General features: G+C 35.6%; 14 protein-coding genes and 2 non-coding genes across 21 annotated transcripts; 8 read left to right on the top strand and 8 right to left on the bottom strand.

The window, feature by feature from the left end:
* Positions 1-639: 639 nt before the first annotated feature.
* TRNAK-CUU lies at positions 640-712 on the bottom strand. Its single transcript has one exon. It is a non-coding gene; the product is annotated as a tRNA-Lys (tRNA).
* Positions 713-944: 232 nt separating this feature from the next.
* On the bottom strand, positions 945-2,121 carry LOC111211685 (calmodulin-like protein 3). Its single transcript, XM_022712950.2, has one exon. The coding sequence runs from the start codon at positions 1,533-1,535 to the stop codon at positions 1,086-1,088; it is 450 nt and encodes a 149-aa protein (XP_022568671.1). The 5' UTR covers positions 1,536-2,121; the 3' UTR covers positions 945-1,085.
* A 2,574-nt stretch (positions 2,122-4,695) lies between these two features.
* LOC106454801 lies at positions 4,696-6,050 on the top strand. Its single transcript, XM_013896900.3, has 2 exons — positions 4,696-5,290; positions 5,710-6,050. The coding sequence occupies exons 1-2, from the start codon at positions 4,850-4,852 to the stop codon at positions 5,770-5,772; spliced, it is 504 nt and encodes a 167-aa protein (XP_013752354.2). The 5' UTR covers positions 4,696-4,849; the 3' UTR covers positions 5,773-6,050.
* Positions 6,051-7,781: 1,731 nt separating this feature from the next.
* Positions 7,782-9,017, bottom strand: LOC106453559 (ylmG homolog protein 1-1, chloroplastic-like). The gene has a single exon (XM_048773810.1). It carries the CDS (start codon positions 8,687-8,689, stop codon positions 8,000-8,002), a length of 690 nt encoding a protein of 229 aa, XP_048629767.1. The 5' UTR covers positions 8,690-9,017; the 3' UTR covers positions 7,782-7,999.
* Positions 9,018-9,181: 164 nt separating this feature from the next.
* Positions 9,182-10,963, top strand: LOC125601813 (ras-related protein RABA5b). Its single transcript, XM_048773811.1, has 2 exons — positions 9,182-9,731; positions 10,504-10,963. Exons 1-2 carry the CDS (start codon positions 9,398-9,400, stop codon positions 10,809-10,811), a joined length of 642 nt encoding a protein of 213 aa, XP_048629768.1. The 5' UTR covers positions 9,182-9,397; the 3' UTR covers positions 10,812-10,963.
* Positions 10,964-11,696: 733 nt separating this feature from the next.
* LOC125601812 (auxin-induced in root cultures protein 12-like) lies at positions 11,697-12,629 on the bottom strand. Its single transcript, XM_048773809.1, has one exon. It carries the CDS (start codon positions 12,605-12,607, stop codon positions 11,912-11,914), a length of 696 nt encoding a protein of 231 aa, XP_048629766.1. The 5' UTR covers positions 12,608-12,629; the 3' UTR covers positions 11,697-11,911.
* A 2,687-nt stretch (positions 12,630-15,316) lies between these two features.
* On the bottom strand, positions 15,317-17,259 carry LOC125601811 (U-box domain-containing protein 9-like). The gene is made up of 2 exons (XM_048773808.1): positions 16,816-17,259; positions 15,317-16,590 (listed from the first exon to the last, which is right to left on the bottom strand). The coding sequence occupies exons 1-2, from the start codon at positions 17,104-17,106 to the stop codon at positions 15,526-15,528; spliced, it is 1,356 nt and encodes a 451-aa protein (XP_048629765.1). The 5' UTR covers positions 17,107-17,259; the 3' UTR covers positions 15,317-15,525.
* A 6,245-nt stretch (positions 17,260-23,504) lies between these two features.
* Positions 23,505-24,787, bottom strand: LOC125601810. Its single transcript, XM_048773807.1, has one exon. It carries the CDS (start codon positions 24,490-24,492, stop codon positions 23,584-23,586), a length of 909 nt encoding a protein of 302 aa, XP_048629764.1. The 5' UTR covers positions 24,493-24,787; the 3' UTR covers positions 23,505-23,583.
* A 6,841-nt stretch (positions 24,788-31,628) lies between these two features.
* On the top strand, positions 31,629-34,406 carry LOC125601815 (UV-B-induced protein At3g17800, chloroplastic-like). The gene is made up of 2 exons (XM_048773813.1): positions 31,629-32,588; positions 32,938-34,406. Exons 1-2 carry the CDS (start codon positions 32,236-32,238, stop codon positions 33,638-33,640), a joined length of 1,056 nt encoding a protein of 351 aa, XP_048629770.1. The 5' UTR covers positions 31,629-32,235; the 3' UTR covers positions 33,641-34,406.
* Positions 34,407-37,165: 2,759 nt separating this feature from the next.
* LOC125601820 (translation initiation factor eIF-2B subunit beta-like) lies at positions 37,166-40,184 on the top strand. Of its 4 annotated transcripts, none has more exons than XM_048773820.1 (10): positions 37,166-37,348; positions 37,463-37,527; positions 37,617-37,771; positions 37,841-38,134; positions 38,650-38,779; positions 38,885-38,992; positions 39,106-39,208; positions 39,287-39,412; positions 39,504-39,697; positions 39,778-40,184. In XM_048773820.1, exons 2-10 carry the CDS (start codon positions 37,475-37,477, stop codon positions 39,848-39,850), a joined length of 1,236 nt encoding a protein of 411 aa, XP_048629777.1. In that variant the 5' UTR covers positions 37,166-37,348; positions 37,463-37,474; the 3' UTR covers positions 39,851-40,184. The 4 variants fall into 4 exon arrangements, with proteins under 4 accessions (XP_048629777.1, XP_048629779.1, XP_048629778.1 ...); XM_048773822.1 differs by having other exon boundaries at positions 37,167-37,348; positions 37,841-38,128; XM_048773821.1 differs by having other exon boundaries at positions 37,259-37,348; positions 37,452-37,527.
* Positions 40,185-40,376: 192 nt separating this feature from the next.
* LOC125601817 (pentatricopeptide repeat-containing protein At3g07290, mitochondrial-like) lies at positions 40,377-44,205 on the top strand. Of its 3 annotated transcripts, none has more exons than XM_048773816.1 (4): positions 40,377-43,286; positions 43,590-43,670; positions 43,760-43,855; positions 43,932-44,205. In XM_048773816.1, exon 1 carries the CDS (start codon positions 40,404-40,406, stop codon positions 42,957-42,959), a length of 2,556 nt encoding a protein of 851 aa, XP_048629773.1. In that variant the 5' UTR covers positions 40,377-40,403; the 3' UTR covers positions 42,960-43,286; positions 43,590-43,670; positions 43,760-43,855; positions 43,932-44,205. The 3 variants fall into 3 exon arrangements, with proteins under 3 accessions (XP_048629773.1, XP_048629774.1, XP_048629772.1); XM_048773817.1 differs by having other exon boundaries at positions 43,590-43,674; XM_048773815.1 differs by having other exon boundaries at positions 43,590-43,855.
* On the top strand, positions 43,960-46,780 carry LOC125601819 (TRAF3-interacting protein 1-like). Its single transcript, XM_048773819.1, has 3 exons — positions 43,960-44,204; positions 45,025-45,778; positions 45,932-46,780. The coding sequence occupies exons 1-3, from the start codon at positions 44,127-44,129 to the stop codon at positions 46,414-46,416; spliced, it is 1,317 nt and encodes a 438-aa protein (XP_048629776.1). The 5' UTR covers positions 43,960-44,126; the 3' UTR covers positions 46,417-46,780.
* Positions 46,781-46,822: 42 nt separating this feature from the next.
* On the bottom strand, positions 46,823-49,551 carry LOC125601818 (GTP cyclohydrolase 1-like). Its single transcript, XM_048773818.1, has 2 exons — positions 49,003-49,551; positions 46,823-48,100 (listed from the first exon to the last, which is right to left on the bottom strand). Exons 1-2 carry the CDS (start codon positions 49,214-49,216, stop codon positions 46,971-46,973), a joined length of 1,344 nt encoding a protein of 447 aa, XP_048629775.1. The 5' UTR covers positions 49,217-49,551; the 3' UTR covers positions 46,823-46,970.
* Positions 49,552-52,381: 2,830 nt separating this feature from the next.
* Positions 52,382-52,488, bottom strand: LOC125601821. Its single transcript, XR_007334453.1, has one exon. It is a non-coding gene; the product is annotated as a small nucleolar RNA R71 (small nucleolar RNA).
* Positions 52,489-63,355: 10,867 nt separating this feature from the next.
* On the top strand, positions 63,356-64,976 carry LOC125601816 (ninja-family protein 6-like). Its single transcript, XM_048773814.1, has 2 exons — positions 63,356-63,861; positions 64,431-64,976. Exons 1-2 carry the CDS (start codon positions 63,432-63,434, stop codon positions 64,838-64,840), a joined length of 840 nt encoding a protein of 279 aa, XP_048629771.1. The 5' UTR covers positions 63,356-63,431; the 3' UTR covers positions 64,841-64,976.
* A 1,076-nt stretch (positions 64,977-66,052) lies between these two features.
* LOC125601814 (dolichol-phosphate mannose synthase subunit 3-like) lies at positions 66,053-67,248 on the top strand. The gene is made up of 4 exons (XM_048773812.1): positions 66,053-66,143; positions 66,646-66,751; positions 66,860-66,967; positions 67,051-67,248. Exons 2-4 carry the CDS (start codon positions 66,650-66,652, stop codon positions 67,108-67,110), a joined length of 270 nt encoding a protein of 89 aa, XP_048629769.1. The 5' UTR covers positions 66,053-66,143; positions 66,646-66,649; the 3' UTR covers positions 67,111-67,248.
* Positions 67,249-67,912: the final 664 nt, after the last annotated feature.

Raw genomic sequence — 67,912 nt, 5'->3', positions numbered from 1 at the left:
TAAGTTCCATCAATAATTCCATTAATTTTCTGGATGATCTGATAGCTACATTGTCATCGTCTGTTATAATATCAGTTCAGTACCCGTCTCTCAGGTCTCTATCAGGCCACTGCTAGGATTTGTTATATTGATCATACTCTTGTCTTCTCATCCATTCCCACCTGTGCTGTATTCTATGAACCCGGCTATACCCATTTTCTTTAACGCGTCTAAAAGTATTTCAGGAGCTACTGTGAGCCCCAATGCCTCAATGGGCAAGCAAGCCTTCTCTGAACTTTCTTCCTGCTCCAACCCGGAAACTAATGTGTTTCCATCTTTCATCACAAACCTGTTGGTAACATGCAGTACACTGAACCGGTTCTGTTTATCACTAGCTACAAGAAAAAGGTTTTTTTTTTAAGGAGATTCTGATCGAAATTTTTTTGGCCAGAAAATTTGATAGATTTCCAACGGAAATATAATTTGGTCAAAACTTTTCGACGGCAACAAATCTGACAGAAACGGTCAGAAATGTCAGAGCTTAATCTACTGACTTGGTCGCGTAATTAATTCTCAATCCATTACATTACGGAGGAGGGGAATGGCTGTCAAGTACTTGTCTATCTAAGCTTCAAAAATCACAAAAATGAAAAATAAATACGCCCACCGTGGGGCTCGAACCCACGACCACAAGGTTAAGAGCCTTGCGCTCTACCAACTGAGCTAGACGGGCTTTGATGCTAAAGAGCAGACGTCAGTTTAGAAAAATAGTCAAAAGAAATTTCAAATTCTGCATGGCATGATCTTTATCGTATAAAGCTTAAAACTGGTAATTAACAAGCGAAGTGCATCACAATTCACAACCAAATATTACAAATTATAAAAGAATCAGATCCATGGTTATGTTTCAGAGACCCATCAAAGCAAGTTCATCAACAATATTTTGTGATGAAGAATCAAACGAATTAGCTCACAAAGTTTCGTTATCTTTGCAAATCCATTTATTAATTCTCTTCAAGGTTTTGCCCTAATCATTCCGAAGAATAAAACAATGATTTTGGGTCACAAACCCTAACCCTAAAATGGGCTTCTTTTACAAGTTTTGATCACAAGGCGGCAAATCCACCAGCTTTCATCATCTTCTTAAACTCCTTGAAATCCACCATCCCATCTCCATCAACATCAACTTTGCCAATCATCCTCTTGCATTCATCAAGCGTCCTTCCTTGCTTGAGCCCCAAGGAAGCCAACACGGATCTCAGCTCTTCCACCGTGATGAACCCGTCTCGGTTTTGATCAAACACATTGAAAGCCTCTCTCATGTCCTCCTCCTCGTCTCTCTCCTCCATGATCGTCTCGAACAGCCCTCCGAACTCCTCGCTGTCCACGTACCCATCACCGTTGAGATCAATCTTCTCAATCATCTGCACCAGCTCTTGCTCTGGGATGTAGATTCCAAGATTCTTCAATGAATCATTCAGCTCTTGTTTGGTGATTTTGCCGTCGCCGTTCTTGTCGAACATTTGGAATATCCGGCAAAGCTCTGCTTGATCCATCTTAACTGAATTAATTATTAGTTTATAAGCTTTGAAGAGATAAATGAACGAGAACAAAAGTTACAAGATGAGTTGATAGAGAATAGGACAAGAGAAGGGAAGAAGGAGTGGTTCTTAAAGAAAAGGAGTGGTTGCCAGTTTTAGTAAATTCGTTACAACTGTGATCGTGATCTGCACCAGTTTTCTGTTGAACTTGTCTAATAATAGTTTTTTTTTGGTTCTGTAAGAATAAGTCTATATATAGATACACACGGAATGTACACATCTCCAAACAGTTTTCCGTTAGTATAGGCATTTCAGGTTGAATCTTTAAAAAACTCACAAATTTATGGTTAGGAAAGTTATAGAAACATAATTTTATTCAAAGTATTTATCAGTGCTTGTTCAATATTTTAAAGTTTTTGTATGATCCATATAATATGTTATTTATTGTAACTGAGCTTATATAATACAATGGTTAATTTGAACACCACGCTATTTCAAACATATAAAAAGCCACTTGAACCCTTTTGGTTTTAAAAAGAGAGAAATGGCGTTTACAATAGTTAAGGTCTGGCCTTGTAACCCAAAGTATACTGAAACAGAGAAGGTTGATTATATGGTTTGTAAAAAGAATATTCTTCCTGTTCTGACGAAGCACAACATTTTATATGCTCTCTTCTCATAATCTATACTTACTATACCTAAACTTCTTGGCCAAACTGAGCTATAGAGACACTAAAACTCAACAGCATGTAACCACAATTCGATACAATGTGTTCACTAACCTCCTTGAATTTTCCAAACTCCTTACAAACCATTAGATACAACACCATAATCTCTAAGCCTGATAAAGAACCTATCTTTTGGAACAAGAATCAGCGAATATGAAATCAATAAAACAACATTTTCATACTTGAATCATCGAATCTTTTAAACAAGCAAGTTCTTTACCACAATTACAAAAAGTTCAAAACTTTAAAGAAGTTGTAGACGTAGATTAGTACACTATCACAAATCATGAGAACATTACATACACAAATGTTAACCCATAATTATACATGTTTTATGAAAATTTACATATAACTGTATAATTTTCAGCCATCTTATGAAAATCGATGTATGACTGTACCATGCTTAAATATTTTGTAAGCTTTCTCTCAATTAATTTTTTATAGTTGATACTTGATAGTAATCTAAGTTTCCAAAGATTTGAAATTTAGATCTTTAGAGTCGAGTCGATTATAGTCACGTAGTGAGAGTTTAGAGTCGAGAAGGTGGTTTGACGTAGTGAGAGTTTAGAGTCGATTATAGTCACGTAATGACAAGAACTAAGACATTTTTTATGATTCTTTAATTCTTTTGTAAATGAGTTCATATTTTGATCAATAAATTTCAAATTTCATCAAAAAAAAAAAAGAAATTTAGATCTTATGGTTTAAAATTATTAATATAAATGATTTTTTAGTCAAACCATGAAATTAAATGGCTTGCACAAGTAAAACAATATTTCGAATAACTTTGACTATGCCACTTAATTTTTTTTTCATTTATACCATATTGCATTCTTTCTACAGAGGTAACTCTAATGTCACTGTAAGTGAATTGGCATAAGGAGAAAGCAAAAGCGAAAATAGTTTTATTCATATCATAATAGTCTCTTATCGTGATAGATTCTGACATCTCTACAAAAAGATCATACGGTATATATATTTGTTACATAAACTAGTCACTTTTAAGAACTTTTAGAGTGAAATAAAAAACACCATAAAGTCGTTACATAAAAGCATCTAATGGTCGCATGTGTAATGAGGCTTTTAAGACACAAACCTAATAAGTACACTATTACTTTCGGATTGCCGCATCTCTGTCGATCGCCTCAACCCTTGCCTCTTGGCCATCCAAACCTAAACTAATAAAAGTCTTAACTAATTTGATCACCTCCTCGTTTATATATTTGTTTTGTTTGGACAATATGTTGAAGGAATGGTCAATATTCGGTTGATAACTTGATGATAACAGTGATCTGATGTGTTGAATGTTCTTTGTATTTTATTTTATTTTGAAAAAGGCATGTTCTTTGTATTCTTTTGTGTCTCTGTCTAAACAGATTTTATCCTATATATATCCAAAAAAGTTTTACCGGAAATTGACAATCATTTCCCATTCATAAAATATCTGGTTGCTTTATTTTTGTTAAAAAGAGTTTTACAGTCCAATCAATTAATACATAATACTTTGTCTCTAACCCTCCCCTGACCATGAAGTCGAAGTCTGTCTCCAGCTTAGCTTCGGAAGAAGTCACTGCCCAAATATATTCCGCATCTCAATGAAACAGTAACGCAAAATCAGTCCAATTAGGACATATTTTATAGCCTTCTTAGAGGATTCAGAGGTTGGAGGGATTATTAGTTAAATACTTAAATGGTGATTAAATTTAAGCTGGTGAGACACTGGGTTGTTTAGGTTTTTATGGTTGTTTTTCTAGACAAAGAGGTTAAGAAGACCACTTTTGAGCACTCATTGCATGGTTTAGAACACAGTCACACAACTGATAATGCCACTAGGCCATCAACTCCGGATGGTGAGATGTTTAGTTTAAGATGGTGATTCAGATCCATGACTTGGATGACCATGTAATATAATCTAGATTATGAAATATTGAGAATATATTAGTGATATGTACATAGATAAGGATCCATACTACTTGAAGTCTTGAACTTTAAAAGTCAAACTTATTGAATAGAATATGTCATGCAAATAATTACTAGTCAAAACAAGCTATGAGTTATGAGCCTCGCCTTTTAAGACACAATCAAAACTATGTTAATGTGATGGTTGTAACTAAAAGAATCCTCAGGTTCTTACAAAGATATTTCTTTACAGATTTGGTCGAGTCAGATTGATCTGGTCAATGTGGGAGACCCATGTGGTCGTACATTTTTGTCGGCTTTGAGTCAACTTGTCATGCAATATACTTCCTCATCCATGTCTGTCTATATATGATGCCATGTGGTACGGTCCACCTATTTCCAATCATACCTTAGATGGCTAATAAGAACACAAACTTTTAACGAAAAACTCAAAAACACCTACATTTAACGACATTTCATTGGTGGGACAAAACCCACGTGGCTCTCACTCATTGGTTGCTATATTGATAAATAGAAGCATTCCGCCATCAATAATTTGACCAAAAATAAGCAATCCACTCTGTTTCAAGCTGTCAACAAAACATGTCGTCGTCTTCTTCTTCTTGCCAATAAAAACATTCTTGGTTTAGGAAATAAATCTCCTGATAATAAGAAGAAAACGCGTAGGGGACTAGAGAAGCAATGATGATTCGTGTTGTTCTTCTTCTTTGTTTCGTTGTCACCATCCCTGCCGTAGTATTCTCGGACGATGAGACTATATATGAGATCCTCCAGGAGAACGGACTGCCGTTGGGGATATTTCCTAAAGGCGTGAAAGATTTTATATTCAACGGCGAAACGGGACGGTTCTTGGTTTATTTGAATCAGTCGTGCGATGCTAAATACGAGACGGAGCTGCATTATGACGAGAATATTACGGGGACGATAGGTTACGGTGAGATCAGGGACTTGTCGGGAATCTTGGCGCAAGATCTGTTCCTTTGGTTTCCGGTTAAAGGGATACGAGTCGAAGAACCTAGCTCCGGTCTCATTGTTTTTGACGTTGGCGTAGTTCGCAAGCAATACTCGTTGTCTTTGTTCGAGACGCCTAGGGATTGTGTAGCTGTTCGTGGTGAAAACAAGGTAAGCAATCATGAGCATATATGCATCTCACGTGGATTAATTTGTAGAACTGAGTACTTTTTGAAGTTTATTGATTAGTTTTAGCAATAGGCAAAATATATGTTGAAAATAGGAGAAGTATTATTTGAACAATGTAAACTTGTTGAATTTTTTTTTCAAAATAATATCTACAAAAATGAAGATAACTGGAACGTATGTGTGCATAGTTTTTGATGTCATAATGTGCCTTGTTGTAGACTCACAAGTTTCAGGCTTGCCACAAAGAATGTATCAAATTGATTTAAAGTTTTTAATTTGATCAGCAGAGGAACTGTTAGAAACATGACATCAGAAAACATTGAAACTAGGAAAGATGGTTTCTGAAAGTTTTTGGAGTGATCATATTTACTAATCAGATTGTATTCAATGTTCTTTTGCAGGTTCAGTCATCTGTATTTCCATTGTATCAAGTAGATCAAACTCTCGGGAGAGATGTTATTTAGCCGGAGTTTGAAAGGAATGTTGTTATAATATTATACAAGAAAGATAGACAGATGCTCTCATCAATTCTTGAAGATTTTAAACCTTTTTGGTCTCAAGTCATTAAAAAAAAAACTCAAGGTTCATTGTATTCCTCCTCAGTCTAGGGATTGGATTCTCATATTGTGAGGGACTGAACTGAGAAAAGTAAGATAAAAAGAACAATATCTACTTGTTTTTTGAGAGATGGTAAAAGAATGGATCAGTTTTTAATAAGGTGATGAATGTTCTTTTTTTTGTCGTTTGCTCTGTTTTGTGCTTTGGTATGTAAAGCACATGCTATAAAATATGAAATCACCAAATACCCAATTAATGGTGACATTACAAAGCAACAAAGCTTCTACGCTATGCTGACAACGTAGGTAATTCAGAGAGATCATTAGTGTAAGATAATGATTAATATCCATGATTTGAATGGACATAGAGACTAGAGTATACGATCTATTTTGTAGAATTTGGACAACCCATTATGTATGCATGTAAATAATTAAATTAGTCATACGTACACACTTACAAGGCTGAAGTATATATTTTCTCCAAACCCATCTCTTATGTATAACACATTTCCTCCTCAAATTAAAGATATAAACTAAATAAATTAGAGATAAGTTGAGTGAAATAAGAGGTAAATTTCTTGTTCTGAATATGCAAGTTACTTAAAATATAAATAATTGCATCGAAAATGAAAACTAGTTTCAAAAAAGAAAAAGCCTAAAACAATAAACCCCAAGTTTCATGATCTATCTATCCCAACTCCATTAGGTTACTTAATGCGACCATTCTCCTCGCACTATCCTACTACTATATGTACAGGTTATATATATGGACTACCACTAAGACCATCAGTGGTGCCGTTTAGCACATTGTCTCCGAACTAGCTATGTTGCACTGCCATTAAGAGCTTGATTGGTTTCCCCGCTACCACCCGCAAACGCAGCTTTTGCGGTTGGTAGCGGTTGACAGCGTTTCGAAACAATCATACAAACCGCTATAAATCGCTTCAAACCGCTCCGAACCTCTTAAATTCAAAAGCTGGTTCCAGCTAGCGTTTGCGGTTGCGGGCGGTTGCGGAATGATAATTTTAAAAAAAAAAAAAAAAAAAAAACCATATAAATACAAAAATAAAAATATTCAATAAATTTTTAAAAATAAAATTATAGAAATACTAAAATATATCTATGATATTTTAATTAATATTACAAAATTTTAAAATAAAAATATTTTCTATAATTTTAAAAATTTTAAACTATAACTTTGAAAATATAATTTATATATTTATTATAATATTATGATTTTTGATATTTTTATAATTATATAAAATGTAAATATTGTTAATTTATTATTTAACCGCTGCTGTATCTAGTAGTTAACCAGTCATAAGTATCCCGCAAACGCACCAATTTCTAACCGCAGAACCAGTCGTACAAATCTCTTAAAACCGCTAGAAACCGCAACCACCCGCATCCGCAAACGCCCGCAATCGCAACCGCAACCGCTGCGTTTGAACCAGTCAGGCCCTTAGACGCTCGGTCAACCATGTGTATGCGTTCTTGCCAAGCGACCATCTATCCTTGTCGTTGACCGCATTATCCCTTCGGTGTAACTAAATTTCTATCTTTTGTTATCAAACTTTTGTAATAGGCAGAGGCATGTCTACACACTATATTGAAAAGGACATTCGTCTCGGACCCCGATTAATGTAACTTTATTTAGGAGTTCTAAAATTTAAAATAATTATTAGTTTAGTAATTTAGATTTATTTTGAAAAAAAGAATTTCACGAGACTTCGATTAATTTACCTTATGAATTCAACTATTTGCTTCCTTGATATAATTATATCATATTTACTTAATAAACTTATTCTTTTATAATTTTAAACTTGGATATTTGATGAAATGATATATTTTTTAAAAAAAATTTGTTTTTAATATAATTAAAAATAAATTTATTTTTAAAATTTGCTTTAGGACCCTAAAATGCTTTGCACAACACTGGTAATAGGTTTGCTAGAAAATAACAGTTTTTAATTAGTCTCAAACAACTAGTATCAAATTTTCTGTTTTCCTAGAAACAAATAAAAAAAATGCATACTTTCCCATTCATAGATGTTTCAAAACAAAAACTTTTCAAAAACTTGACCAGCAAGAAACCGATGGTGTTCTTCTTACTGATCAAAGGATTCTCCTTTTATCACGTGCTTACGTCAAGAATTGATCCGAGTGTACCAAGAACAGCCAAAGCAAGCATCGGACTGAGATCCTCGCCGAAGATAGGAGGAACGATGTTTCTGAAGAGACTCAAGTAAGGATCACACATATCTCTAATGGCTGACAAAGGCTGTCTCTCCCAAGGGAGATTAGGGAACCAAGTCAGCAACAACCTAAGCATCAATACATCACTGTATATATCTACCCACTTCTTCATCACCACCGCTACCACCGTCTGCGGCGTGATCAAATACCCCGGCGGCCGTTCCCGGAGCGACGCCAAGAAGACAGTCCCGCCGGTTTGGAGAGATAATCGTAATGCCGATGTGTGAGCTGCGAGAGAGAGTTTACAAGCTAAGGCTCTGGCTAGAGCGATTGCTAATGCCGCCAGAGTGGCCAGAGACCGAGTCAACTCGGTAGATGACCGAGTCGACCAGGTGAGTGTGGATGGCCGAGTCGTGGGATAGAGAGGAGTTAGCGGGGTACAGGTAGGCCGCGAAGGGGATGATGATGCAGCGATTTTGATAGATAGAGAAGGGAAGGGTTTAGCGGGAAAGAAGATACGAGTTTGTGACCTCTTGTTGATGCCATGGAGACGTCTACGGTTTACAGTTGACGAAAGAGCAAGGTATACAGGAGAGAAGAGCCTAAGATTTGTTGTAGTCGCGGCCATCTCCGCCTCGAGGCACAGGTCGTCACTGAACTCAAATCTTTAGACAAATATATATATATGTAAGGGTACCTATTGGGCCATTTGGGCCTAGCAATTATTAATAAGTACCAATTATTACAACCAATTCGTTTTTGGGCCTAATTCTCGTAAGCCCAATTCAATGTCAAATGCCTTCACATAGTTCATCGTCTGTGTAATTTCTTAAGATCGAATTAAAGCAAGCAGTTATGAATCGAATTAATCCTATACTCATCCATAACTATCACGTGTAAGAAGTAATTAATAACATACTTACACCTTAATATTTACCAATGCTAATGGTTAAGACTCCAAAACTTAAAAGAGTCTTGAGGATGTTATTATTTGTTTATCAAAAAACAAATAACATTAGATTTAGTTAAGATTTACAAATCCACTAAGATACAAAAATTAATTATCCTCATTTAATGTTTAAGACCAAACAAAAAACATTTGGAACTGGTGATTTGTCCGAAAAGAGTAAAAGAGTTACCTTAAAAATAACTTTGACCATTAATTACAATTAGATAGCATCTTAAAACGTAATTAATGATAACCAAAGGGATTTATTGACTTGAAGCCCCGCCAATCACGCAGCGTGTCTGTCACCACTTTACCACTTATCAAAGCTTCCCAAGCTGTGTAAATTCTCTCCACAATCCACAATCACTTCCAAAGAACTTCAAGAAGATGGGTAAGGAAGACAATCAAGGAGAAGAGTACCTCTTCAAGATTGTCCTAATCGGCGACTCCGCGGTCGGAAAATCGAACCTCCTGTCTCGATTCTCTCGAGACGAGTTCGACACCAACTCCAAGGCGACCATCGGAGTGGAGTTCCAGACGCAGCTGGTGGAGATCGAAGGGAAAGAAGTGAAAGCTCAGATCTGGGACACTGCTGGTCAGGAGAGGTTTAGAGCCGTCACTTCTGCTTATTACAGAGGTGCTTTTGGTGCTCTCATTGTCTACGACATCACCAGAAGCTCCACTTTCGAGAGTGTTAAACGATGGCTTCAAGAACTCAACAGTACAATCCCTCTCTCTCTCTCTCTCTCTAGAACTAGAACATAATGATTGTGTTTTAGAAGTTGCTAATTGGTAATTTGGCGCTTTATAGGAAATTATTGATTAGGCGAACATCTAAATCTATTTTTTTGAACGTTTATACCAATTTTTTAAAAAAATTATTAAAGAAAAATAGTCTTTTAGATCAGATTTGCCGCCTAGACCGATTTTTAGAATCCTAGGAAAAATGTTGTTTGTGTTTTGTGATGAATCTTTGAGACTACAATGTGTTTCTGTTCTATGTGTGTTTGGTAATTAGACGCTTTATAGGAAATTATTGATTAGGCGGGCATCTAATCTATTTTCTGAATGTTTATACCGATTTTTTTAAAAAAATTATTAAATTAGAATCGTTTGTTTTAGATTTGATTTGCCCCCTAGACCGATTTTTAGAACGCTAGGAAAAATGTTGTTTGGTTTTGTGATGAATCTTTGAGACTACAATGTGTTTCTGTTATATGTGTGTTTGGTAATTAGACGCTTTATAGGAAATTATTGATTAGGCGGGCATCTAATCTATGTTTTGAATGTTTATACCGATTTTTAAAAAAATTATTAAATTAAAATAGTTTGTTTTAGATTCGATTTGCCGCCTAGACCGATTTTTAGAACCCTATGAAAAATGTTGTTTGGTTTTGTGATGAATCTTTGAGACTACAATGTGTTTCTGTTCTATGTGTGTTTGGACCAAGTTTGTGAAACCCTAAGACTTTTTTTTTTTTGGTTACTGTAAGCTCATTGTGACACAGCAGTGGCACAAATGCTAGTTGGGAACAAGTGTGATTTGGAGGATATCAGAGCTGTGAGTGTGGAAGAAGGGAAAGCTCTCGCGGAGGAAGAAGGGTTGTTCTTCATGGAGACATCTGCTCTTGACGCTACGAACGTTGACAAGGCCTTTGAGATTGTCATCAGAGAGATTTTCAGTAATGTTAGCCGCAAACTTCTCAACTCCGATGCTTACAAGGCTCAGCTTTCTGTTAACCGTGTCAGTCTTGTTAACAACGGTGATGGCGCACAGAGCTCTTCTTGTTGCTCCCGATGATTTAAAAACAATCTTCTTTTCATGTTCTTGTTTGTTTCTATCAGAGAAAAAAACATTATTAAGGTTATATTTATCAGTTCGAACTTATAAGAGACTTGCAGTCTGTTTTGTGTTGACTTTTGACGGCTATACTATGCACTGTGTTCTGTCGAGTGGTTAGAGCAAATGGCCTCACTGAATCAGAGAAGTGGTGAAATTATAAATTTGAAGTCCAACTCTAATGGAACTATATGTACATATATAATGGTTGGTTGGTACAATCAGGACTTTTGTAAAGCGGAACCTGCACTCATTACAACTACTAAGACAAGGCCATGACAGGTTCCAAACGAAGCACCGACGGCTGCTGCTGACATTGAGGATGAATTGGCCTGTTAGCCTCTAGGGACGGCCTTTGGCTAGTTCCGAGTCTTTCGACAACAGTCCGTCTCTAGCAAGTTCCTGAAAGATACTTGAGCATATTATTACATTGACATCTAAAACATTACTTTCATTAAATGGTTTAAATTAATATTCCGCCACCCCCACCCCCCTCAAACTCAATTGTATCTTTTTTTTTTTTTTTTTTTTTTTGTATCTTTGGTTTCAAATGTTAAACCACTCAAGTTGGCGGGTTATATGAAACCCAAATATTTATTTATTTAGAAAGCTAGGAGAGTGAAGATGCATGAAAGCAAGCTTCTTCTTGAGTTTGAAAGACGCGAGGGACAAGCTGAGTAGCAGAGAGATATCTTGAGACATCAAAGGGCAGGGGCATATGCACCTAGTGTTTAATTTCTTATAAATATTGGGCCGTGTAAGCTGTTATAGCTGTTGGGCTTTAGGCCCATATTTTGTAGAGTTGTCGGATGACAAAAAAGAAAAGATCTTACAGAAGTATCTATCTGAGTGAATCTACAAAAACATTCCATTACTAAGTACGGTTGCATAAACAGGTAAGATGATACTAGTAGACTAGTAGCAGTGCCGTAGTGGTCCATAACACCGTCTAATAAATAACTAAGAACAATGCGATAGGTGAAAAAGAAGTAAATGCCTCTAAGTCTAAAAAGGTAAACAGTACATTATATGGTGGCTTGCATTATTACTAGAAAAAAATTTCAGAAAATAATTATAGTCCCCAACAAAACTAAAATTCCAAAATTGACCCCTAAATTTACGTTTTTCACCATCCACCCCGCGTTCCCCGGAGTTTTTGAGCCACCACCAGTAGTACTCGTGCCGGTTAAATTCAGCACCGCTCTAGCGTTCAAATTCGGCGGACTGAACGGGTGCACTCCAACACGACCGTTAGTCACATTCCCGCCGATCTGCCACACCTGATTCACACTCCCAGCTCCCGCCGGAACCTTCACCGTCGTGAAAATCGCGATCCTACCGCCGTTCAAAGCTTCGGCGCGTAGGTTCCAAAAGTCGAAGGCAAGTCTCCCTTCGGTGAGATTGTGGCCAGTGATGTTGTACGTCTTCACGACGGGAGGCGCGCCGGCTCCGGATCCGTAGGCGAGGAACGCCTGAGAGCCGCTCATCGTGGTCGCCGTGGGGTTGATAGCCCAAGCGATCCACCCGTCGGAGCGAGATGGTGTTGCGACGAAGGCGACGGAGAGAGACGAGTTGGTGGCGTTGTAAGTGTAGTGGAGGTATGATTCGAGTTCGGGGAGGTCTAGGCATGTCTGGAACGGAGTTTTCTCGGCGGAGAGGACGTTCTGCGTTGAGCATGTTTGTGAAGTCGCCGGTGAGATGATAGAGACGAAGGAAGCAGCGGTTAGGATGAGAAGAAGAGAAGAACGAGAAGCCATGGTTGATGAGACACTTTGACATGTAACACGTTTGTTTTATAAGGACAGTGAGAGTAAAGACTAAAGACGGTAATAAAGTGACAAGGCCGTTAGGATGATGCCACGTGTCAAGTTGTTTTGAGTTGACCAGTAGATAAGAAAGTCACGTTCACGATGTGAATTTGGGGAAGGAAGAATTTGGGCAGAGCATGCGGAGAGAGTGCGTGTTCTTTTGGAAGTTGACTGACTACAAGTGGCCTCCCACATAATTTAGTGTTAATATTGTCATTATAATTTTATTATACAGTCAAAATTCATTTTTGAAACCATTTATGAATTAACATTTTTTCAAAAATAATATCTTAAAAATTTCTTCATAGTTTTCATAAAAAGAAAGTTTGCTTAGTGCTCACATAAGCATTGTTGCACACATGACGTCTATAATACAACCCATATATATTTCTACATATAGTTCACGTGGTCAATGGGAAAGTATAGTATCTTCCTCCTATTTATAGTATATTATTTGATTTACAAAAAAATATTATACCATATAGCTTTATAATATAATACTACGTATAGTTTCATCTTATTGAATCATGTAATTCATTCAAAGGTAAAGATGTATTGAACTGAGTATCGCGGTCTACAACGTCTACTTCAACTTATAGTAAAAAAACAATCTTCTCTGAATCATATGATCCAAAAACTGTGTGTATTCTTCTAGTTTTGAGCAAGAATATAGGGTGATACACTGCTGTATAACAAGTAACAAATTTATGTGTTCAGTTTCCCAGTTTTATTAAATTTTGCATTGCGAAAATAAATTATACCAATATGATTTTGTCATATCTCAGTCAAATACCTAATTATTCACAAATCTCATGCAGATGCGACGAGAACAAAAGTAAAGACGTAAGATAAAGGAAGCATCCTAAGAAATGAGAAGAAAATTGGTTGAAAAATGGGTTACAAAATAGTTGCACACGTTTTTTAGTCCTTAATATGGGTTTTAACCATTCACATTCTTTTCTCCTTTAAATGATGACTCTTGCTTTTGTTATTAGAAGAAAGTTCTTGTTTGCATCACAACGATGTTGGAACTGCAGGCCCAGCCTTACGGGGAAGCAATAGAAACATGGGCTTCCAACTTTCATCATTATAAACCTTTTTTGGCCATTTTTTTCGAAGGCTCCTTTAGATTTAGTGGTATAAACACTGTTCGACTGTTGTTTAAAATCCACAACTAGCATCAAGTTTGCCATTATCAGCCTTTTTCTCAAGTAACTTCTAGTCTTGAGTAAACCAGGACCGGTAACTCGGTAAGACTTATTTTGCAGAGATTGCTCACAATGTATCAACAAAGAAGAAGAAAGAGATAATTGGATGTTGTTGAGAAGCCTAGAAGACGAGCATGAAACATATATAATTTGTTCGAAGGCTCTTCTTTTCTCTTTTGTTATATTAATTCCAAGACTTAGAACAAACATATGTTTGTTCAAAAAACATATAATGCCTCCAAATCTCTCTTGTTAAGTAATACTTTTTACTAGCGTGCATGTTCTAATCATCAGGTTGATGTCTATTTTAGTTATAATCATGATCGGAGGCATCCATGATTCAGAAAACAAGCTGATTTTACTGGTCGGACAACACACACAAACAAACAAAGACTTTGTTTAGACATGGAGGAAAGTCCAAACCAGAATCATAATGTAGTTGCTCTACAATCTCCTAGTTGAGATGTGGCAGAAAAATGTGATTAAGTTTATTAATTAATTCAAAGAAATCAAGAGTTTGATTAAATGTAAATAATGATTTAATATGATTTGGTCGCGATTCAAAGAAATCAAGAGTTTGATTTAATCTGATTTGGTCGCGGGCCCCAAATGGTTTTTAGTTCTAGACTTTTTTCTGGTTTATCAAGAAAAGGAAATACTGATTACATTCTTATTAGGAAAGTTAATAAAATGGTGGGATTGACACATTCAAATATCACTCAATTCTTGCCTAATAATAAGGCGGATATCAAGGGTACTCAACTATTTACTTTTGTATATATGATTCCACTGGTGGGGACACGTAAAGGATAAACCCACCATTGTCTTTAGAATAAAATATGTATATGTTTTGTAAACATTACTCCTTCTGAATAAAAAGTTGGAAGAATCAAATTCTTTCTTTACATAGCTTGTTCTGTGAAAGTCGGGTGAGGAAGCACCAAAGAGTGTGGTTTAAGGACGAATCTATATATTCTCCACCCTCTCCATTAAATATTCCATTTCTTCCAGCTTTCTCTATCGATCCATCCATCCGTACTTATTACAAATCACGAGTAAAGGCAATTTCGAAATACATGTGATTTTATCATAATTACTTGCATGCATTTCTTGCCATGTATGGAAATATTAAAAACCTTTACATCATTTCACATATATCTTCAAATTCAAATAATTTTATATTACTTGTATAATTCAGAATATTATTATTACATTAAATTTTAATAGTACATAGTACCTATATTTAGTAATTACAATGAAATGTACCTATTTAAAAATAATTTTAAAATCACTTTGTTTTGTAATGAAGAAGACATAGAGGAATCACATCACAAAATAATGAAAGCTCGTGACTCTGTTATAAACTCTTTTTTTCCAGAGAGAGTGGAATAAGATTGATTTGTTTCGTAGTGCCGTGTGATGTGAAGAACACGACATGACAACCATTCTATGTTTTTTAATACTATTGTATTCATACAATAAAAATAAACAGCCGAAAGCTACATAGTTACTTGTTGACCAAGACATTCACCACTGAATAAAGCCAACATTGCTTTTATTGACTCCCAAGAAATAAAAAAAGAAAACATCAAACGCAAAAAAAAAACTATTCACACAGATTTCTACTTACAACCAACCTAATACGTAAAACCGTGGATTCTAGGCAGTGTGAGTGAGATTCATAGCTTTTCTCAACCTATCCAAGATCCCATTTGCTTTCCTCTGTGCCCTAGAGGTTCCTTCACGCGCAAGCTTTGTTATCGTTCCATAACTACTCTCCTCTTCCTTGATCTCCTTCCACTTCGTCCTATCACTGAAACATACTGTATGCAGTATCACAATCGCGTTCTCTTTGTTCCTCTTGCATTCACTCTCTCTAGTTATCTTCAGCAACCAAGAAACCCCACCGAGGTCACCGAGCTCCTCCACTGCCTTCCAGTGAGTAACAAGCATCGCTAATATAGCTAAAAGCTCGTCCACATACAACCCATCAGATATTTTCTCCCCTAACACCCTAACGGCTCCGTCTTTAACCGCTCTGATCCTGTTCTCATGAGCAATGCAGAGAGTGAAGATCGCTGCCGCTGCGTCTTTGATAGCTAATGGATTCCCTTCTTCTAAAAGATCGATAAGCGGTTTCAGGACTCCGGATTTGCCTATGAGTGATTTGTTCGAATCGAGGGCAGAGAGAGTGAAGATAGCTGCAGCTGCATTGCTTCTTGTGGCGACAGTTCCGCGCTTCAATGCATCGATCAGGAGAGGGATCACGTTAGGGTTTTCGCAGACGAGCTTCTTGTTGTTGTCATCGTGTATGGATATGTTTAACAAGGTTGTGATCACATCTTCTTGAAGATTCTCATCTTTGCACCCATGTAATAACGGATTCACCAAGCGGGTGATTTGATCTGAAGATTCACCGAAGAAAGCTCGGAACACGGTGCCTTTCCTAGTTAAAAGTCTTAACTCCTTCGCAGCTGATTTTTGATCTTGAAGGTTCGAAGAGGAGACCTTGCAGAGCAAGGAGTTCAAAACCTCACGGTTTGATTTAGTGTTGGACTGATATTGATTCATCGTCTCTACCCCAACCTTCTTGCACCATTTTGAGATCATATCATTGATTAATAGATTTGGAGTTAAACCTGTGTGAGACAGAACTTGCTGAGTCTTGGGACATGTTCTGTTCCCTGAGCTCAACCATTTTTGGATAAATAACTTATCATATGTCTGCAAAAAAAAAACACACATAAAAATGTAAAATTTCAATTCAATTTTCATTTATAATTCAATTTCTAGGGATATTTTATATAAAATTTCAATTCAATTTTAGAAGGAAAAAAACACACAGAAAATGTAAAAATTTATAAATGAAAATAATCTTCAAAGGTTAAATTCTTTTTTGATTAATTTCATCAAAAGACACTAGATTTTGATGAATGTGACGTCACTGACCTGACCAGAAGCCAAAACGACGGGATCACGCATGAGCTCGTTAGACAGAGGACAACGAAACTCTTCAGGACAAGACACTGTTTCTAGCATCTCCAGAGAAGAAGATTTCGCCATCTTCTTTATGGTCGCTCGTTTGAAATCAGACAGTGTCTCCTGTAACTGATTGATTGTCTGAACGCTTAAATCATCGTCTTCCTCGATGGTCCGAAGCAGTTTCTTTATCTCACGCTTGAGCTCCTTCGTCTTTGCAATTACCGTCGGATCGGAATCGAAAAATTCGGTCTTTGCCATCTCCGTCGGATCCACCACAGCTACTCACCAAACCCTTCAAGGATTATGCTGTCTGATTAATTTTCTCTCATTAGTTTTTTCTGAAAGAGAGAGAATAATAAAGAGATGTGAGGAGGAGAGAAGAGAAGAGAAGAGAAGAAGGAGAAGTGTTGTAGTGTATAGTGCCACGTCATTATTTATTTATAATTACGAGTAATTAAAATTTTGAGAGAGTTTTAATAATGAAGCACGTATGACCTACTTCGCGAAGTGCAGCCGACACGAATAGTCTCTGATATATTACACGTTATTGGTTCATGTTCTAGTGTTTCTCTCATTTTCTTTGACAAAAACAAATATCAAGCCATGTTTCTAAATACCTAACGTGGAGATCATGAATGAACATGAAGATAATGTGAGGATTCAGCTGATTAATCTGAAATCAACATCGTTGTGAATTGGTTTTAAACATCAATTTATTGGAAGAATTCGAAATGTAATCTCCTAATTCGGAAATGAATAATAGGTGTTGATTTTGATTTTGAATCTCTATATGTTGGTATGGTTTTGTTTTGTATTGTTTCAATGGATTATATTTTACTTGTGGAAATGTTTAGTTCTCCATTGGTGAAAATTTTAAGTGGATACTAGATTTCCACCCGCACAACCGTGCGGGTATATATTTTCACATTTATATATATAGATATTTATTTTATATAATTATTATATATTTTTAATGTTACTCACATATTTAAATATTTTTATAATTATGCCAAATATAATAATTTTATAGTTATCATGCTGTAAATTAAAATCATCACATATATATGTTGCTTATTATATATTTGTCTTATTGAATTTGCGTTTGATTACTAAACTAAATTTTTAAATGCATGAAACAAAATATATGAAAACAATTTTCTATTTAATTTATTTATAATCATGATCCGTAATTCAAATCGCTAGACTTTTTTAGTAATTTTTTAATGTTTATTAACTTTAAATAATAAATTACTGTATATTAAAAAGTTTAAGATAAGTTAAATTTTATACATGTATTATATAGTTTACTAATATTAACCCGTTCTACCAACATATTATATTTTTAGCATAAATATTTTATATTTATGAAAATAAAATATGTTTACTTATCAATTTAAAATAATTTTATCATATTTTGTTCAATATAATATTTTTATTTTAAAATGATAGATATTATTATAAAATTGATAAAATAGGATATAATTTTGTTCTTTTAGTAACATTTCATTACTAATTACAAAATTAGTTGAAAATATTTATATTCAATTTATGACAATTAAGATCTTATTATAATCTTTTTCAACAGATTTGTTAGAATTTTAATTTTTGTTTAAAAAAAATAAAATATATTATGATTAAATTAGTTAAAAATATTATGTATATTAGCATTAGTGATATACATTTAATATAAAATTTAAATGATAGTCCAAATAAAAATATCACTCATCAAAAAATCATGATTTTTATTTTATTAGAAAACAAATTTGAAAAAATTAAAATAAAAATAAATATTTATTTCTAACAAAATCTTTAAAAATTATTAGTAAATGTATTTGTGAAATTAATTAATTTCATTTTATTTAAATTTTCGCTTATAAACCAAAACTATATTCAATTTTAATTTCTAATTATATTTTATGGTAATTTAAATTAAAACTAACCAATTTTTGAAAGTAAATTTAAAAAGATTCTAAGAAGATTTTAAAAAGATTTTGTTATAACATTTTAAATATATTCATTTGTATTTCAAATAAAAAGATAAAGATATTAATTAAAAGATATAATAATGAACTTATGTAAAATATGATATTTTCTAGGAATGGTCCAAACTTAAAAAATCACACATGAAAAGAAGTCATGACTTCTGTTTTAATATATAAGATATATGATGCTAAGTTTTCTAACTAACTTTCAGGTTTTCTATCCCAATTTCAGGAACAGATTAATAAATTATACAAAATGTGTAAATTGTATCAAGAATATATAATGTAGTAAGAGCATATCCAATGGGATATACTTACAAATTTTGGACCAGCTTAAATATGAAAAAAAATTTGAAAAGTATAAAAACATTTAAAAAAATATCTCAAAGAAGATATTTTTTAAAGTTCTAGAAAATCTTGTATCACACTTGTTTATTTATATTTATAATTGGTCTAATTTTTATTGAGATTTTAAAATTTATTATATAGCTAAACTACATTAAAATATTAATATTATTTTAAAGAAGAAAAAAACTCTTTTAAAAACTTTTTTAATGGTCAGTTCAAAAAAAAAAAACTTTTTTAATGTTATTCCAACATGGCAACATGGGAACAGCTGTCTTTCCGCGTGGATTTTGTTGCACTCTCTCCCATCACTTCAGTCTTCATTCTCCGACACTATACTTCTTCTTTGACATTTTTACCCCTGCCGTTTTTCTAGAAATGTATATAGCTCGAGATGCGTGATTGGATGAATTAAGAACATTGACAAGGAAGGTGAAGTGTTGAAATTAACTTTTCTATCAAGGTTCAATTTTGAACTTTTATAAACATTCTATTAGGGAACAAGATGACACACCATTGGACAACAAAATCAAATGTCTACAATTATTATTTGCTAGAACTTTACGCTCCAGTACCATCAGAAAACTTTTACTAACTTACCTTAAAGTGTCGGTTTAGCTGACCAAACCATAAGAAGGTGGGTGATTGATGATGTCTAGGCAAAAAAATCCGTGTTAGAATAGTGTTTTGTTCAACATTGAAGTTGTTCCACTGAAATTAGAAACGTGTATTAATTTACGTGTTTCTGAAGAGTGGGGACCACTTATCTGCAAACACAGAGAATCTTAGAAGTGCCAAGTTGGACTGCTGGTCTTAGATCAGCACTTTGCCGACGTGTCGATATCCAGTGTCCCTAGCTCATCATCTTCGTACTGTCTTTTTTTCTGCTTGCAGACACTTTGCTTTCTGACATTATTGCTTTTGTTTCTATTTGTGTGATAACAAGGCTCTTATCTAGAACAATGTTACATGCAAGTTCCAAATGTTTGGTAACAAAGTGATTGAATAAGGAACTTTATGAATCTCCTTTATGAATACTTTGTAGCTATTTCTTGAATTTTCTTAACACTCTATTTGGTGAGGTATTTATTATACAATGCAGTAAGTTTTGTAGCATGCTTATAAATTTATAATATACGCTACAAGATGATAATTTAATTACAATATCGATTTTTCTTGAATTGGTAGAATATAGATTTAATAATTAGCTAGTGGTTTCAAAATTTATGTCTTGGATATTTTACAGACAGTATTATCAAAATGAAGTTCTGCGGAATATGAACAAAGTAAATTCGAAAATTTAAGATCCAAAATTTGACATAAAACACTGCAAAAAATAAAAATAAAATATTTGCATCTAATTAACGGGAGAATATCGATTTTATGTTATTAACCCAAATAAATTTCTTACAGATTACATGAAATCAAGGTTTCAAGTTCCGGAAAGAGCGATTTATTAATACAGACTACATAAAAATGTTTACAAGAAATCTTCAACTTGGTGCAAGTAAATCTGGTCAAAAATAGGAATAGATCTTTATAAGATGGCTTAGATGATGTAGTTAGGCGTAGATCTTCATAAAACTGGTAATATTGTGGGTTATCGAATCGTCTATGTAATCTTTCTTATTAATATAATATCATAATAAATTAACGTTATAAAAAAAAAATTGTAACAGGCCGGATAATGATTGGGGTTTGAACTCATAGGCCATGATGAAAGAAAAGAACTGAAAAGTCTATCATACATATAGTTTGGAGGATTAGGAAGCCCTAACAAGGTTACAAACTTGACCTCGAGGCCCATTTGCTAGTTTAAGCAAACTCGATCCCATACGTAGTATATTGAATCCACATGTCTCCTTCGAGTGGATGGAAGACGAATTAAACGCCTCACGACTGAATAATCAGATATTAACCTTAGTTTTCGTATTCCACATTACATACCTAATAGTTTATTTTGGCACAAATTAATGTAATACATTTAGTGGTTTAAAAGCGTTCAACGCACAACATCTGATATGTCTGTATGCAAGTGTCGGTATGGGCAAAACCGGTTGAAGCCACTGGCCAATTGTAACAACTTAAATATTTATGGCAGCCGGCACCCTTGGTTCATGGAGTATAGGACGGTCCACTTCTAAACTTTGAACATTGAAAAAGAAAAAGAACTGAAAAGTGCAAGAAAACATATTAAAAACTATCATGTGCCTGATTCTATTAAAATTGTAACTTTATTTAAAATGTGTGTGCACTGTATAAATGTACTCGTCTATAATTTAGTCACAAACTAATTCAATGTTTTGTAGACTATTAAGTACTAAAAGAATTAAAATCCAACTATTATTCTAAGTTATTTTCCTTCTTTTTTCAGGACAACACATGTATCATAATAGGGTTTGGCTGTGTTGTATAATACAAGTGTTGAGTGGAACTTATTTACATTGACTATTTAATAAAAATATAAGATTTTGTTGCCATAGACAATATATCCATCTCTCTTTCGTTTGTTTCCTAAGAGAATCATTCGAAATACAATAAATAATACTAAGAAACAAATACAATAAATAAGGAGGCACAGAATATAGTATAGAAGGCGAGGCGATTCGAAGAGACAATTGGCAAAATAAAAACGTGGGGGAGAGACCCCAAAGCTTGACTGCCCCTTCCCTCGTTGGGCCACTTCAAGTTCTCTTTCCTTCTCCAAAGGCCATTTTTTCTTTTTCCTTTTCGGCCACACACATATCCTACAGTACTGTTTACGCCTTTAAGAGGTAGATAACCGAGAGGAATGTATACGTTAGATTATATTTACAGAATTGATTATGGCTAAGAAATATCAGAAATCTTAACTAGAGCTCGTATCTTGTAACAACATGTCTCTATGTGCGTGATAGGATATGTATTGTGACAATGTTTACTAATCTTGACCAAAAGTTGTATTAGTATTATATGCTTGTGATAATGTTCATCTACCATTTGTTTATGTAGTCAATTAAAACCCTCGCAAGCCACCCCAAAATATATATGTAGATATGATGATGATCATATCATCACTACATCTATTGATATGTCAGTAAAACCCAATTCATTCTTTGCCGCTAAGCTTACTGTCCACGTGATTTTCAAGTGGTGCCATTTGCTTCTTCGGGAAATATGCTAGTGATAATGTTCATCTACCATTTTTTTATGTAGTCAGTTAAAACCCTCGCAAGCCACCCCAAAATATATATGAAGATATGATCATCATATCATCACTACATCTATTGATATGTCAGTAAAACCCAATTCATTCTTTGCCACTAAGCTTACTGTTCACGTGATTTTCAGGTGGTGTCATTTGCTCCTTCGGGGAAAACAACCAACAAGCAGACTTGTATGATCTCAACTCTCAAGACAAGAGTTTTGGAGGGGAGCGGGGGAGGACAGGGCAAAACTTTTCACACTCGGAAAATAACTCAACATCATAATACAAAAAAAATGAACGAATATTGCAAGTTAACTTTTACGAATCCAAATAATATTAATCGCTGACACCATATTTTTCACTATAAATCAAGAGACACTCATTTATATCAACATGTAATAGGTAGATATACTAATATAAAAAATTACCAACTTTCCAAAATTTGTCTTGCTATATCAATAAACATTAATTATTATCATTGAGTAGATGAGATCAATTCCGACCAAGCTATATAAATGACTCGTTCACCTCATGGTGGATAGAATCGCAATTAATATCGGGACAAAAGGGTTAGGTCAGTTGTGGATAACAAAATGGCTGGTCTGAAAAGAAAAAAAAACGAATATTCGCATTTTTCAAGAGAATAAAAACAAATGTTAAAATATAGATAAACCTTATCTTATTCCACGTGCTCTAATTTTTTTTATTATCCAACTTTTGTTCTGTCTACTGAGGCGCTTATCAGGTGTGGTCGATACTACACGACAGACCCATGCGCCTAGACCTTGACAAGACTTCTTACGCCAAGTCACATTCAATGTACATGAGAACTACGTTACGTGTTATTGCCACGTCAACACATCATCAAAATAAAATATTATCCAATGTAATCTCCATGTCCATGATATCTATCTTTTTTTACTTTACTACCTTTGGATCTGACTATTGAATGAGATCCGACGGCTATCATAAGATATTATCATATCTGGTCCCTGTCACACCCGATAATTACTCGTATTTGTGATTTTCTTCACAATGTCAATTTTCCGCGTCAAATTTTTTATTCTTCGTATAATCTGGATTTTTTGGCTTTAATTTGTTTGTTTCTCTTACATTTTTTAAAATAATTTTAGAGGAGAAAATTCTAAACTAATGAAATATTATTCATTCTCTCGGAAAATGTCGATATATAAAATGACACGTGGCTTTTATCCTTTAATTTTATCGAGTCCGCACAAAAAGACGGCTGCCACCGCCACCGACGGCGTTATCGAAACCGATGGCACGACACATGACAGTGTTAGCGGCCCGAGAAGACGACGGCGTCAAGTTGACGGTGCGTTTATATGAACCAAGCCACCGCGTCTGAATGTAGCGATTTTTTCTCCACGGCGGAAGCGTGAGGCCACAGCTCTTAAGGGATATCCTTGCCGCATCGCACACGAGCCTTAAGATCCGCTTTAGATCTTCCCCTCGCCCGACAAAAATTGTCGGAAGTGATTGGAGAACACGCGCGTACTGTACCGTTGGTCTAGCCACCTGGAAGTGCGACTTGAAATCTATATCGACGATGTAACGTACGGTTTGAGATGACGTGGCTGTGGGTATGTAAACGACGTCGATAAATTCGTGGTTACCGGCAGTAAAACCTCCGCCGGAGGATTTCCATTTAGTTTTGCAGATCGCCGCATTGTGTCCGAGCTCTCTAAGAAGAGACATGAGCTTACGTCGCAAAACGGCACGCTGTTCTTGATCAGATCGTGAAGACGACAGCATTTCCATGGCTTTCGCCACGTGAAACAAGACCATTCTTCCGTAGTTATCTTCCCTGAGAGAGTTCCTTAAGATTTTCGCAATATCGTCGGCATAATCTGGGAGGTCAGCACGTTCCGAGTCAGAAGATGAGTCTGAGTCAGAGTCATTATCACACCAGCGTGACTCATCGTGAACGGTCTGATTAACTTCATCTTCCAAGAACCCTTGGACTAGTTCGGACAGACAAGGGGAATCATCGTCATAGTCTTCGTCGCCGGTATGTTCGCTGCCGCTGCTAAAGCTGCATCCTACGAGCCGAGCCCTAGCCTCGTCCGGGAGTGGATCGGTAACACGTTTTGCTCTCGAGAAACTCATTTCTTAGTAACCCTATGTATGTGTGTATTAAAATCTCTCTCGGAGGAGACGAGTTTTTATAAAAGAAGAGAACTCTACTTTCAAGAACAAAAAATGCGTGAAAACGTGAAGAGAGAGAGAGAGATGAGTTGCCCTGCGAATATTCGAAGAGAAGCCAACGTTATTTATATTAGTTTTTGATAGAGAATAATAAGAAAATAATCAAATGCAAGCACATACTATAAGTAGACACGTTAAAGGTGGGATCAAGGTAGAACCGGAGGATATACCACTTCTTGGTTAGTAAGCATCACGACTTTTGGCCGGATGAGTTAGGCAAAGGTTGGCATATCCCAACGGACAACAAGTATCTAGGGTTTATTCTCGTTCTTAAATTTACATTTTACACGCTTTTGTTATTATTATTTTTAACAGTCTTGGGTAAAACTTCAAACCTATGCGGTGTTTTTGTCGATGTCATACATTTTTCCCTGTTAAAATCTACTAGGCTGCAAGGTCTTACTCTTACCAATATAGTTTGCACGTAATTGGTTTTAGTTTACTAATGATGAAGGGTTCAATTAGTAGTAACATTCATGGCAATGTAGTTTGTGAGGATAATACATAGAACGACAAGCATATATGTTAGGTTCGACAAATCAAACTAATGGATATCATTAACTATTGTATGTTCAGTGTCCATTTATTGGTCTTTCACATTTACTGAATTACGGCTTACGGTTTCTCATGTATTTGACATCCACACGTCACAATTTGTTCATTAGATATTGATATGCTTTTTTAATAAATATTTTTTTGCCAGAATATTGTAATTAAGATAATCATCGACATACAAGTTTATTGAAAAAAAAAACACCAACTAAAAAAATCCTTATTTCAAGGAAAGAAATTTTATGTAAAGTATATATGTAGAAGCAACAACTTCATGACCCATGCTACGCCTGATTCGATCTGACTGAGAAAAATAAATCAAATCTTGTCTGATTTGATTTTTAAAATAGTGCATATATGTTACTTTAAATTCCAGCTGACCAGAAAAAAATCTCAAATTTCTGAAACATCAGGAAATTATATATTTTTTTTTAAATCAAATGAATGATAAGAGAATGAACTTCTGAGATACATCCAATTTTTATGGTTTCCATGTCTACACAGTCAATATTTTGATGTTAATTAGAACACTATCATTCAGCAAATTCTAGATTTGTTTAGATTTCAGTTTTCAGTCCATGAAGGAAACCAAAAGATAGACGGGTTGTGATAAAACTATCAGTTTGTTGATTCAAAAACTACAAACAAATTGGATGGTATGAAAGAAGAATTATCTAGAACAAAAGAAAATAGAGGAAATGAGGACGCGTGACAACAAGAAAAATGTGAATATGATTATGGTAGGGCACATAGAGGTCCTTGAGATTGTTGATTGAGAAAGGAAGCGTAGGGCCAAGAACCAAGCAAAGAGCCTTTTACATTTGTCTCCCCTATCCTGTTTTCTTCACCTAATCCATTTATTTGGCTCTTCGTGAAAGGGAAAGTTGTAGCAAGTTACTAGCAACGTATTCGTAATTTTAAGTATTTAATAAACGGAGAAACTCGTTCAAGCCAAAGCATAATTAATTATCCGAAGTCAATTAAAGACCGCCCTCTTTATTGGTGGATATGAAGAATAATTATATACTCCACGGTATTAGGAAACAAACAATTTCCTATTTGAGGCTAACTAAGAGTTATCCTACTATATAAAAGGAGCTAAATTATTGATTCCTAAGCCTATCCACATGTGCACAAATATTCAGGACCAACCAATATGCCAAGTCATCACGAAGTGGGCTTGCAATTAAAAAAAAATTCAACAATTCGCAGCCCATTAGACTCATCTCCTAGCTCACTCCCGAGCCACTCTCTCATAAGCATAATCCCGTGTTCTAAATATCCTATATTAAATTTTTTAAAACACTCATATCTTAGAAATAGTTTTGAAAATATATTTATATAAATGTTTTTTTCTTGAATAATATTTAATTATATTTTTTATATCTTTTTAACTTCTATAATAAAATATTGTTTTCAGATAGCAACAAAATATATATAAGAATTATCTTATTTTTAAATTTTTTATAATTTTATTATATTATTTTAGAATCAAATATTTAATATTAATATAACATATAAATTTTATATGATTAAAATAAAATTCGTTTATAATTATATATAAAATTCATTAAGGGTATTGTTTTAATTAACACATTAGCGAATCAGTTAGAAATTAATAATAAATCAATAACCTATCTAAACGTCTAAAACCTAATAAAATATGACAAATAAGAAAAACTAACTAAATTTTAATATAAAATAGAAATTTAATATTATTAAAATAAAATTCATTTTTAATATATATATATAATATTAATTAAGGGTATTTTTTAAATTAATAAATTAGTGACTTAGCTAAAAATAAATAATAAATCAATAATTTAGCTAAAACCTAATAAAAACATGACAAATAAGCAAATTTACTAAAATTATGGATAATATAAAATATGATTGATTCTTTAATACAAAATTAAAATAAGAGTTTTGTTAAATAAAACATAAGTTTACCGTATCGGTGTTACAAAAAAAACAATCATTAATAGTGTCGTAAGAATTATGTCTTTCCCATTAGCGAATAAAATTGAAGCAAAGTGTTGGAGGATAGCTCAACGTATAGACGAGATTATGGAGATTGATATGGGAGTTGAGGTAACGGACACAACTGTTCCTCCGTAAAGAAACGCTCCTGCTAGACATCCTGGATAAATGAAAGAGACATATATGGACTTGGCTTTGTGTTAATGGATGGTGACTTTCCATTGCTGTTTGGAGCAAGGGCCGATATACACGCACCAAATCACCACTGCAAGGGGAAGCTGAAGGTTTACTATGGGCAATGCAAGTGATACTGAAGTTTGGACACAGAGAAATGGTCTTTCAATCGACTGTGAACAACTGGTTATACTCATTCAAAAGGAGGAAGATTAGCCTGCGTTGGACTCGGAGCTCGACAAAATACAGGCTGTATCCAAAGAATTTTCTGAACTTTCTATTTCTTATATTCCTAGATCTTTAAAATTCCGTACGAATAGCCTAGCAAAAGGTGTCCGATCACACGCATCTCGATCAGCTTTTGTAAACCCTTTTGCACTAAGTTGGCTAGCCCCACAAGCTAGCATGAAGGTGCCAAAAAAAGAATAAAGTTGAAAGTGAAACTAAATATCCCAGTGAACAAATTTATCAGAAGTCCATATTTATGTGAATGTCTATATGAGACAAACAATTTTTTTAGACAATTATAGAATATAGTCACGAAAATCAATCCTAAAATATATAATTTAAAAACACTATTTAAACAAACCATCAAAATTTTAAATATTACACCAAATAAGAATATAAAGACCAACTATATTCTCTTTGTGTATAATGTGTTGTGGTAAGATTCAAAAAAATTAACTTACTTTACAGTAAGGAAAAATTAGATTTTTAATTTCAAATTTACAGTGAAAACATAACATTTTATAAAACTAAACAATTGACATAATAGTACAAAAATATGAAAAAAAAAATCAAAATATTATCCGCGCGTAGCGCGGACAAGGACCTAGTAGTTATAAAATAAAGGCATTGTAAGCATGCATCAAAGAGCACAAAACAGTCCGACTCATTTCGGATTGTGGACTTCTATCGATATCTTTTACACCGTGAATGCTGTTTGAGTATTTGTTTTGTTAGTCTCGGTCATTAACGTCTTCCACGGCATTGCTGTCTTTACATACAAGAATTGAACAAGTTGGAACAACATGGAGCTCAGAACCAGCAAAGTGTAACAAGAGAACATCCAATGTTAACTCAATTGATGCAGTTAAATATTTTTTTCCAAGGATGAAGGTTCCAAAACATAGTTAGAATACTGAGTTACATGATACAATTGTGGAGATTAAGGTTTTCACTTTAGTTTTTTTGGAGATTATAGGAGTTCCAGATATTCAGTAAATCAATTAGTGTTTTAAATTTAATTTTTAGGACTTCCCGTATAAACAATTATGTCCTTAAGAGGTTTAAAACATGGACATAGCAAAACCATTTTCTTTAAATTATTACTAGGCTACCACACCCACCGAGTTTGTATATCGAGATGCATGCAGTTTAATGAGACTATAGACAAAAGAGCTTTTATTTAATTTACTTGAAGAAAAAGTTGGAATTTGGGAGGTGTGAAGAGTTCTCTAAATGAGGTAAAGAACAACATTATTTTTTTATAAGAACAAGAACGTGACAAGTGGGTTTTGGGTCTGTTTCTGCTTGTTGTCTCATGCAGGTTGCAATATAGTAGTATCATTTTTTTTTAAATGACATAAATCCATTTAATGATATAATATTCAAATCTTATTTGAATGCGAAGGGTCAAGGGATTTTTTGTTATTAATGTTATGTCCTTTTTTTAATAGGGATCGTATTCTGCTAGTTTTAGCATCACATATTAGGGATTAATATTTAATAATACACACAAAAACTCTTCAACATGTCTATATATTAACCTATAGAAAGCACAGTTTCTAAATCGTGTTGTTTATAATTTTAGGGGCAACATCGTATTGTTTATAATGTAATATAAAAAGTACATTTGCAACAAACAAAAAGACCTAATTTTATAGATTGAGCGATCTATATTAGCAAACCATGCATGTTTTCTAAGAACCTCAACATTTGAACAAAAATAGTATTTATCTCTTATAACATATCTACAACATATCCAGCGATTATATATTGTTCATAATATGCAGCGTTGTGTGAAGATTTTTCTATTGTTATTCAATCATATGTAAATGTTCATCATTAGGTCAATGGTGAAAACACACGAACACTATGATCAACTATTAAACTAGGATAATTGTTTTTCCCTACCGTATGTGTACATGATCATGATAAGTAAGTGATTTTATCTTATTATTAATAACGTTCCAAAGTCTAAAACATATGAATAGAATGTAATTACTTGTAGAGCATGCAATCAGGAATGACTCGAAATGCGACGATATTTCTCTTTCGATGCACAAAGTCACAATAGAAAATTCTATTAAACCACATGAAATCAATAATTTCACATGCTATACATTAACGATGAACAATTATACTTATAATATGTTGGAGTTTCCAAAAAACTGCATCTATAGTCTTAGAAGACATAATGCAATATGGGAATCAAAACGTACATTAGGTATAGAGATATCAACATTTGATCAACCACATTGAACTAAGGTGTTTGTACAACTATAATATATGAGTTTTGTTTTAAATTACTTGACTTGTGAATTGTGATGATAACTTATAAACAATTTTTACGAGGACTGACCCGTTTTAATTATCAGCTGTGGATGGATGGATGGAACCCGTTAGTTAATGGGCTTAGAAGTTGAAGGCCTAGCTGATTACACGACTGCCAGGCAGCATATTTCCTTTTTTTTTTCTCTTGGAACGAGGTAACATATTTCTTTATTGAGGTTATTTGTGAAATAACCAAAACAAAAATCAAAATTAGATTTTTAGAAAGAGGCTAGAGAGAGATAGGAAGAGAAAAGAAGAAAGAGAATGTGATTTTGGTTAGTTTGTTAATTTTGGTTTTTTGTTGAATTATTGGGTGCAATTTCTCTTTCTATAATGCACACCCACTGCTAAACACTCAAACTGGATCAATTATATTGTTTTTTTGATAACTCAGGAATAAATCCTAAGTTCAAAGAGACTCAGTTCTAATCTTTTAGGGGCATGTGACCTATGGATAGGCATGCACCGGACTTTCAAAATGACCCGAAAGTAAGAGCTTATACCTATGTGTATCCAAAGACATCATGCAGTAGTTCTCTTCAGCAGAATTTGAACTCACAACCTAAGTGCATGAAGAAGTCCATCTTTACTATTGAACCATGATATTCCAGACATCATGCATTTTCTTTTCATCATGCGTGATGTGTATATTCTATCTTTTTCATTTTTCTCACATACTCGATTCTCCTCATTTAACGATTTTAAATTAATCTAGAAGACGGTTTAAGGATAAAGTTAAACCATCTAATCGGCCACTAGAAATAAATGTAGGTTTAACATAAGGTGGTGGTTTGCTGTTAGTTTGGTACAAAGATTTCGAGTTCATAACCTTCAGTTTACAAGGCCATTATGAGAAATTTTTGCTTCTAGTATTGATATTCAAATTGCGTTTCAAGTTGAGAAGAGGTAATGCTTGTAAACTTACACTAGAAATAATTTTATTAGTAAGATAATCAAATTGTTCCAAGTGATGTTACCAAAACAAATGTGCTAAGTGTGAATGTAGTTAAGAAATTGGATGTGTTTTGTATATAAGCTGACTTTATGAAACACGAAGAGGTCTAATAACTCCATAATATTAAAAGACAAAAAAATGACGATGTCATAACTCCATAATATTAAAAGACAAAAAAATGACGAAACATCTTAAATATGTATTAGATGATCGTCAATAATCTGAAATCATGTGTCAATCTAGACCGGAAGACCCACTATAAATTTTTAATCTATGGCTCTGTATATGAAAATATCAACCACCTAACTACCTTGATAATGAAATTTGTACAATTAATTCATAGACTTCATAAGCTATACGATTCGGAAACAATTATTCTAGTTGAGAGAGAAAGAGTCTAGCTTGTTTCTAAAAATTATTAGTTTTTTCGTCAACTAATAATCCAGTGTTATTCTTTGATGCTTTCCCTAAGTTCATTTGAATCTATGAATCTTGAAAGTTTCTCCATGTCTTTCTATTTTATATTAGTAAGTGGATCAATCATAGAGATTTACAGGGCCGTCTAACAGCACGCGCAAATAGAGCGGTTGAACAGGGCCCAGAAATATAAAAATAAAAAATTTAAGGATTTTTTAAAATATATAAATAAACTATGGTAAGAAACTTTAAAATTTTAGATATAATGCTAAATTTAGAACTTATAATTTAAAAAAATCAGATAAAGTTATTAAATTTTAAAATTACGTAATAAAATGTACGATTAATATTTTTTTTTGAACAAGGCCTAAAATTAATTTGAGACGGCCCTGGAGATTTACTGCGTAAGAAAGGGATAGTATTTCTGATATAAATTTCCTAGAAACTTCAAGATTATTTTTAGAAACAAATTGCATTTGAAGTTTCGCCATGTCTTTCTAATTTCTTCAAATATATATTTTTTTTCAAACCCAAAATAAGATTTATGTATGATGAATAATTACTTAGAATAAAGCAATTTGACATCTATCCACTTGTCGAGTTGGAGGTAATTCAATAATCACAAAAACGACTTAAGAACATACTCATTGAAGATATCTAGTGCTGGTTTCTCAAAAACATAAATAAATTAATAGTATGTTAATTATGTTGAGTATCTCAAATTTATGAAAATCCCCTTCGAAGTATCTAATATCATGAATTTGAAATATATATTGTTAAATACTATTATGCTACGTAATTTACACATATATTTAAGTTGAGAACTCTATGTGAAGAACACTTCATTGGACATTGTCTAAAGAAGTACAAAGAAAGTACCAGTTAATTTTTATAAAGTTTATAATGGACAGAAATATTAAAAGAAATCTCTCATACGTTTATATATTCGCCACTTCCCCCGCAATTCCTCTAAACAATCTTCTCCCTCTTTCTCAACTACAGGCTCTTTCATGGATAGTTGCCTCTCTAATCAAGCGTCTCTCTCGTTTCTCTCGACTCGTTCGAGGAGACAGAGAGGCGATAGAAGCGGCTTTGTACTTCCTGAGATGCGCAAGGTCCAGTATAGACCGATGGTCATGGTTGCCACGGCGGGACAGAACAGCTACTGGCCTGGAAGCAGCCTTAACGCGCCGCTTAAACCCCGAACGTCGCAGGGGAGGTTTCTGATACGCCTGTTGCTAAACAAGCGGCACCTCTTTCACTATGCTGCTGCTGATGAGCTCAGGTTACTGGCAGATAACCGTGAAGCTGCTTTAGCTCGTATGTCTCTCAGCTCTGGTTCCGATGAAGCTTCTCTCCACAGGTCGTTAAACTTAACTTATTCTAATTATTAAAAAATAATAAAAAGTAATAAATATAAAATATAAGTATTACTTGTAAAGCAAGTTTTGTTTTTAGTGCTTGATAAGGTTGGTTTGCCTATTTAAGCTCCTCTCATGTTTCTAGTTAGCTAAGTTTTCTTGTGAAACTCTTCTTGGAATGGATTTTTTTATTCAGATGTATTGATTTACTTAGCCATTTTTAACACTGCTGGTTTTGGAGCTCTTTGTTAAGCTTAACTTGCAACACAAGCCATCTTATACTTTGTGTGTTGATGGTTTTGCCTTCCCCTACTAACCCTAATTCCATGATTTTTTATATGTGGTTGGCAGAAGGATAGCTCAGCTCATGGAACGTTACTGCAAAACAGCAGTCCAAGACATAATGTACATGTTAATACTCTACAAATACTCTGAGATAGGAGTCTCTCTCGCTCCAAAGCTCTCTAGATGCATCCACAATGGAAGACTCGAGACATGGCCTAAGAAAGACCGGGAGCTGGAGTCAATCCACAGCTGCGATGCCCTTGAGCTCATCAAAGAACACGTAAACGCAGTCATCGGATTACGTGTCAACTCATGCTTGAATGAGAAAACACAGATACAGAAACTACATCTCACGAAGGTATACGTTGCCTCGATCTTGTGTGGTTACTTCTTGAAATCTGCTTCCCTCAGACACCAACTCGAGTGTTCCTTACCGGATCTGCACGGAAGCGGATATGTGAACGGTCCTATCTTAGTATCCACCAAGGAGCATCTGAGACATTACATCACAGGGTTCGACCCCGAGACAATGCAGAGATGTGCCAAACCAAGGACAGTGGAAGCAAGGAGTCTGATAAAGAAGCAATGTTTGGCTCTTTTTGGCATGGAGGATAGCGATGAGACCATTCTGACATCGTATTTGAGTCTGAAGCGGTTGGTTTTGGAAGCTGTGGCGTTTGGGACGTTTTTGTGGGATACTGAGTTGTATGTAGATGGTGCATATAAGCTCACTGAGAATGCAGAAGAACAAGAAAATAGAAGTATATGAACCAAAAAGAAAAGAGAATCTTCATGATCCTTTGGTTGGTGCCAATCTCTTGAGGCAATTCTTTAGTGTATACTGTATAGCCGAATAAAAATGTGGTGGTTTAGGCAACAATGGCTGGAATTGACTAGTTATTCTCAAAAATATATGTTGAACAAAAAAATAGCTATGGGTGGAATGAAAACAGGGGATGATCAAGGAAATTAAATAAAAACTAAATTATTAATGGGTTTATGAATTCTACTTTTCATTCATCCATGCAAATTTAGAATCTGGAACATTTTTTTTTCTTATAAATCATTTGTTTTTCACTTCATTCCAAAATGAAATATATGATATTTATTAAATTCACTGTGAATTATCAACATTAATAAAAAAACACACAATTGGACCTTAACTTGGTGTATTGTGTGATATTATCAAATTTGGACACTTATATTAACTATACACCTTAATATATTGACAAGGAACTTATTATTCAAATGGACGGTTCCTCTTTATTTTATAAATTTAAGACTAAAATCAAAATTATACACATGTAATAAAATTAAAAATGAAGTTTTTCATAATTACTTTCATCTAATTTTAAATGTTTAATTAATAAAAATTAAATAAATTATATAAAACTTAAAATATATAAATTATGGATGCAACTATAATTTCTACTAGATAAAATTTTGCAAACAAAAATAATCCAGCCGAAAATATATTAGGCCAAATCTATGATTGTTGTTCTATCTAGTGCTTTATACGAATACAACTATACTAGCTTAATATCCACGCAATTGCGCGGAATGAATGTTAGATATAAAAATAATTTTTTTTATCTATTATTTTTTTATTTGTATTCATTTACGTATTATCTTATGTATATAATTAAATTAGACTAAACAAATAAATCAAAACAGTACATCTTGTTTATTTATGATATTTTTTTTAGTACATATATCAAAATAATCATTTTATTTATTTTATATGGTATATAACTAAATTTCAGTGACATGAATATAGATATATAATATATTTAATATAAATATTTATTATTGAGAATTCATACTCATGTGATAAACACAAAATTTCTTATGTACAATTTTTTGAATAAGTTTTCAATGCTTTTTCAATACAAATTTCGAAATTATCATATTTAAGTATTTTTTTCTATATTATGAATGTCTAGTAAATGAGACTTCATATTCATACGATTTATGATAATTTGTATCTTGTTATTACCAAAAAAAGTTAAACCATTGATCACAATATTTTAGTGTGAGACATTTAACGTTTTTAGTAATTTATAGTCATTTTAAAATTTAAAATATAAGATATAAGAAATTTTTTTTATATTATATGGTTAATGTGGTTGTTTAATATCTTTTAATAATATAAAGTAAACAAAAAAAGCTAAGATACAAACATTATTATCAAATATTTAAAATTTATAATCATTAATTGTCATATATACGTTAACCATATTAGACATTTTCGTAGCTTTTATTTAAGAAAAGTGTGAGAATATTTTTTTGTACACTATTTATCAAATTAATAGTTAGTTTAATAAAAAGTATAAGTTAAGATGAACCAACCTATTTCTCTAAGAATTCTGAATTTCATTCTCATGGTGACACATAGTTACAAAACAATGTTGTAATATTTCTCAAGAGATCATATCATTTTCTTAAGTTAACCAAAGAAATTATATATATATATATATATATATATATATATATTACTTTACTTATTTACACCTTTTTAATAGACATAAAGCAGAAGTTGTGTTTTTGTTAGTTGATTAAAGTTAGGCCAATGAATAAACAAGTTGCTTAGAGCAGGATTATCCCAAGCTTTTAAAGGGGTTCTTATCTTAATTTTGATTTAAAGAAAAATCAAGAACACATAATAATGGAATACTAGGTTAAGATCTGCGCGGAATGAACATTATATATAAATTATTTTATATATTATATGTTTATAACATATTATGAAATAATAGATATATATATTGAATAATTAAAAAATTATTATCTACTAATTATATAATTAAATTGGTGTGAACATATAAATAAATTTTATAAATCGAAAATATACTTTTTCTATTTGATATGATATATAATTAAATCTAAATGATAGGAACATATATATGTGGTATATTTTAATATTAATATTTATTAGATGATGCTTTTTACTCATATTTTTTTATCATTTATATCTGTTATAGCAAAAAGTCTAAATTAGTGATAACAAAATTTTTAGTGTGGGATTATTGGTTTAAGTAATTTATAATATTTAAAAAAATTAAGTTGTCAATATTTTTTCAATTTTTTTATCAAAAAAGTAAATTTTAAAATTAAGATATTTATCTATTTTTATATGGCATATAGTTTAATTTAAAAGGGCAATTGTCAATAATAGCACCTTTTGAAGTTTATGTCTCAAAAATAGCACTAGAAGGAGAAAGTCACAAAAATGACATTCATTAAAGGGTAAAATATCTCTAATACACTTGGTTTAAAATTAAATAAACAAACAAAAATAAATAAAAATAAATAAAATAAAAATAAAAAATGAAAAAAAATAATTTTTTTTATAGTTTCAGATTATATGTTTTCAGATTCGAAATTTTTCTGAATTTTTTTTTTAATTTTTTTTTTATTTTTTTTTTCAAATTTTCTTTTTATTATTTAAAAATACTTTTTGAAACTGTTTTAAATTTTTTTTTTTATTTTAGTATTTATTTTTTATAAAATTTTAAATCATAATTCCAAAACCCCACCCCTTAACTCTAAACCCTAAGGTTTGGATTAATTAACCCAAACGGTATAAGTGTATATTTACTTCTTTAATGAAACCTATTTTTGTGACTTTAAGCCTTGAGTGCTACTTTGGAAACAAAAACTTGGTTTGGTGCTATCCTAGTCTTTTTCTCAATTTAAAATGATACATATATTTATATATATTTTATTTTTGATACTTATTAAATGAGACTTTCAACTTATATTATTTTTTAATTATTTGTATCATGTCATAACAAAAGTTTTAAATCATAGATCACAAAATTTGAATGTGAAACTTTTAACAGTTTTAGTAATTTATACTCGGTTTTTAAAATTTAAAATATAATATATAAATAATTACGGGAAGGAGGAGACATCTCTTAGTGGACACGTGTTGACACATCTTTCACTCTCCTCTGCTTTTCTCAATAGTCTTCTTCGTAAATGCATCTGAAAAAATATTTTTTAGTGATTTCCTGGAAATTACCATGAATTATATACATGAATAAATTATTTGCCGTGTATATGCCAATCAAATTTAAACAGTCATCTTTCAAAAGCTTAGATTCATGTTTGCAGAAAAATAAAATGATATTTGGTGTTGGAAAAATTTTAAGAAGAAAAATATATTTATAAGAGAATGTTATCATTATACTAATATAATATTTTCTTAATTTAATATCTAAATTTTATGATATTAATTAGAGGAATTATATAAAAATATAACTGAAAATGAAATTTTGTATTGATTTATCAAATATAAACTAAAGTATACGAGGCTTTCGTATTGGGCCATTGTCTTTGCAGCCCAAACGCTAAGACCTATTAAACCCCCCGCTTCTCACTATCTGGTCTTCTTGTTCAATTCCGTTTCTCTCTCGCCGGAATATTCCCTCTCTACTTCATCTCCTCACCGTTCGCCACCGTCGCATTCTCACCGGTAAGCACATCCACATCTCTTTTCCTTCCCCTCGTATTCATTTAATCTCTCTATTGCCGCGAATCGCGCTTGATTAGGGTTTATGGAATCTAACGCCTCTTAGTTTTCGATTAGGGTTAAAGTAAGATGCCGGACGTGCAATCGATGGTGCTTGAGTTTGTTAACAAGCTCAGGAAACGGTAATATCCTCTTTAAACGGCTTGTAATTTCGTAAAAAATCATTTTTGTTAGTTAATTAAGAGAGTTTTCTGATTTTGATTCAATACAGTAAGATTGAGGGCTCACAAGCTACAGCGAGATGCACCGTGGAGCTTCTTAGGTCAGTGATCTCTCATCATCGGGTGCCTCATGCAAACCAAGCTTCAGCTCTTATTGATGCTGTGAAAGCCGTTGGTGGACAACTGGTCGCTGCTAATCCTGTTGGTATGTTGTGTTTCTTTCATCCTGTGAAGTTTCTCTTTAAAGGAATGATTTTTATTGGTTTTTGTGTAGAGCTTGCGGTGGGGAATGTAGTGAGGCGGGTTTTGCATATAATAAGGGAGGAGGATCTGTCTCTTGCTACAGCAGCTGTGGCGGGGTTGGATTTGTTGGATGCGAGTGATGACGATGAGGATGTTAATGGGAAAGGGATTGGGTATCCTGCGATGTCTGCGGCGGTTGTTGCTGCTGCTGCTAGGAGTACGTTGCGTCCTCCTTCTTTGCAGACGCTTCTCGAGGGAACTCCTGAGTCTGCGACGGTTCCGTACACTTCTTCGTCCGGTGCTGATTCCGAAAGCAAAAGTAAATGTACCTTTATCCATTCCTTTACAAATGCTAATTTTTATTTGTTAGAAAATTATGCTGCTTGATTTAGTTATGTTCTTGATAAGCCATGAAGAGATGCGTTATGGTGGGAAGAAAATAAAGTTAATTTACGTTCTCTTTGACAGCTTGATACTCATTGTTTTCTTTGGTAACTGGTGGGATGTGGATTCCAGTAGATGTATCGAGGAATATCAAATATGGTCTCGATATGTGGACTTTTAGGCTTGGGAAAGTTTAGGTAACTGTAGAAAGAGCCCTGGATTGCTTGTTCTGGTAGGTTAAATTGCTAGCTTCCTCTGTGAATGTGTTGCTGAGTTTACATAGATAAGTAAAGGGAATCAACTTCTATTCTTAACAGTCTGGTTGAAGGAGTTTCACCGTTCATCTCGCTTTAATTGAAATGACCTTGGAAGAATCATAGGCTATTTTTTTTTGTTTGGCAGCTAAACTATTTACATTTCTTGTCGATATTAATGGTCTGATGTACTTTTGTTTAGCTGCCGACAAAAGTTCAATAACTCGGAAGCTGAAGCATGATGTTATTGAAGGAGTCAATCAACTTATCCACGAGATTGCTGGTTGTCATGAGCAGATCGCCGAGCAAGCTGTTGAGCACATACATCAAAAGTACGTTTCGTCTCTATGCCATTAATTTTCTGTAACATGCAATAGATAGGGGACCAAAATGCGCGTTTGTTAATGTCTTTTCTTGATGATAACTTATTTGATCAGTGAGGTGATTCTAACCCTGGGTAGCTCAAGAACAGTACTCGAGTTTCTGTGCGCTGCAAAGGAGAAGAAAAGGTCATTTCGTGTATTTGTCGCTGAAGGTGCTCCAAGGTTTGGTGACTCCTTCCCCCTATGTCTCATCATTACCATCGTTCACACCATTTAACGCAGCTATGTCTTCGTTTTGCCTTCCTTCCAATTCTACTCTATTTGTATATTGTTAGGTATCAGGGACATCTATTAGCAAAAGAATTGGTAGCTAGAGGTCTGCAGACCACTGTGATCACTGACTCTGCAGTGTTTGCTATGATATCTCGAGTGAACATGGTACGTATATGTTCAATCCTGCCCAAATCTATTTTTTTCTTGTCCCTAATAGATCTCAAATGATGTGATAATGCACAGGTTATAATTGGAGCTCATGCAGTGATGGCCAATGGTGGAGTTATAGGACCTGTTGGAGTCAACATGGCTGCTTTGGCAGCAAAAAAGCACGCAGTCCCATTTGTGGTTCTAGCCGGTAGTCACAAGGTTTGATTTCAAGTTGTTTTTTTGGTTCAAACCAGTGATTCCTCTCATAAACCTTAAAACTTTACTTAGAGCTTTTATATATAATAAACAGCTATGTCCACTCTATCCTCACAATCCGGAGGTGTTACTAAACGAGCTGAGATCTCCTTCTGAACTGTTGGATTTTGGTGAATTCTCTGATTGCCTGGATTTTGGATCCGGTTCCGGGTCTCCCCTTCTTCAAGTAGTCAACCCAACCTTCGATTACGTCCCACCAAGCCTCGTCAGTCTCTTTATAACCGACACGTAAGTCTCATTTGGTTTCCTCTAGTTATTAGATTTTTAGATTGGCCATTCTCACGTCTCTTGTTTGTTTTGGTTAACAGGGGAGGACACAACCCGTCTTACATGTACCGTCTTATTGCTGACTACTACTCCGCTGATGATTTGGTGATGTAGCAGCAATAAAGAACTAGTTTTTTTGGTCATTTGACCACACAACACTCACTTGGTTGGGTCGTTCACAAAGTGGAAGGAGGATACATGTACATTGTACAAAACAGTTGCTCAATGGTAGTGAATGAGAAAAGGGAAAACATCCTTAGCGTCTGTGAAATTGGTCTGGCCCAAGTGTATTTTTTGCCGTGTTCTACTTCTGCTCAGTCTCAAAACTCTCAAATGGTGTTTATTCTTTACTTGACAAACTTTTCGTCAACACAAAACACTTTCTTTCATTGTCTTTTTGTATTCTTGCCAATTACGAGAGAGTGATCAATTATGGTTTTGGGTGCTATTACTCGAGTAGAATTAATCGTTAAACGGATTCAAAAGACTCAAAGTTTCTAATGCTGCATTGGTTTAGTCCGGTCCAGTTTCAATTTTCTAATAACCGGTCACGTGAGATTCAAAACGCAAACCGATGACACTTGATTTTCCTTGTTCAATAGCCCTGAGTGCTGCTAAAACCCTAAAGTGACCATTTTTAACGGCCTTCTCCTTCTCCAATTCGTGCATGCTGATACACATCAGAAACTCTCGAAAGATCTCAGCTTTAGCTCGTCATGCTCTTCATTCTCCTAATGCCTACTCCTCCCCATCTCCCCAACCCTCTCATGCCGCGGCGGCGGCGGCTCGCGATGTCGCGCAATTACTAAAAACCCCAAATTGGGAGAAAAGCACCACTCTCAAAACCCTAGCTTCCCACTTGAGCCCACACGTCGCTTCCCAAGTAATCTCCCTTCACAGCAGCGAAACCGACACTTGCGCTCGTTTCTTCAATTGGATCTCCAAACACTCCTCCTACTGCTTCTCCCCAATTCAAAAAACCCACCTCCTGAAACTCATCGTCTCTTCAGGTCTCTACCAAATCGCGCATAGTGTCATCCTCGCGTTGATCAGAGAGTTCAGCAGACACGAGAGAGAGATCCTGAGACTAATGGATTGTTTCGATAGTCTGAGAGACGAGGCTCGGTTCAGATTAAACTACCCTTGCTACAGCTCTCTTTTAATGTCTTTAGCTAAGCTTGACTTAGGCCTCTTGGCTTACTCGACTTATAAAAGAATGGAATCCGACGGCTTTCTCCCTGGGGAGATTGATTACAGAACAATCGTCAACGCTCTCTGCAAGAACGGCTTTACTGAACCTGCTGAGATGTTTATGTGCAAGATTTTTAAAATCGGGTTTGTGTTAGACTCTCATATATGCACTTCGTTGGTTCTTGGCTTTTGCCGTGTGTTGAATCTTGGAGAAGCTCTAAGAGTGTTTAACGTCATGTCTAGAGAGGAAGTTTCTGAACCAAACTCTGTTACTTACTCTAATTTGATTCACGGGTTGTGTGAAGTAGGGAGACTTAACGAAGCTTTTGTGTTTAAAGAACGAATGGGTGAGAAAGGTTGTGAGCCGAGCACACGGACCAATACTGTGCTTATTAAAGCGTTGTGTGATGAGGGTTTGGTTGAGAAAGGTTTTACCTTGTTTGATGAAATGAGGACTAAAGGGTGTAAGGCGAATGTTCACACGTATACGGTTTTGATCGATGGGTTGTGTAGAGAGGGGAAGGTTGAAGAGGCTAATGGTGTTTATCGAAAGATGTGTGAGGACGGGGTGTACCCTAGCGTGGTGACTTACAACGCGTTGATTAATGGTTACTGTAAAGATGGGAGGATCGTTCAGGCTTTTGAGGTTCTTGCTGTGATGGAGAAGAGGGGTTGTAGGCCTAATGTGAGAAGTTTTAATGAGCTTATGGGAGGGTTGTGTAGAGTTGGGAAACCGTTTAAAGCTGTGTATTTGTTGAAGAGAATGGTTGGTGATGGTTTGGCGCCTGATGTTGTGAGCTATAACGTTTTGATCGATGGGGTTTGTAGAGAAGGGTTTATGAATGTGGCGTACAAGCTTCTTGGTTCGATGAGTTCTTTTGACGTTGAGCCTGATTGTGTAACGTTCACGGGTATGATAGATGGTTTGTGCAAGCAAGGGAAGGTTGATGTAGCGAGTTCGTTCTTAAGTTTGATGGTGAGAAAAGGGATAAAGGTAGATGAAGTTACTTGTACAGTTCTTATTGATGGTTTCTGTAAACTCGGTAAAACTAAGGACGCGTTGTTTATTGTTGAGACGTTGTGTAAGATGAGACTGTTGACTACTCCTCACTCCTTGAACGTGCTTCTCGACGTGCTGAGTAAAGGCTGTAAAGTGAAAGAGGAGTTAGCGATGTTTGGGAAGATTAATAAGCTTGGTTTAGTTCCTTCTGTGGTGACCTACACAACACTTGTTGAGGGGCTGATTCGTTCAGGCGATGTTAGCGGTTCATTGAGGATGCTGGAAGCGATGAAGTCGAGTGGCTGTTTGCCGAATGTTTATCCTTACACGATCATCATCAACGGTCTTTGCCGATTTGGAAGAGTGGAGGAAGCAGAGAAGCTTCTTGCTACTATGCGAGATTCAGGAGTTTCTCCGAATCATGTTACTTATACTGTAATGGTGAAAGGATATGTGGATAACGGAAAGCTAGACCGTGCTCTAGAGACCGTTAGTGTTATGGTTGCAAGAGGATATGAACTTAACGAGCGTGTCTATTCATCTCTGCTACATGGACTTGCGTTATCTCAGAACAAGCTAATATCAATGGTTGAAGAGCTAGGTGGATCAACACGCGGAGTATATGGTTTCGTTGTCACACGTCTATGCAAAGAAGGAAGAATAGATGAGTCCAACGAACTGATCCAAACTATGCTCAAGATAGGTGTTTATAATGAGAAGGCGATAGACACTGTCATAGAATCTTACTGTGGCAGGAAGGAACAGAGCAAGTGTGTGGAGCTGATCACACTTGTTCTTGGAACCGGGTTCGTCCCGAGTTTCAGATCCTTCTGCTTAGTGATTCAAGGTTTGAAGAAGGAAGGAGAGAGTGAGCAGGCGCGTGAGCTGGTAATGGAGCTTCTGAGATCAAGTGGGGTTGTAGAGAAGAGTAGAATGTTGGATTATGTTGAGTGTTTGATGGAAGGAGATGGTACTGGTGATTGCAGTGAAGTTATTGATCAGTTGCACTTCAAAGAAAGACCTATCTTCTAAGTGTTACACTTTTAGATTTTTGTATAGCCATTTTTGGAAAATTCTTAATCTTTTGATTCCCAGTGTTAAAAGAGAACTGATTCATTCTACTTTTGGTCAATGATAATGACTGATGATGGGCTAAGCCCAAATATCACTTAAAGCCCATTCTTGGATTTTTTCTCATTATAAATAATTTTTTCCCAGCTTCGGACCAAAGTTTCTGCTTTCTTGGTCGGGGAATTGAGAGAGAGAGAGAGTCTTCTTCTTGTTCAAGAACAGACCCATATATACAAATAATACCCGTGATTTTTTAAAAAGAGAGCATTACAGATACATACATAGAAGGTATATATATACACATACCCATATGCTAACACATGGGGATTTAGAGAGAGAGAGAGAGGAGAGATAATTTTCACTTTCTTCATTGTATTTTCTCTTCTCTCTCTTTTCTGAGATCTTCCAATCTCTCTCTATCTATCTCTCTGCTGTCTTGTATATGATTATCAAATTAAGAAAGAAAAAAATATTTAAAACTGTTTCAATAAGAAGTACGCTGATTTTTCTATTTTCCGACAAGCTGAAAAAACCTTTCTTTCTAAAGTGAAGTTTCGTGTTTTTTTTTTGTCTGAAAATTTGATCCGACAGCTCTTTTTGCTATCTGGGTTCCCTTAAAGGTTTAGCCTTTCGTACTTCCACCTGCGCCAATTGCACTTGGCGATCGTCAAGGTTGGTGACTTTTTGGTCCGATTGGTTTTTATCTTATTAGGGTCTGATTGGGTCGCAACCCTAATTTTTGGATGTCTTATACTAATTAGGATCGTCCGTCCCTTGGAGATTAAACACTGATCGAATTGGGTTTCTTCACATTCAATAAAGAGGCCAACTTGTTGGCGGCTGCCTGCTGATAAAAGGTGCTTTTGAGCTGTTAACTCCTTAATCTGAGCTTAATCTGGAAATGATATCGATTTCTACTGGTGGCTTTGGCAGGTTAGCGACGGTTCCACGGTCAAGATAGGATTGAAGTGGTTTTATAGAAAGTTTTGGAGTGATTTTGGTTGATATGGTGGGCTGGATCATAGTCTCTGATCTGGTCAGGTGCTACTGGGATAAAAGGATCGAGAAAGTAACGAGAAGAGTGGTTTAAAGTATATACCACTTTAAGGAACGTGAGGAAGAAGTGACATGTCTCGTTGCTTTCCATTTCCACCTCCAGGATATGAGAAGAAGATTAGAACCGATGAAGCAGACTCTTTGATAAAGGTTACCACATGCTAACTCATAGGATCTACTCTCCTTTGAATTTGTGGTCTTTCTGGTGTACTTTTGGAGAGTGACTAGTACTTAGGTAACACATGTCTTGCCCCTAGGCTCTTAGAAAATGATGAAGAAAACTTTACCACGAGACTGGAGTCTAATCAATATTTGTAAGATAATGGAAGAGAGTGGTGAATGGCCGAGTTCATGAGATTCTTTGTGTTGTCTCCTAGACTTTTAAAGAATTTATCTTGCAAATGTAGCTATAGTGAGAATCATGAATGCTGAAAGACATAAACGGGTAATAGAGAATCATAAACTCCAATGAATTGGCAAAGATGAGTTAAAAAAAAAACCTCCCATCTTTTTCAACCTTTAAAATAAAAAGTAGTAGCTTCTGGTCTGCCCTAGTTGTTCTTCCATTTCTCATTCTTATGATATTTTCTGGTATATAGCAAGCTTTGCCGGATCCTTGACTTAGAATGTTGAGGTGCTTACGTATTGAAGTAAATATTTGGTTTTGTAGCTAGTAGTTTTGGATGTTAGATAATATGGATTATTGGTGTATTTGACCTGAAGTTTACAGTCAATTAATATACTAATATCACTTGGAGGAATATGAGAATTTCTAGGAATACTTGCTTGTAGCATCTTGAGAAACTATTGTAATTGTAATAATATATAGTTAGTAGCTTAAGAATTGGTGTAAAGCTAATAATGTATCAGACTAGGTATGTACTGGAGGTAATTAAGACTATGTATGTGCCTTTCTTTTAATCATCACTTATGTAAGTCTGATCCTTTTCTCCTGGGATTGAAACTGCAGGAAAAGCAAAAGAAGCACAAAAAGGAGAAGAAGGATAAAGAAACAAGCAAAGACAAGCACAAGGAACGTAAGGAGAAAAAAGATAAACATAAAGATAGGAAAGACAAAGACCGGAATAAAGAAAAGAGCAGAACCTCAGAGGACAGAAAAGCTGCTGGTGTTCTGCCGAACACACAAGACGGAGAGAAGCTTGTAAGAGATACCTTGCAGAGTAATGGTAATGGAGAGTCTAAGTTTATACAAGACCTGGCAAGAAGGATCAGAGATGAAGAAGAAGCTACAGAGAGTCAAAGCGGGGGAAAGATTAGGAATGATGATGAAAGAAGAATCAATAAAAATTTTGCAATGGAGAGGAGGCCTGAAAATGTATCATCTTGCAGTGGTCAGAAAGGAACCGAGGAGGTCATGTTTAAACCATTGGAGAAGAAAGATCAGGCAAAGAAAATGGAACTACAAGAGAAGAATCACCGAAGAGGAAGTGTGATTGTGGCTGATATGCCACTGGATAGTAAGAAAACTGAACCGAAGTACACAACACATAGAGGTAGTAAAGAGGAGGAAACAGAGGCGTTAAACAAAACTGGTCAGGGCAAACCAAAAGATGTAGAGGAAGGGCCCAAGTTAAAGGAGAGACATGTAGATACTAGTAATTTTAGAAGGCAGGAGGACCTTTCAAGGGATAGCATTAAAAATCTTAGTTCAGAGGGCATTCTTGGCAAACGGAAAGATCTTGAGACAAATGGGTTCTTGCCTGGTGAGTTCTTATCATTACTCTTTTTATTTAATGGAATAAGTATACATTTATAGATGGTGGGTTCTTACTGTAGTGAGTCATGTTTCAAATCTTGACAATCTGTGTACTACTATTGTTTGTCTCTTAGCACCTTTTTTTTTAATTGCTATGCAGAGAATGGATCTAGGCCTAACAAGATGCTGAGGCCAGTTGCTTCTCCAGTATCATCCGTGGAAAATGGAAGAAAGTTGGGAGAATGCCAAACTCCTCTAAAACCTGTTACTGAGTTGCAAGGAACACTGTGTAATCCAGAGGCCAAGGAGCATAGAGTTAACGGTTTCATCAAGTCTCAAGAACCCAAAAGCCATCCAAGTATATCTTCTGTGAAAGCGAAGGAGAACGGTGAAGCATCCGCGAAAAAGCGGCCTCACTCGGACTTAAAGTATTTGGATCAGATACTGAATGTACCAGAAAGGGATGAGGTTGATGAAACTGAAGGACAAGAGTGGCTTTTTGGTCAGTCTGGTATGAAAGTATTAAAGAAGCCAAAAACAGATTCTACTACTACTGCATTGGATGAGACTCTGCAAGTCTGGAACCAGGCTCTTAGTATAGAATCTGCTGACATTGTAGCTCTTCCTTATGTTGTTCCATTCTAGTTCTGATGTTCATTCACTTTAACCAAGGAGAAAGATCGGTTTTAGCATTTCAATGAGCTTGGTGCATCTGGAAGGGATATGCTGAGAGGTATGACTGGTTTGGCTTCAGGAGAAGAGAGAGGCTTCTGTACTAGAACAAGTCAAGTCTGATTGTTGGAAATGAGATTTGAGACATTTGATTCAGTTTTGGTTTCCTGTTTCTATCATCAGAGTTGATGGGATTAGCATTAAGCTGTATATTAGAGAGGATATAGCAAAATAGAGGAGAGATCTTCCACTAATACATTACATTTTGTAGACTTTGTTTCCCCTTTTTGGGAGTCAAAACTATTATTCTTGGAATCCAAACAATTCTTCATCTTCATTTGTCAATGTCTCTGAGTTTAATGAACAAATAGAAGTGAAATGTAGTAAGACTCTAAAGATTGTGTTTGGAATTGATATGCTTCCAAAGTTTGGAGACTTGGAAGTGTGTTTATGATATAAAGTAGAAAGAAAAAACAACAACAAACAAAACAAGTAAACACTCTCAAATAGGGGAGCTTGAATCTGCCTTACAATGCAGTAGTTGTTGTATGGATCTTGTCTAGAAACTCTGCTCTTGCTGAACTGTCATTACAAAACTGACCCAAAACCGCGATAGTTGCAGTGCTGCTACCAAACTTCTCAATCCCTCTAGAGATCATACAAGTGTGCCCTGCTTCCGCCACTACTATCACATCCCCACCAACAAGAGGGGACAGCTTCTCAGCTATCTGCCGTGTCATCCTCTCTTGCACTTGAAGCTTGAACCCGTAAAAATGCACAATAGACTTCACTAGCGAGCTTGCAATAGCGTTGGATCCTTCGGTGCAATAGTAGCCAACATGAACAACTCCGTAGAAAGGAAGCAAGTGATGCTCACACATTGACCAAAAAGGCATTTTCAGCTCACAGTGCAGCCTCTTCTCTCTGATATCTCCATTGGCTTTGACAGAGTTAAAGCCGTTTAGCAGCTTCATCTCGAGGTTAACGTTTTGGAAGTTCATCATCCAGTTAAGGAACCGAGAAGGTGTAGCAATGAGTTCTTTCCTCGATGGATCTTCTCCTAATGATCTCAGAATGGTAACAACCGCAGAAACCATTTCTTGATCTTCTTCAAGAAAGAGTTTAGACTTAACGCTCGGACACCACTCTTTCGCAGAGCCGTCAGCTATGCCTTTGAACTTCAAGAAACTCATAAACTCACCCCAAAGACTCGACCTTTCATCCTCGAAAACACCTGACCCGGAGGAAACCATTAGCTTCACAAAACCATCATGACTTGACGAGTCTACTAAGTCCAAGCTTGGGAAGTGAATGTGAGAGCATTGCAGAACAACAGCGACGCCAGACGGTTTGACCCAGTGCTGTAGCGCAGAGCATATCTCATCAGCCAAACGCTGAGGCTCCTGGAGCCGCTTGGCGAAAACGTCGGCCACTCTAGAGAACTTGCTCAGTCCCAAGACGCGCTGCTCGGATGGGACGTAGCCGATGTGACACCTGACGTGAAAAGGAAGCAAGCAAGACTCGCAGTAAGAGTAGTGGTCGAGGTCTCGAACTACAACGAGTCCTCCCACTCCTCCCGCTTGCCCAACTCCTGAATCTAGCCCTGCTTCTGGAAACAGAGCACTCTGTACATACTCCTTCACTTTTTGCTTATAACCTGAGCAAAACAAAAAAATAAAAGAAGCCATCAGAGACTCAACCAAACCAAACATCAGTTAACTAACAAAGCCAAGCTGGATGAAACATTCGCTTATGCCCCTAAATTTATATAAAAAGAAAATATTCTATTGAAATCTATACTAATATTGCATCAATAACCTGAGCAAAAACAAAAAAAGCCATAGAGACTCAACCAAACCAAACATAGCTAAGTAGAAAAGCCAAGCCGGATGAAACATTTGCCTATGCCCCCAAATTTATAAAACAAAAAAATATTTTATTGACATCTATACTAATATTGCATCAATAACCTGAGCAAAAAACAAAACAAAAAAAGCCATCAGAGACTCAACCAAACCAAACATCAGTTAAGTAAGAAAGCTAAGCCGGATGAAACATTCTTTAGGTCCCCAAATTTATATTAAAAATATATATTTTATTGAAATCTATACTAATATTGCATCAATAACCTGAGCAAAAACAAAAGATGCCATCAGAGACTCAACCAAACCAAACATCAGTTAAGTAACAAAGCTAAGCCGGATGAAACATTCGTTTATGTCCCCAAATTTATAGAAAAAATATATATTTTATTAAAATCTATACTAATATTGCATCAATAATCTGAGCAAAAACAAAAGAAGCCATCAGAGACTCAACCAAACCAAACAAACATCAGTTAACTAACAAACATGGCCTGTTTTGAGCAAAGCCAGATGAAACATTCGCTTAGCCCCAAATTTATATAGAATTTTTTTTTTTTATTGAAATCTATACTAAGGTTCTGGCAGAAACTAAAACAAAGGTTTCATTATAGAAAGGAACAGAAACCAACATGCATCAATAACTTTTAGAGCAGCTACTTACTTAGCTAGTGAATGTTATTGTGAATGTGCATACCTCTGGTGCCTTCACGAAGGGCCTTGGCGACGCGAAAAGGAGTCTTTTTGATGCCTTCTCTGTTGACATCTTCGTGAAGACCTTGCAGGAGAAGCTTGACGGCGTCTTGGATGGCTAAAGTCTCTGGTTGGTGCTCGAAGGGAAGCTCAAAGGAGCCGTTTTTCAATCCGATCTCGAGGTCTAGATTCAAAGGCCCTTCATCCAATGACCCCATCGAATCACACCACCGGATCCAATCGATATGGAAATAAAAAAATCACTAATCGAATCCGAAATTTGAGATTTTTCCAGATGCCCACTAAAATTCACACGACATCTCGCGATAAAAATGAAAACTTTGAACCCAAATCCGAAGAAAATAAAAATTTGTTTCTGGGTAATGAATTTTCCGGGAAAACTAATAGTTTTCTCGGGAAATTTTTCAGAAACGAGGGGTTGCCGTTGATCCAGTAATATGTGGATTCGAAAACATTGTGATTCTCTAGCTCATTATTATTATTTATATTTATAAAGTTAGTTGCCACCACTAAGTTCTGGCGTATTGGAAAGCGTAATTTTAAGAAGCAGCTTGCGAGTCTCTTTTTTTTTTTTGTTACTACTAGTTTAGTTTGTAATCTGTTAAAGTTATTCAAAGGCGGGGTAAGGCGGCGAGGACTTTTCTCTGTCTAATCTCTATCTCACCTAACCCTGTTTTGTCCTAATTTTATTTTAAACTATTGTTTACTTAAGTAGATTAATATTTTTTTTTCTTAAAGAAGTTTTTCTCACCCAGTGGATTAATTAAATTATGTAGGATTATATTTTGATATCTATGTTGAGGAACGAGCTATTTGCACTTTTTATATGCTTTTTTTTTTGTCAACTTCACTTTTTATATGCTTGAATGAAATTTCCATCAATTGAATATATAAAAAAAATAAAATTAAATAAATTAAAAAATATTAAATTCGGATCCAGTTTCTTTCCAGTCAGATCTCACATTAGATTTTGAATTACATATGCTAGATCTACTTAGGTGACGAAATTATTGTTAAACCCATAATGATTAGCAAAAGTCAAAAGGCAAATATGCACTAAGAAGTTGTACTATTTGATACACTCAACTATATTTCAAAAAATAAATAAAATTGTAAGGAACTTTTTTTTAAAAAAGTAATCATATATCAGTTTTTAGAATAAATGAATATTGTTTTAAATGCTTTCCATAATATGTTCATGAGTATAATGTTCAGTAGAAATGTTAGGTTTCTAATAGAAACTTACGCAAAATAGATCTAAAACTATTATTTGGGGGGGGTGGGGGGGGGGGGGGATTCTTTTTGGATTCTCGGTCCACCAAGAAAGCCATGTTGCAGAAAGAAAAACTATAACATAACTTTTTTCTAAGATGGTTTAAAGTTAATCGTCTACCTATGATTGCAAAACTATTGATATATGGTGTTTTATACATCTTGTATATATGCTTTTAAATTGGTTTTCAAGTCCTTATCGAGTCTTCCTAGTCCTTTTCGAGTCATTACAGGTCTGGAGTTGCATTGGATGGGAGATGAACCAGCTGGAACAAAAGAGGCAGAAAACAGTGCAATTTGGTGATTTTCACGCAGAACAGTCTTGATGACTGTTCCGGATAGCGGAGCAACCCGAGTGATTGTTCCGAGTGAGTGTTCCAGCGGCAGAGATTTTTAAGGAAACTACAATCATTACGGGATTTGCCCTAATTATCCCTATTTTCTCTCCCAGCCGCCTGTGGCTTTGATATATCATATTTTTCTCTTTCTTTTTACATACTACGCGATTCTAGACAGAAGAAAGCCATTGGAGACTTTAGAATTTGAGGATTTGCTTATTGTAAAGGGAGAAGGCTCCATCTCTCTCGTCTTGAGAAGAATCCTGAACCCTATCTCTTTTATTTTTATTGATTCAGCATGTTTTCTTCATCTGTTATCTTTGTGTTTTCTTGCTCCATGGCTGAGTAGTCAGCTTGCTTAGTCTAGGGTGTTAGGGTGTTAGATCCGTGAGCTTGACATAAATAAGTTATAAATCGATTGTCTTCATTCACTGTTATTCTTAAGGCTTGCATCAAGTTAACCACTTAGTGCCTGATTCTAGGTTTAATCTATTCATCAAAAGTGTTATAGGTTGCTAGACATAACTTGAATGAGCATTGCATCCCTAATCAGCGAAAGTAGATATTAGGGTGTTTTGTGAACATATCGGACTTGATCTCTATTGCTTGCTGTCGCATCTTGATCCAAACGAGAGTTTAGGTATCAAGATCGATCAGCATAGGGGGCAGTTCCACGACAGTGGGCTGTTCTACTTGAGTGATCCGAGTTCTAGACTGGTCTTTAATCGAACTTGAATAATTGTTTGGCTCACACTTGTTTAACACCCGATCAAACCACCCTAGGCTAGCATTTTAGTTATCTGAATTCTTTAATTAATCTTGTTACTTGTTTCTCACGAAACCCTCAAATCTTAAAACCCCCATATTGTTTTAGCTAAGTATTGATCCCATAAAGATAAAGTGTAACCGTTGGTCTCTGTGGATTCGATCCTAAAGTGCTACATCGACATACCATTCGATTGTGGTAGTGTGCACATTAGGTTATTTGGTGTGCGTATACACGTAATATCAAATTGGCGCCGTTGCCGGGGACCATCTTTTTACCTTTATTTTTCGGTTATTTATTTAGTCTAAGACCTCTAACTTGCCTTATCCTTTTTGTTGCAGCTAATGTTCCAGGTGCATGACCAGTAGACATACTCGGAGAAACGCACAAGGAGAGTTAGTTACATTTACCAACCAGGAGCTAGCAAGGTTAGAAAGAACAAATCGTCAACAGCCAAGGCAAACTGACACCACTATGGGTGATCACGCCAATCAGGATGATCTCGCTGCGGCTATGGCACTCATGCAGCAGCAGATGCTACAAATGCAGCAGACCATCCAAGCTCAGCAGGATGCTGCTGAACAGGCTGCTCTCGCGCAGCAATAACAACAGGCGCAGACTGTCCAATCGGGCAGAGAAACCTTCCGCGTAACATCCCTACTACGCGCTCTGCCATTGTTCCTCCACTCTGCACCAGGCAGGACTTCGAGATCAAGCCTGCTTTGATCGGTCTAGTACAGAGAAAGGTGTTCTCTGGTCTCTCTACAGAAATTCCAATGGAGCATATTGAGAGCTTCGAAAAAGTCTGCAGTTTCACTCGCGTGAATGGTGTTCCACCAGACTACATCACGTGCATGTTATTCCCATTCTCTCTTGATGGAAAAGCTGCACGGTGGTTGAACTCTCTCCCTACCGGCTCTCTCACTTCATGGGAACAGGTCCGATCAGCTTTCCTAAGCCATTTCTACTCTAAGGCGAGAACAGCTGCATTGAGGAACAAGATCACCTCCTTCAGACAGCTCACTGATGAGCTTTTCTGCGACGCATGGGAGCGCTTCAATGACTATCGCAGAGAATGTCCTCACCATGGATTTGATGATGATTATATCCTGGACATTTTCTATGATGGAGTGGACTGGAAATACCAAGGTGCTCTAAACTCTGCGAGCAATGGAGACTTCATGACTCAAACCACTGCTGGAGCGTTTAAGCTGATTGAGAACATGGCTGCTAGCTCAGCTAATAAGAAAGAGGAGAGTGATTGCTCCAAGAAAGGAAACAGTTCTGACGCCCAGAAAATAGATGAGCTGACTGCCAAGGTTGATCAGCTACTGAAAAACAACCAAGGGCACGTTTTCAGCATGGAACAACCTACGGCCGGGCATATTCAGAACCAGAACCAGCGACAACCGCAGAGCAATCAGCAAGCTGTTCCAGCTAACGGGAACAGTCAACCAGATGAGCTGAAGGGTCTGGGTATGATGATGCAACAATTGTTGCAGGGTCAGCAGGTTCAGGCCAAGACGTTGAATCAGGTAACCACAGAAATGGATACCAGGATGGGCAACATGTTCACTGAGCTGAATAACAAGTATGACAATCTTGCGATCCACATAAGAAAGATCGATGTTCAGCTTGCTCAAACAGCTGAGAGTGTCAAGAGGCAACAAGAGACGCTTCCTGGAAGAACTGATAAAAATCCTAGGACTGAGCACTGTAATGCAATAGAGCAGCCGTTTACTGAGACTGCTCCAGGCGCAGAAGAGAGAGCAGAGCAGTCTGCTAGCTCTGGAGTGACTGCTCCTAGCGAACCTGCTGAGACTCCACCATCTCGAGTCTATGTTCCCAAGGTTCCCTATCCAATTCCACCTAGACATCTGATGGATCCCATTAGTGAAGAGCAGCTGATAGGTTTTAACAAGATGGTGAGAAGGCTTCCTAAAGAACTTGCATTCGAAGATGCTCTGCAGATTCGTCCATTGCTCCAGTTCTTTAAACACTGTAGAGAGACTCAAGAGGAGATCAAGGTCCTCTATATCAAAGCACTGTCTACACCAGCATTGAAGGTATTGCCTAAGGTTGATGATCCTGGAAAGTTTGTTTTCCCATGCTCCATCGCAGGAACAACCTTCAAGGATGCTCTTTGTGACTCTGGTTCTTGTGTGAATCTCGTCTCAAAAGCTATTGTAGACGATTTGGCTATTGCTGATGTTGAGCGTTCTCAGCTGACCCTGACCTTTGCAAACTCTTCCAGAGCAATCCCATATGGAACCATCCGCAGCCTTCATGTTCAAGTAGGAGAATGCATTGTTCCTGCTGAGTTTCAAGTTGTTGAGATGAACAAGGATCATGAGATGCCTTTGATATTTGGAAGGACATTCATGGCTACTGTTGGAGCAACCATCGATATGCCCAACAAGAGAGTCTGCTTCTCCAACATCAACAAGAAAGTTTTCTACAAGGCTGTACCCACCAGATCTTCCTCATCACACGCCTCTCGCATAGTGTTTGATGTAGAAAAGCTGAAGGTTGTTCCAAAGAAGCAGCATGGTGATAAGGGTGAGAGCAGACTGTTCTTTGATGAAGATCCTAGCACTGATCCTACTAAATTCAGAGGGAATTCAAGGGTGATCCTTCAATGACTTTGATACCTCTCAAGTGTGATGAGAACTCCATTGAGTATGAGGTAAAGTGCAAAGGTACCTCTAAACCGTTCTCTAAAGTCAGAGCTATTCTCACACATGAGCTGAAGGAGAAAGGGGAAGCTGCTGTGAAAGGGTTGTTGAGCAGAGTTTTGAAGCTGAACATGTCTGATTGTGGAGCTTGTTTTGGAACAAGCCCTCCTGCTCAACCCGACTGATCCCAGTCACCAAGTCAAGCTAGAGACTTAAACCAAGCGCTTGGTGGGAGGCAACCCACTGGTGAGTGTCATTAACATTAGGATTTTCTTTTTACTTATTTTTGTTTTTAGTTTGTTGAGTCTCAGGTCAGAAATCAGAAAATCCGAGACCCTTGACTGGAGCAAGCAGCTGGCTGCTCTCATTCCAGAGCATCCTTTACCGGAGCAACCGCGTCTTGCTCTGTCAGGCTGCTCCGCGCCAGGTAAGTATCTCGAACAAAAAAAAAATGTTTATTCTTGATTTCACCTTCTCTCTGATTTATTTTCACACCAGGGACGTTGTGAAGTAAGTCTGGGGGAGGGTTTTCGTCGTTTACTAACTCGTTTCTTTCTTTTGTTTTTCTTTGGGTCAATTCGAGTCAGTTTTTATTGAGTCAGTCAAAATTTTGTGGGAATTAGGACCTTATTCCGTGTTGATCACTAACCACCTCGTGCTTTAGTTATCTTATTCAGTGACCTTAGCAGTGGCGAAAACACACATGTGGACCTGGAACACCCTGACATATCTCACTTGATTCTCCAGAAGGTTCTCAGCCGATCAGGTTACACTGGGTAGACTTAACTCCACCTTACTTGAACCTAATCTTGACTGAAATTCTTCTTGTTATGGGCATTAGATCAGGGAAACGAGAACACACTCAGGACTTCTTATCCTTTTTATCCATCTTGCTGATCCTGAGTGGCTAGCTCATCTTTAGCTAGTTCCCACCCTGCACCTTAGCCTTTATTCCACCTTCATGCATTTGTTTTTCAGTGTCATATGTGCAGATATGTGCAAAAAGGTCGGAGAGGAAAGGATCAACGCAGCCTGCTACTCGTTACTGCTGCAGAAATTCAGTCAGAAAGGAGAACAAGCAGATTAAGGGAGCAACCGCTCCATAACCAATGAACTGCGCAAGAGCAGGGGTGGAGAACCAGAATGGTCGCGAAATCAGAACCACCAGTGGCACTCAGAACGATCATGTATTACCTCCTTCTTCGTCACATCACCATATCAGTATTCAAAAAAAAAAAAAAAAAAAAAAAAAAAAAAAAAAACGAGATTAATGTGATGGAGAAAGGGAAGAAAGAAAAGAAACATGGAGCCACTGGAAAGGTCGAGCAAGAAGTTGGTACCAAGTATTGAAGAGTGTGTAGAGGAAATGGAAAGCAGAACAATCAGTTGCCTGTTCCGTCATCAGAACAGTCGCACCAGATAGAGCAAAAACGAGTAGAGGCTGTGGACATCAATGGATCTATCCTCTCTTGCCATTTTGTGTGATATCCTGCATCCTCTTCAATGAAATGGTAGCCCCTAAACACTCTTAACTCCACCATTAAATAGCCTGTTCCACACCTAGACCGTCTACCCTGAATGATGCCTGTGATGAGAAGCTCACGCTACTCTTAAATGAATGTAGGGAGTTCTGTCTCGATAGTGTTGCTTTTTCAGGTTTGAGATGAAGAGTATGGAGCCGATTTTTGAACAGCAGTCAGTGGGGTTCCGGTAAGGGTGTGTTGTCCTAGTTTTACTGCTTGTATGGTTCAGAGATTCGTGGTTAAAGTATGGTTGCTGAGAATAGGAGAGTTCCCACACTTTCAAACATTTCTCCCTGTTCTTGATACTTGACATTGTTTGAGGACAAACAAGGATCTAAGTCTGGGGGAATTGATATATGGTGTTTTATACATCTTGTATATATGCTTTTAAATTGGTTTTCAAGTCCTTATCGAGTCTTCCTAGTCCTTTTCGAGTCATTACAGGTCTGGAGTTGCATTGGATGGGAGATGAACCAGCTGGAACAAAAGAGGCAGAAAACAGTGCAATTTGGTGATTTTCACGCAGAACAGTCTTGATGACTGTTCCGGATAGCGGAGCAACCCGAGTGATTGTTCCGAGTGAGTGTTCCAGCGGCAGAGATTTTTAAGGAAACTACAATCATTACGGGATTTGCCCTAATTATCCCTATTTTCTCTCCCAGCCGCCTGTGGCTTTGATATATCATATTTTTCTCTTTCTTTTTACATACTACGCGATTCTAGACAGAAGAAAGCCATTGGAGACTTTAGAATTTGAGGATTTGCTTATTGTAAAGGGAGAAGGCTCCATCTCTCTCGTCTTGAGAAGAATCCTGAACCCTATCTCTTTTATTTTATTGATTCAGCATGTTTTCTTCATCTGTTATCTTTGTGTTTTCTTGCTCCATGGCTGAGTAGTCAGCTTGCTTAGTCTAGGGTGTTAGGGTGTTAGATCCGTGAGCTTGACATAAATAAGTTATAAATCGATTGTCTTCATTCACTGTTATTCTTAAGGCTTGCATCAAGTTAACCACTTAGTGCCTGATTCTAGGTTTAATCTATTCATCAAAAGTGTTATAGGTTGCTAGACATAACTTGAATGAGCATTGCATCCCTAATCAGCGAAAGTAGATATTAGGGTGTTTTGTGAACATATCGGACTTGATCTCTATTGCTTGCTGTCGCATCTTGATCCAAACGAGAGTTTAGGTATCAAGATCGATCAGCATAGGGGGCAGTTCCACGACAGTGGGCTGTTCTACTTGAGTGATCCGAGTTCTAGACTGGTCTTTAATCGAACTTGAATAATTGTTTGGCTCACACTTGTTTAACACCCGATCAAACCACCCTAGGCTAGCATTTTAGTTATCTGAATTCTTAAATTAATCTTGTTACTTGTTTCTCACGAAACCCTCAAATCTTAAAACCCCCATATTGTTTTAGCTAAGTATTGATCCCATAAAGATAAAGTGTAACCGTTGGTCTCTGTGGATTCGATCCTAAAGTGCTACATCGACATACCATTCGATTGTGGTAGTGTGCACATTAGGTTATTTGGTGTGCGTATACACGTAATATCAACTATATATATGGAGTCAAACAGTTTTTCGAGAAATGGAACCAAACATGTTTTGGGGGAGAAAGATTGCCAAATTCGATAGTGGAAGGGCATTGATACTGATTTAGATATAAATGTACGTTCATTTGTAGTGATCTGAAAGAGGATTTGTTAGGAAATGAAGAAAAGCATAAAGAGGAAAGTACCTGAGGTATCCATGGAAGAAGGAATGTTGATTGATGTTTGCACGATCTTGTTCCTTAATAGGTTTGATATATATAGCGAAAATATTAATTAATTAATAGATAGTAGTAAAACAAACCTTATTGAATGATCATGAATTTAATATTTCGAAATTGTTGACAAAAACAAGAAGACTATTTGATTTTGTTGAGTTGCATACATAAAAAGTTGGATATAATTTTTTTAATATATCTATATCATATACCAATTTATGATTAGTTTTCACTTTTCATTATATAGTAAATTAACGGTAATTAATTTATTTTCCGTTTTTTTTTCTTCACAAACTGAAATTTTATATATACCGAATAACATTACATCCTTTATCTATAAAGCAAGCTATAGCAAAAAGAAAGACCATCCCAAAAAATCGGTTAACCTAACCCAATTTCTATTTCCAGCACCAACAACGTACATCCCAAAAAACAAACCGACGACATTAATTTAAGATATAGATGTGTTTCTTTCATTAACAAACCACTGGTTCAACCAGCGGGGGGGGGGGGGGGGGTGTCCAGTTACAACATAAAACTGAGAAAATCCTAGGTTCTTCACACTCTGTGCAATGAAAGAGACGCATCTAACAAATACATGCGATCCAATCCTTAATTCCCATGCCTCAAAGACCTTCAACTCTCTTTGGATTTCATTTACCTCAAATTGAAGAGCTGGCCAATGAGCAGGTTTATGAAGTGCCTCGACAAGATCCCCAAAAGTTGAAACAAACCTCACCTTCTTTTTTTTACTCTTCATGCTTTCTAGAGCCTACAGTGTGACCTGCAATTTCGCCTCACCTATAGATGCTTCTTTAGACTCATTTTTTCATTTTACTTATAAAAACTGGTACTTATATTTAGCGAAAAGGCATTTTTATGCATCTATACAATATTTGTGGAAGTCTTGATTTTTAAAAAATCCTGAAAGATCCAAAACATCTTATAATAACTTAATATTTTGTTTTCCATTAACTATAGGGTTTATTGGAAATGTTTATATTTATTTTGTAGTACAGCCTAGAGCATTTAAACAAAACCAACCCTACGTACTGATACTAAAAATATCATATTGTGAAAGGCACAATGTGGACAAGTCCATTAGTTACTGGTTTGCAAGGTGTATAAATTAAACAACCGATCTCTCTGATAACTTCAATCTCAACGCAAAAAAAATAACGAAAGAAAACAAAACTCTGGTCATGGTTTTGTTAGTTAACTCTTGTATGTGGAAAAAAGTGATTAATTATTTAGGTGTGTGCCTGTGTGGTAAGATTTATTATTATCTGTAGAAAGTAGGCAGCAGTAATCGGTCTGTATAAAACATTCCACGTACCGAATGATTGCAGAGAAGTTGGGTTAAAGTTAAGTATCCTTTGTACATATTTTAACAACATTGTCACTAATATGACAGAAAATCTGTATGTTTTTAGTTAAGTTGTATAATTGTGGCAATCAATTCATAATAAAGTCCCTTAATTAATACAATTAGTTAGTGGGTATGACAGAATGAATTTATTTAGTTAACCGTTTGGAGGAAGAAAGTTTGAATCAAGTATTCTTTTAATTTTTTTCCATGGTAAACCTCTTGCTAGTGTTTTAATTTTCTGTTTTTTGAATGGCATAGTGTACACATCAACCTCAACTAGACAAATAAGCTTTTTTATTAAGGGATATGTATCTCACATTAGAAAATCAATGGAACATTAAATAATATATAAAGGGTTAGGGCCAATCCACTAATAGCCAATTGGTTTTAAGTTGGAAGCTCATAATAAACTCGAATCTAACATAGTACCAGAGCCCAGATCCTAATAAGTTAAACCCCTAATTAATATTAATCCTATCCGACCGGGTATATAGATCTGACTCGCTCGACCGAGTATAACTGTCTTAAAAAGTTTCCGAGATTTCTGGCCGATAAGAGCCATCATCTCGAGGAGGGGTATTAAGGGATATGTATCCCACATTGGAAAATCAATGAGACATTAAATAATATATAAATGGTTAATCCACTAATAGCCAATTGGTTTTAAGTTGGAAGTCCATAATAAACTCGAATCTAACATGGTATCAGAGCCCAGATCCTAATAAGTTAAACCCCTAATTAATATTAACCCTACCCGACCGGGTATATAGGTCTGACTCGCTCGACCGAGTATAACTATCTTAAAAAGTTTCCGAGATTTCTGGCCGATAAGAGTCATCATCTCGATAAGGGGTATTAAAGGATATGTATCCCACATTGGAAAATCAATGGAACATTAAATAATATATAAATGGTTAGGGCCAATCCACTAATAGACAATTGATTTTAAGTTGGAAGCCCATAATAAACCCGAATCTAACATTTTTGGCACGAGTTTTTCGTAGCTCGACTTATGATATAACACAAGAAGCTAAGCTTAATAAGGACTTACTGAGTCCATATAAATATGGGTTATACCTACACTTTTGTTTTGGGTAGAAGGTTACACTTCACATTAAGTTTGTATGCAGACAGTCCATATAAATATGGGTTATACCTACACATTTTTTTGGGTAGAAGGTTACACTCACACATTAAGTTTGTATGCAGTATGTCTTTCTTTCCTTTGTTCAGGCTTCTGATTCTCTTCAATATTTAGAATCTTTATCTATCGCGGTTATAGAGAACATTTGGGTGAGATTTTCTCCCATGTTAGTAGAACCCAATAATTTCTAAATATATATTTTCAACAGTCCTCCATATTCATTCTAAGGACTCAAATCATTATTCGAAGATTTTTTGATCTCGAGTATGGGCTCTTGATCTCTTTGTCTTCTTTTTGGTTATTTTATAAGCTAAGTTATTTTCATTGTTTTTTTTTTTTTGGGATTGTGATCTTGGTCGATGGTCTATGTTGTATTCCAATCCAATTAATAAAAACGAAATGAAAATAAACCAAGAAGAAGATAAAATGAGGTTACGCATAACCAAGTTGTCTGCAGTACCAAACAATAAAATTAACAAATGTTATTGCGAAAAAAAAATTAATAAATAAATGTTATTGCGAACGTCTATATTTGATGACCACCGATAAAAACAGAAGACACACATAGATTTTTTGGGCTTATTAGTGTTTGCTATAGGTTAAAAATGAATCTAGATCATAATGTGTCATTATTACTTTCTAATTATATTTAATTAAAATCTACCATTGTTAGCAAGACTATCAACATGATTTATGTTATACATCCATTTATACGCACGCTCAAACTTATAATCAAAATACAACATAATTTCCATATAAAGATACCGACTTAAAATTAATATGAAAATACAACATAGTTTCGGAACCAGAAAAATAGTCTGTTTTTGCAAATTATTTGAAAAATATCAAGATACTAAAAAAAAAATCCCTCAGCTCAGAAATCATTCATGTACCACAAACGCAGAATTCAAAAACGGATAGTCTAGCATGCAGTGCCAAGAAACAACTGTTTTTTATCGTTCACATGGATGCGGATCCCCCCGATTTGGTCTAAAGAATGCGTATGAATCTGCTTAAGTTGATGTCAAAAAAAAATGTAACCATGTTTTCACAATTTCAGGAATATATAACATGGTTATTACACATTTCCATACTAATATGAATGATTTGAAGATTCTATTAAAGTGAAAATCATAAAAGAGAACTAAGAGAATGAGATCATGTTACAATGTCATATTTGCAAGAGGACCTCTTTAAATACGCCAAAATCCTATCACTAGGCCAATATTTTGGTTGATGGCTTATTGTAATTGTTGTTGTTATTTTTAATTATGTTTTATCAGCTAGTGATAAATCATTATAACGAATGTCATTGTGTATTGGGCATGCTACTAAATTTCGAGAACAATGGGGGTAATAGTCATGATTAGACCATTGATGTGACTGGCAAGGATTTAGTCATATGACATATCTCTACGTAGAGTTGTTGCATACAAGGTGTATGGGCAAGAACAAATATTATGCTTTTTAGTAGTTGACGTAAGCTTTATTGGTATCTTTTCTAAAGTTTATTTACCATTTCAGGATTCAGTATGTTATTTCTTGAAGTTCTTCGCTATTTTAGCCTATAGTTGAAGAGATTACTTATTTCTAAGTGTGCATCAAAATGTTGCCAATGAATCAAGACTAATTCGACATTGATAATGTCTCTATCACTAATTAAGCAATTTGGTGGATACATGCAAGAATCCAAAATACCATACGGTGTGATACTGAAATGCGAGGTTGTGAATGTTTCATGTTTTTTAGTGTAACCAGCTTCTTATATTTGAAATTGTTTATGCACGTGGTTGTGTTTGTTGGTGGCTTGAAACCAGTTATGGCTGATAATGATTCTTATCATTATACAAACATGCACAATGGTGACAATCAAGTAGTTGTAAGACATGTACAAGAAAATGATTGAAACACTAAAGAAATACCAAAAAGTTAACCTCAATCTTAGCATTTGAACGTCCCCAAAAGGCTATTGTATCACATATTCACATATCTTGTTTTTTTTTAAAGCGTCTCTATAGATGCAGCGTATTTTACAATGATATTTTTTCAAACCTGAAAAGGAGAGATAAACTCTGTTATAAAAGGATTATGAGTAAAATCAGTTAACCACTTCAGTAGTTTCAGCATTAGCATAGTTGACACGATCGTTTCTTGAAAAGCAGCTAAGAGCATCCAGATAAACAAAATATTAGTGCAGCACACATATGACATAGACACTCATCACATCCATACTTCCCAATTGTGTAATAAGCAAATGATGATCAAACAGCACTATGAGATGATGATCAAACGACACTTGCAGATGATGTCCAAAAAAAGAAGATCAAATTGTCCCTAGCTCTTCTCTCTACAGCTACCCAAAGAAAAATATTTTATATAGGCATGTACTAAAACATTAGCCCATTAACTTGAACTTGTTCTGTATACTTATGTCTGTAAATCCAACACTCGATATCTTTGAATTACCGGTTCCAATCTTTGTCTTATGTATTTAAACATAATAAATCATAGTTCATGGGTCGAAGCCTCGAATTACCAATATTAATCGTTCTTGAAACAACAACGACTAGAATAAAACACATAAACAAGTTATTAAAACGATTATAAAAGTTTTTACTCAAATTTTCATCCGTTGGCGTTTATTCCATTGACTGAAAATAGTAAGAGTATACACCAAAAAATTTGGGTGAAAATAGAAAACCATGGTATAACTTTTTCCCCAGGATTTATAAATCAAAGAATCTTCCCTTTTCACTTTCCAGGTGCAACTCATGCAGGTAGGTGGAAGGCTAGGCTGGAACTTTCATAAAGCAACATCTTCAAAGGGTACCACGATTTGAAAGAAGACACGTTTCACCTAGCTCATCACAAAGTTATATACAACCACTTGTATTCGACCACGTTGTTATTAATCCCGTTACAACGTACCACGTTTATAGCCATCCGTCATATCAGCTGAGACTAGTCGCAACGTAACAGCGCTTTTCCTGAACTGGTCCGTCTATAACCTATTACACTGTCTTTCTGTTTCACCTCAAGTTTGTGGGACCGTCTTTAACATATCCTCACCACGTTTCGGACCAAGAGTAGCCTTCGTGGTCGTGATTCACGGAGTCAAGATATGAGACGCAATAAACTGAAAAACCAAACGTGTCCTAGTCAACGCCAGCAGGCTCTCAGGGTACACGTGCCATATGCATGTCCAACGTGCTACACGTGGTGGCCTCGGCACTTTCCGCTGGTTTGTATGTAACCAATGGGAAGTAGATAGAAACCAACAACGGAAAATGCAATTATGCAAAACCATTTATCGATAATCCGAGATTGTAGCGATAATAAAGTTTCTTAACCCTTCTCTTAATTTACAAACTAATCATTAATCATACGTGTAATGAAAACCGCTCATGTCCACTATAATCATCGGACAAGTGTCATGACATTGAGGCTTCCCAATTCTCTTTTTATTCCAAAATAGATGAAAGCTTCAAAAACCTTTAAAAACAACTATAACATCTTTCTTCTCAACGTTACACGGTTATTGAATCTTCATCAATGGCAACAAAGCTTGGAAAAGACGAGGATGCTGCGGTCGAGCTTGAGCTATGTCTTTCTCTTGGAGGCCCCTTCAAGAAAGCTCAACCGTTAGAGTTCTGTACGGAAAGAAAACCTAATAACGCCGTCAGATGTGTGGAGGATATTGACGTTGATCTTAACGACGGAGCGGTGAGGCATGAGAACAATGAGACGAGGACAAAGGAAACAAGGAAGGAACGGGAAGGGAAGCAGCAGCAGAGAAGCGGAGGAGAAGGAGAGTACAAGAGGATCAGAACAGAATGTAAAGAAGTCACTAACGGCGTGGATCAGTTTGATTTGAGCTTCAGTGGATTGGGCAACGGGTACAGGTGGGGTCAATATAAGGAAAACAGTAAAGCTGCGACCATCGGGTCACCCATTTGCAGCTCGTCCGACGTATCTGATCCAAGTAAATATATAACATTTTATCTACCATACAGACTATCTAATTAGCCAATCTTGTCAAATTCTTGGGTATATAAACTATTTCACAATGAAGTGTTACTATTTAACATTTAGACTAGAGATATTATATTTTTGATGACTTTGAAATTGACTAGTTGATTTTTAAGATTTCTTTAATAGTAAAATAAACAAATATTAGAATGGGTTAGATGTATTAAAGAATCACGAGAATTATGGGGGGTGATTGGTAGTTGCTGTAGGTGCTGTCCACAGCCCTATTTATTTCCACAGCACCAAATTCAGAGCAATCAAGCTTTAAATTTTTTTTTGAAACCACAGCTCTTAAAATATCTTACAGCTGTACAAGTGCTCTGCAGAGCCAAATATCCAAAGCAATTTTTTAGTGCTTCAATAAAATTCTACAGCAATAAAATCTAAACCCACAGCAAAAAGTCTACAGATTTTTTTCTACAGCGAAATATTTAAAGCTACAGCCATTACCAATCGGACCCATGGTATTTGCATGAATATACTTCGGTTGCAGTTATGACGTGACTTATGCCCCATGTTCAGGTGGAAGTTGTGAACTTGGGATAAATTCTGACCAAACCAAACCGGTTAAATCTCCGGTTAACAACATTACAACCCATACAAATGAAGGTCAAGAAGATGCAGTGGTAGTGGAGACCCAAGAATGGTCCAGCTCTGTAGCCAAAGAGACAGGGAAGCCTCCAAAGCCGCGTCCCAAGGGTAATGGCAGTATGCTTCCGTTTGCTCAGATGCCATGCGTGACCAGCACCGGTAACGGACCACAGGGCAAAACTGTTAATGGGTTTCTGCATCGGTACACAAAATCAGAGATCAGTATAATATGTGTCTGCCATGGAACGTCATTCTCGCCGGCTGAGTTCATCATTCACGCCGGTGGAACCAATGTGTCGCATCCGTTAAGGCATATAACTGTTGTTCCGTCAAAGTTTTAACTAGCTTTCTTTCGTGGGGTACCTTGTGTTTTGTTTTTTTTTGTATATATTTAGCTGATGATCTTTTCTTGAGTTCAAAGGGACTCTTTATTGGTGAATATTGTAGTTCTTGTTTTTCCATTTCTGGTATGATTTACTTTACTAATTTAGTGCATTTTTTTGGTTATGGAGAAAAGCTTATTTGAAACTATTCTGTTGCATTTGCCAGATAATTCAGGAGTAAAAAAACTTGGCGGTTATACTCTTAAAAGACAAAAACATTCAATGTATAATAATGGATTAGTTATAGTACCAGTGATATTAGAGAGATTCTGAGGTGGACTATTTTTATCAGTGACTAGCATCTTATAGACACTGTTAATTTAGACCATGATTAATCTGGGTTTTTAGGTATGGTTCTTAACCGAAAAGTGTAAAAAAATATCAAATCATGAATTAAAGGCCTGGCTGGTTCAAACGTAGCGGTTGCGGTTACGGTTGCGGAAGTTTGTGGATGCGGACAGTTGCGGTTTCTATCGGTTTTAAGAGATTTGTACGACTGGTACTACGGTTAAAAATTGGTGCGTTTGCAGGTGACTTATGACTGGTTAACTATCAAATACGGTAACAGTCAAATAATAAATTAACAATATTTACATTTAATATAATTATAAAAATATCAAAAATCATAAAATTATAATAAATATAAAATTTATTTTTAGAAAGTTATAATTTTCATTTTTGAAATTTATTGAAATTGTTTTTATTATTAAATTTTATGATATTAATTAAAATATAATAGATATATTTTAATATTTTCATAATTTCAATTTTAAATTTTTTCTTAAATATTAATATTTTTATTTTTGTATATATATTATTTAAAAAAAAAGAAAAAAATTTACCTTCCCGCAACCACAAACGCTACTTGGAGCCAACTTTTGAATTTATGAGATTCAGAGCAGTTTGAAGCGGTTTAGAGCGATTTGAGTGATTGTTGTAAACCGCCGACAACTGCTACCAACCGCAAAAGCTGCGTTTGCGGGTGGTAGCGAGAAATCAGCCGCCCCCTAAGAACTCTAAATTTAGAATCCGAGTTAATTATGATCTTTGGAGATATTTAAAAAGAACTGGTAATTAAGGGCTTCTAACCGTAAGTTGTTTGGAAACGCGGTTTAGCTTATACAAGGTCCACGTAGGATAAAGGCTTCATCGTCAAATGACCATTATACCCATAGACTGAAGCCCTAGCGAGACAGATTGATTTTAGGACAGCTTAAAGGTTGAAACTTTGAGTGTGGAGGCGAGATCTGTGAGTTCAAAGGTTCGATCTTTACCATCAATGCCCGAATATTTAATTTAATTGATTATAGTTCTTTCTGTCTGATGCATTTACTTTGGTGTTGGTCTTTTGTATTCTGAGTAGAGTAGTTATTCTTTTCATGTTGATTTTTCGTTGTGGTGGATTTGATCGTAAAGTTGCCAGATGATGATTTGAAATAATTGCGCAAGGGTTATGAGTTTCAGAAAGATTGGAGGATTGATTACTCTGATCTGAATGAACCCGTGACAAAATCATTTTCTTCTTCTCGAACTCTGATGGCAACTGCTGATCTATTTTTTAAAAAGTTTTCAGATTTGAATTTGTGTTTTTGAGTTTTAAAAGTTTTTGAGTCTCATGAATATTATCTTATGATGATGATTCATGTTCTGCACCTCTTTTGGCCTGTCATGATTCTGCTCAAGGAGCTTTTACGCTCCATTGACTTAGCACTTAGTGTCTTAAACATTGCAATAATTAAATTTTACATAATATTTGTTTCAAGGGCAATGAAGCACGTGGTGAAGATCTTGAGCCTGCTAGTGGCAGTCTCTGCCTTTTGGATTGTTCTTTTGCAGGCTGCAATAGTTCCACAAAGTCACACATTGTTGGTGAGTAAACGAGCCTGGTTTGATTTGTCTTATTTTAGTTTGTCTATTGTTCTTAACAAGCTGAAAATTTTATTGGTTGTAACAATGTTTTTTTTTGTTTTGCACCAGCTACCGATTTACTTTGTAGTGTCACTTGGATGCTATGGTCTGTTAATGGTTGGAATCGGGATAATGCAGTTCCCTACCTGTCCTCAAGAAGCAGATCTCTTGAACCATGTATTATCTCTGCCCTCTTTCTTTCTTTCTTATGTTGTTAATATTGAATCTTTTTTACTAACCTGTTTTAGCTGGCATTGCAGGATATTGCAGAGGCAAAAGACTTTTTAAGCACAAACGGAATAGATATTGGAACGTATTGACACATTTTGTAATATTCTTCTTGTTGACTCCCTAGCATTAACATGTTTCTCATTCTGTAATATTTTGCAAGTTGTCTTGTTTAGATGCAAGTTGTGAACCCCACTACTTTGTAATACTTCAAAGATTGTCGCTGGCTAAGTGGCTAGCCTTCAAAGTTTTAATATTAGTACTACAGATAGTTAAAAATGGTATTCGAAATTGGTTATATTGTAGTAGTAACAGAGTCAGCCTAACAATTTGATAGTAACAGAGTCAGCCTAACAATTTGAATATCCTAATTTTAATTTAAAGAATTGTCACTTATCAAGATACTCTGATGATGATATTCATCGAAAAAACAATTAAATGTTTTGAGTTACTCATATTACAAACAAACAACTCATGAACAACATGTCTTCACTTTTACTAGCCAATCTTCTCAATGATAGAGTGGATAAGACAATTTTTTTAACCTGCAAAGAAAAGGGAAAGAATCAAGACTAGAACACGAATGATTCTTGTTTCAAATGGACAACACGCAATATATAGAGAATCCGACTTACTGGAGATTGTCTCTATATCATTATTCATTTGGTGGTCGGAAGGAAGACTCGGATGAGGTCTTCAGTAGTCACATCCTTCCTACACGTAGGGCATTTAGCTTGAACAGAGATGGCTTCTTTTATGCAACTTTTGCAGAAAATATGACCACACTTTTGTACATCTCCTCAGTAAGGGGACACATAATATTGGGCAGTTAAACTTTGGTTCCTCTACTGGAGCCGCCACCCCAGACTTATTAGACTTCCTCTGAACAAGACA

This window comes from Brassica napus, unplaced genomic scaffold, assembly GCF_020379485.1.
Source record: "Brassica napus cultivar Da-Ae unplaced genomic scaffold, Da-Ae ScsIHWf_2660;HRSCAF=3417, whole genome shotgun sequence".
Lineage (NCBI taxonomy): Eukaryota > Viridiplantae > Streptophyta > Magnoliopsida > Brassicales > Brassicaceae > Brassica > Brassica napus.
Note: the sequence above shows the minus strand (reverse complement) of the source record. Positions and strands in the feature narration are given on the sequence as shown.

Excerpts from the sequence above, each read along its gene's own strand:
- LOC125601812 (XM_048773809.1), bottom strand. The coding sequence starts at position 12,607 with ATGGCTTCTCGTTCTTCTCTTCTTCTCATCCTAACCGCTGCTTCCTTC.
- LOC125601820 (XM_048773820.1), top strand. The coding sequence starts at position 37,475 with ATGCCGGACGTGCAATCGATGGTGCTTGAGTTTGTTAACAAGCTCAGG. Across the intron at positions 37,772-37,840 it reads GGTCGCTGCTAATCCTGTTG|AGCTTGCGGTGGGGAATGTA; the intron begins GTATGTTGTGTT and ends GTTTTTGTGTAG. Across the intron at positions 38,135-38,649 it reads TTCCGAAAGCAAAAGTAAAT|CTGCCGACAAAAGTTCAATA; the intron begins GTACCTTTATCC and ends ACTTTTGTTTAG.
- LOC125601811 (XM_048773808.1), bottom strand. The coding sequence starts at position 17,106 with ATGGCAAAGACCGAATTTTTCGATTCCGATCCGACGGTAATTGCAAAG. Across the intron at positions 16,591-16,815 it reads TCGTTTTGGCTTCTGGTCAG|ACATATGATAAGTTATTTAT; the intron begins GTCAGTGACGTC and ends TTTTTTTTGCAG.
- LOC106454801 (XM_013896900.3), top strand. The coding sequence starts at position 4,850 with ATGATGATTCGTGTTGTTCTTCTTCTTTGTTTCGTTGTCACCATCCCT. Across the intron at positions 5,291-5,709 it reads CTGTTCGTGGTGAAAACAAG|GTTCAGTCATCTGTATTTCC; the intron begins GTAAGCAATCAT and ends GTTCTTTTGCAG.
- LOC125601815 (XM_048773813.1), top strand. The coding sequence starts at position 32,236 with ATGGATAGTTGCCTCTCTAATCAAGCGTCTCTCTCGTTTCTCTCGACT. Across the intron at positions 32,589-32,937 it reads GATGAAGCTTCTCTCCACAG|AAGGATAGCTCAGCTCATGG; the intron begins GTCGTTAAACTT and ends TGTGGTTGGCAG.
- LOC125601818 (XM_048773818.1), bottom strand. The coding sequence starts at position 49,216 with ATGGGGTCATTGGATGAAGGGCCTTTGAATCTAGACCTCGAGATCGGA. Across the intron at positions 48,101-49,002 it reads CCTTCGTGAAGGCACCAGAG|GTTATAAGCAAAAAGTGAAG; the intron begins GTATGCACATTC and ends TGTTTTGCTCAG.
- LOC125601819 (XM_048773819.1), top strand. The coding sequence starts at position 44,127 with ATGTCTCGTTGCTTTCCATTTCCACCTCCAGGATATGAGAAGAAGATT. Across the intron at positions 44,205-45,024 it reads AAGCAGACTCTTTGATAAAG|GAAAAGCAAAAGAAGCACAA; the intron begins GTTACCACATGC and ends TTGAAACTGCAG. Across the intron at positions 45,779-45,931 it reads GACAAATGGGTTCTTGCCTG|AGAATGGATCTAGGCCTAAC; the intron begins GTGAGTTCTTAT and ends ATTGCTATGCAG.
- LOC125601813 (XM_048773811.1), top strand. The coding sequence starts at position 9,398 with ATGGGTAAGGAAGACAATCAAGGAGAAGAGTACCTCTTCAAGATTGTC. Across the intron at positions 9,732-10,503 it reads ATGGCTTCAAGAACTCAACA|CTCATTGTGACACAGCAGTG; the intron begins GTACAATCCCTC and ends GGTTACTGTAAG.
- LOC125601810 (XM_048773807.1), bottom strand. The coding sequence starts at position 24,492 with ATGAGTTTCTCGAGAGCAAAACGTGTTACCGATCCACTCCCGGACGAG.
- LOC106453559 (XM_048773810.1), bottom strand. The coding sequence starts at position 8,689 with ATGGCCGCGACTACAACAAATCTTAGGCTCTTCTCTCCTGTATACCTT.
- LOC125601814 (XM_048773812.1), top strand. The coding sequence starts at position 66,650 with ATGAAGCACGTGGTGAAGATCTTGAGCCTGCTAGTGGCAGTCTCTGCC. Across the intron at positions 66,752-66,859 it reads CACAAAGTCACACATTGTTG|CTACCGATTTACTTTGTAGT; the intron begins GTGAGTAAACGA and ends GTTTTGCACCAG. Across the intron at positions 66,968-67,050 it reads AAGCAGATCTCTTGAACCAT|GATATTGCAGAGGCAAAAGA; the intron begins GTATTATCTCTG and ends CTGGCATTGCAG.
- LOC125601817 (XM_048773816.1), top strand. The coding sequence starts at position 40,404 with ATGCTGATACACATCAGAAACTCTCGAAAGATCTCAGCTTTAGCTCGT.
- LOC111211685 (XM_022712950.2), bottom strand. The coding sequence starts at position 1,535 with ATGGATCAAGCAGAGCTTTGCCGGATATTCCAAATGTTCGACAAGAAC.
- LOC125601816 (XM_048773814.1), top strand. The coding sequence starts at position 63,432 with ATGGCAACAAAGCTTGGAAAAGACGAGGATGCTGCGGTCGAGCTTGAG. Across the intron at positions 63,862-64,430 it reads GTCCGACGTATCTGATCCAA|GTGGAAGTTGTGAACTTGGG; the intron begins GTAAATATATAA and ends CCCCATGTTCAG.